This window comes from Botryllus schlosseri, chromosome 7 (assembly GCF_051294905.1).
Source record: "Botryllus schlosseri isolate E-star chromosome 7, Bs_hap1, whole genome shotgun sequence".
Classification (NCBI taxonomy): Eukaryota; Metazoa; Chordata; class Ascidiacea; order Stolidobranchia; family Styelidae; genus Botryllus; species Botryllus schlosseri.
The window spans coordinates 9004740-9076828 of NC_137242.1; the positions used below are offsets into that span (position 1 = coordinate 9004740).

A 72089-nucleotide genomic window follows, 5' to 3' on the forward strand; every position below is an offset into this window, starting at 1 on the left:
CCATCTCGGTCTAGAGTGCCCGATGTCACAGTTCTTTTCGATTTTTTTTCTGGGCTTTTTTTTCGCCGTAAGAACGGCGGGGGAAGAGGAGCCCAGATAAACCTCCGACGGGAATCGAACCGGGTCATCTCCCCCGCCCGTGTCATCATTGAATATTTTCAGATGCGTGTGGCTGATTGTGTTGCTCGCTGCAATATCCTACACCACTTTCATAAGTTACAAAAACATTGTGGATTACTTGAGCTATCCCATAACGACAACCCTGGAAAAACACTTTCAAGAGCAATTGGAATTCCCAGCAGTCACATTGTGCAACTATAACGTTTTCCAGTAAGTAAATTGCACTTCCAGACTACAGTCTTTATGTTAGCAAATACTTGTGTTTTGTGCAGATCACACACTTTAAGATACCTGAGTGCAGCATCATTTATTTTACGAACTTGATTTAGACTAAGGATCTACCATGCCAATGTAACAACATTAATCCTGAAAGAATATGATATAATCACATCAGACTGCAAATACCATTGGGGATGGATGGCGATCTGATGACAATGCCAGCTCTTCATTGTCTCACTCCCCTCGACCCCATCATTCAATATTCATTCAAGTCTGGTATTGTACAGTTGTACCTGTACATAGTACACCCACTTTGTAGAAATGAAATAAAAGCAATAGGGACTGATATATAATCAATGTTAAAAATAACTATTCCGCAATTATGGCGCAATGTTAGGAGGTTTCCAAAAAAAATTGTTGATGTGAGACGAAGCTAATTGCTTCCAAGCTATAAATGTATTTTGCAAATCTAAGGAGAAGCAAACTGACTCAAGAAGAAAGTACTACGCTTCAAAAGCTGTACTCTCCATACGCTGCCTGGGAAATCGAGGGAAATGATGATACTGATTATGATGAACTAGACATGGACTATATCTACGAAAAATCAGCCTTTGATTACATCGAACATATTGACATGTAAGATAGGTTAGAATTTCATATACCACATGATAATCAAATTTGACTTTTATTTCGAGTCATGCAACATACAATATAACTAGAAATGATGAACAGGCTAATAAGGTGGTGACACTTATTGATAAACAAGTACCAGAGTTTCTTGAACTGCCAATATCAATACTAATACTACCATGTTGGAACATATGACAATATGATACATATTATTTTACTATACTATTACATATTAAAAGTGCATGAGGAAATGAATAAACACTACACACAATTTCCTCCGATACAGCTGCGAATATCGCCGAAAAGAATGCAACATTTCGCATATCTACACAAAAATTCGTGACGTGGGATACTGCATGACATTCGACCCATCAAAAGATGACACAGCAAAACATCAGCAGACTCCAGGTAACACAAACCATGTCACACAGGATAGATGCAATTATATTAGAGATTACACGTACAAAATCTGAGAAATTTGATGACTTGATTATTTAATTTAGATCATGGGCTCCCAACCTGGCGTTTATGACAAGACCCCAGTCACCTGTGAGAAAATTGACTAATTAAATTCCAATCTTCAATTAATTTCATGTAGATGTAAGGAAACGTCTTGTCGGTATGATTACATTATGAAAATACATCCGTTGTTTCCAGCTAATGTGCATAAAAGATCACCACAAGCCTCACATTATATTTGTTTCAAATTTGTAACATCAAAATTGCATAAATGTAGGCCTGCCCATATTTTTCATTACTGTCTTTTATTAATGACTCTTGAATGTAAAATATTAGTTTTGAGAATATTCCATGAATTTGACAACAACATCAATTGTTACGTTTTCTGATAGGCGGTTCTATGCTTACAACAAGACTTGTACTTCCCAAAATGTGACGGATAACGGATGAGTAAACTTGATATTCACTTTGGAAGGAATCTGTTGCCGTAAAATGGTTGGGAACCACACTGATTTAGAAATAGATTCTTTCGTCAAGCAGTAAACATTGTGTTAGCAGTATAACAAATAACCTATGATTCAACCCAATGCTTGAGTAATTCGAAGTATGATTACAGGACGCCATGGAGGGTTATCAATAACAATTTCTGTGGATCCTTCGGACTGGTCTCATGGTCCTTTTATGAACATAGAAGGGTTCATTGTTATGATACATGACCCAAGTGATGAAGTGGTCATGCTGCAGAACAATGGATACAGTTTACCTCTCGGACACCAAATCAAGATTATAATATCGAAACGATTGCAAACATTGCAAGTATGGACAACTCTGAATTAAAGTATTAAATTTTCACCAAGAGCTAACAGTTGGAAATTTGCATGCCACAAGAAAAGATATGATCCAATGGTGCATAGCCACAGTGCAACAGTGTAAAATAACTCTCCGTAATGATATTAACATAGTATCGCATAGCATTTTGAACTATTTCTTACTTCTAACAAAATTATTGTTTCGTGAAGAGCCTAAAAGACACAAAACAGGACGGAATAGGTTAATAAGCAAACCAACTGAATTTACTCAAATGGATCAATCGGAGTGACACCCAATCTTGACTCGAGATCTTAGGCCTATTACCCGAAGGGCAACTTCTGCACATCACATATATACAGACATTAATGCAGTTTGAATATTTCAGAAACCACCCTACGGTCATTGCGGGGAACAGGCACTAGCACATTTTGGAAAATATACCCAAGCTGCGTGTGATTTAGAATGCCAACATGAACAGAGAATACAATTGTGTGGATGTAAAAGAGAATACATTAACGTGAATGAATCTGTGAGAACGTGCAATCAAATTGATATCAATGACTGTGAAGATAGAATTATATATGATCCAGGTAAGGTGACATAATACAAAAGTATGAAGTTTAATTCGAAGAGTTCAGAGACCCAGTCAGTATTGGTTAATGTGTGCGGGGGAAATGAGAGAGAGAGAAAAGAGAGAGAGAGAGAGAGAGAGAGAGAGAGACATAATAAGAAGCCGTTATGAAATTTTTCAAGACACATTATACTGAAGTAGTTGATATGACATATTTATTTAAATATGGTGTAAACTGTAAGGTATCCGTATTATTGTACATGAGTAGTGCAAGTGCATAATACGCATTTTAAATTAGGGTGCAGCAGCATTGATGATTACCCAATTCCAATATGCAGTCACATCGCGACGTACGTGTTTCATTATTGCGTTCAATGTTTTAGCAGAAATGACGGGGCAGTGCACCAGTAATCAAACAATACATAATATGTATTGATACCACATTGCAGAGATCACGGAAAATTATTGTGATTGTACACCAGACTGTTCTAAGACTACTTATGATGTCAAGACTACGATGGCTAGCATATCGGACGGGATGGAAAGCTACATGAGCGGAAAACTGGATGATCTAGCCACTGCGTACGTATAATTTAATAATTTTGAACAATACAGAGTTGGGTATCTGAAAATGTGATCCTGTATCTGGCTGTTTATTTAGAGAAAAAAGGCTTGAACTACAAGTGTACTACCATACGCTGTCATATGAAGCTGAAAAAGAGCAACCTGCATATTCATTTGAAAAGTTATTGTGCGACATCGGTGGAGCGGCGGGTCTATTTCTTGGAGCAAGTTTCTTGACAATAATTGAGTTGTTGGATTTTATATCCTACATTTCGTATATCATGTTTGCAAACAAATGCAAAAAATGAATGAAAATAATGTTTCAGTGAATAGGCCTATATGTCATTAGAATACGAAAATAATTCAATTGCATTATGATGCAGTTGGTTTTCAGCCAGCATCACTTGAAAATCTTTAGCAAATTGTAAACATTTTGATGTAGTTGTACGACAATGCTTTGTTACCTATAATAATTTGAAACCGCCTGCGTCAGACAACATTCGTAAAGCTGTGTTGCGTACCATTGTTGTTTACGTGTTCTATACGTAGGCCTAATACATGCCGAAAAATCGTAGCAAACTAATATTAAACATAAATTCATCTTGATGTGTGAGGCGCGGTTCTATACCAATTCCGATATAACCAGGACATTACCGAGAATGGACATTACCGAGAATGGACCTAATCGAGAATGGACACCACCGAGAATTGACACCACCGAGAATGGACACCACCGAGAAGGGACATTACCCAGGATGGACAATACCGAGAATGGACAATACCGAGATTGGACACCACTGACAACGGACAATACTGAGAATGGACATTACCGAGAATGGACACCACCGACAACGGACAAGACCGAGAATGGACACCGCCGAGAAGAGACATTACCGAGAATGGACACCATCGAGAATCTTTCTTTCCGAGGCGGACGTTGTCGACAAATTTATACCTGAGAATCGATATCGAATGTGGCAACACCGTGATGTACATACCCACGATCTGAACATATGCATAACATTAGGGTTACCATATTTTGGGAATCTGAGAAGAGGACACTTTTTCAAAATTTTCAGACTTACAATACTGGAGTAAAATCCGGAAAAATTTTAAATTTTTACCGATTTTGTGGTAGGTTGACTATGAAAAAGGTCATTTTTCCGGCTCAACTCCCGAAATACCGACATTTTATGAGATTGTCCGTTGGTTGACTAAAAAACAAAATCAGGCTCAAGTCCCGAAACAACCGCCTGACCGTTACTTGAGCGCTCATTTCGTATATCTCAGTCCAATTTCCATGTAGGCCTACATTTAAGCAAACATTTTATAAAAGAGGATGAATATCCCTTTTCGGTGATGTCCATTCTCTGTATTATCGATTCTCGGTGGTGTCCATTCTCGGTAATGTCTATTCTCGGTGAATTCCGTTACACTGGTCTACAAATTTCAGCTAAAAATTTGCACCAAAAATTTTAATGATTGATCCAGGTTGAATTTAGGTTGCTGAACCTGATTGTGTGCTCAGAATTCCTCTACCACGTCAAATGTTCTCGGCGTGTATTTTTCTCATTTTCATAAATTAAGCAAATTTCGGCTTTCGCTGGTGACATTACGTTGAGCGTACAGCAGCTTTAGATCAAAAATTGTTATTGAAAACATCTATAATGATGAAACCGGGGTTGTTATAGAAAAGAATAAGTGAGTTTTCGGTGAACTTGAATCCAGTGGTTCTCTTCTTCTTTCAACTAGGACCTCTTTTCGGCCCATAAATTATACGTGGACGCAACCATTATTAGTCGGTAGCAGTTATCACCTTTATATACCGCTATTCGTAAAGATTGTGATTAGTAGCTCCATACTTAATTTAGTTCCCCACGTTATCTTTATACATCTGTCCTGCTGATTTAATAGATCAATGCATGTTGTGACAGTACACTGCTCTTTCGTGAAACGTAAAAGTTTGCAAACAATAAACAATATATTGTTAGTATATTAAGTAGAAGATTATTGTTTAATCAGGCACATTACTCAAATAAGTGGCCCTTTTAGCTTGCTTTGAAACACTAAGACAAAGGATGTCTGCTTATCCATAGAAAAATTGCTTATCATGATAAATTGAAAGAGATTATCATCATTAATCTCTGCCTGTATTTATCATGCTAGCTTCTCTCCAGTTTCCATATACTGTGACATTTGACCGGAATCGAGAAAAGCTGTTTCAGAACTGTTTTTCTTTTGGTTTATTGTCATGACATAAAGAGTTCTTTTGCATTGTCAATTAGAAACAACCAAATGAACAGAGACGGCTTGGTAACAGCTCAACACGAAACCTGAAGTGCGTGTGCTTGGTACTTCACAATGCAAATTATATACATCGGTTCTAGGACAGTCGATCCGTCTCGACATAGGACATACTGTGGCCTACTCGTGTACTCCAAATAAGATGTTTTATATGCTTGAACCGAACCAGAGATGAGCATTGGTTAATTTCCAGTGATGTTTTTGAATTGTTCCGGGGCTGTGTGTCTCTGTTTTGCATGAATAAACGCCAGTTCTTTTTAAAAAGCTTATACAGTTTTCCAAGGTTTCTGATTTGCCCGAATATTCTTCCATGAACCAGAGTAGTTGATCGGCGTTGCGACTCAAGTAGAACAACTAAGGCCATAGATTTCTACTCAATTACAAGTAGAAATACTAATTTCTAAGACCCGTTAACAGTAGGGGAGATGTGGTACCGATGGATCAAAAATTGCAAAATGATCTCTGGCACTCAAATCTTCAGCCGACAATAGCAGATCTTTTGCTGTCTCAACACTTCGATACAAGATCTACCTATCGCGGACATTTACATGAATATCCGCCTTTTCAAAAAATATATATTAACGTTTAAAATTTGTTGCACGAACGTGTCATCGGTCCCCACCCGGTGGGTCCAAAGGCACACGACCATGGGACCTATGAGACATACGCTCAAAAACTCAAATTTGTTAACTTGTTTTGTTATGTACTATATGCTAAGCTACAGCAAGCCAATGAAGAATGTTTCGTCGCGACCTTCAAGAATAAAATAGATTATATCACCTCAAATGTTGGCATAAAATCATGTTTTAATTTACGCCCGAACTTACAAAATTATTGCTACATACATATTACCCGCAAATCGACATTTTGACTTTCAAATACCTCGTATTAGTGATAACACACCACAGGCGACTATGATATACAGCCTCTATATAAGTAGGCGTGTTTCTGTTGTTAAGTGATTAGTTGGTCCATCTATTTTGCTCGATTTGGCTACGGTACCATAGGTCCCCCACCCCATAAATATTGTAATTGACTTGAAAATAGTCCACTCGAGGATGGTATTGATTCAAAAATATGTGCCATTATATACCCTGATACAAGCCCTATACTTCACATCAAAAATTATGGCGGGTTTGTTAGTTTGGAAGGTGATATAGAAAAATGCAAATGTCGATCCAAATTTACTTTACACCCCCTAAAACGTAAATCATTCGTCACAGACCCCATAACTCACGCAGGTCGATTTTTTTTGCATGTCAGGAAAGATTCTGTCAGCATGTAATTGTAGACAAATTCACGGAGTGTAATCATGGAATTATCATGGAGAATTTTTCAAATATTTTCGGTCCCAGTGATCCATCGGTACCACATCTCCCCTACTTCAAGTGGAAGACGAAGCGTAAGGTATCCGAAGTATCAAAAGTCAGTAAGTCTATAAGAGTATATTTGGTCGGGGGAGAGGCACATTTTCAGCAGTTAGTCGGATGGGGGCCACATACGAATTTGCGAGATATATCTTCTCGGCTAACGCAAAGTGTCTAGAATGACACTACGCATTGGTAGATTATTCAGAAACATATTCAGCTACCATGCTTCAGGGGATATGCCACGCAGCTCGAATGATAATGAAACCCTAGTGCAATCTTCTCCTTAAACTACTTTCTACTTTTCAAAATCAAGATTTCAAAAGCAAATAGTTTTTCCAAATACTGTTCAGGAGGAGTGGAAGTGGTCTGAAAATTTATCAACTTCATTAAGTACTGCAAGTAGGTTTAATGTACTCGAATACCCCGAAAAAGTAGTAAAAATCGACACATATAGTATCTCCAAAAGGTGACGTGATAAAACAAAAATAACGCCATATTCGGATTCAGCGCCCTTAATTTAGGTAAAAATGACCCAAAGGAATACTGGCGCAAAAATCGTGTACACCAGTGTTATCGGTAATGGCATTACTCATTAATGGTATTCTCGGTACTGACTGGACACCGTGAGGCGCGGAGTGCGAGATGCCACTAAAACTCAGATTTTGGTCGTGGTCTTAAAAGTGTAACGAGCACTGCTGTAGGGTTATTGAACTGATTTGATCTTTCAAGCTGGATTGAGCTTAAGATCTGAGCTCAGAGTATCGAGACTTTCTGTGGTCTTCTCATTTACTCGTGACACAGAAAATAAGAAATTGAAAAAAAAACAGAACACAAGTTGGAGCAGCGTATATTAAGCAGAGGTGGTCAGTAGCGAAGTACTTCTACTTTTTTGAAGTACCCAAGTAGTTTTCCGCTACTTGGGTACCTACTCAAGTAGATTTAATTTCCGCTACGTCTACTTCTACTTCGTAATATTTTGTTATCTACTTACTTACTTTTCGCTATTTTCAGTTTGTCAAGTAGAAGTAGTTTATTCCTCCAATCCGAAATATAGCCTGAGGAATTTCGGGGCTGTTTACACGGAGTATCAACAATTAATTTTCATAAAATTCGAGTCAAGCCCAGAATTTTCGTCGCGCTTCGCGCACAGTAGACTAATATGATTTCACAAACGTATCGGATAATATAATTTAGGTCAGACCTGGGCAAAGTACGGCCCGCGAAGTCATTCTGTGCGGCCCGCGAAAGATTGCATGGAATTCATAACATTAAATCTGCTTCTTCAATGTTGATGCGTGGCCTAAAGCCATAGGCTGTATGAAGTAAACAGGAAATTCGTTTACTTTGATGCTTGTTTATTAATCTGCAACGATTAAGTTGCCCACGTACCTCGCATGCTTAATCTCCAGATTCAAAATAAAGGCAATGTGGCTAAGTATGAGTAACAATTAAATTCAGAAGAAATCATTCTTTCCATATAGTTTAGGTCAAACCTTCTTTGTTTCCATTGTCACATTACGCATTATACAGTACGTGTTTCAAATTGTTGCGTGAGGTGTTTTCAAATCCCTAATTCGTAAAACTAGTCAATCAGCGCTCGCGATTACTATATGACTCATCATATCTATCACCTATAAAAGATGACCGGGCATGTCACAGAGAGAAAACCGAAAGCTAAAATTCAAAGAAGGTTTAGAGTACTAAATATTTGTATACTGGAGTTAGGGGTACACCCGTCCTTTCAGTTTTTGCCGAGCATATCGCAGAAATTAAATATTTTAATTATCACAAAAACACGAAACACTCGGTCAAGGGAGGGCGAATTGCAGAAAAACTGCAAACTTCGGTTAAGATCAAGACTATTTGAGCTGCACTCTGCTCGGAATGCAGCGACCAAGACAAGCTTTGTGCTATCCCTTATACATTTCATTGCAGCGGTTCTCGAACTTGGGCGTGAAAGCATCTAATGGGAGGCGGGAAGCCGAAGTTAAATGAACGCTATTTACCCCCAGCTTATAGTGTAGTTATTGCTCTCTTTGATATCACATAATTCTCTCATTAACAATCATAACCTTTCACGCCATCAAACTATCCGTTGGGATTGCTAGCATTCTGGTTGCTATTTTCAATATGTTGTGATATCATGATAGGGGTGGGGGTTGTCGCGAAATTTTTCACTATCATAAAGGGGGGCGTGCCTATAAAAAGCTTTTGAACCACTTTTTTAGTGTCTTAATAGAAGAACATGGATAGGGGTTTAAAGAGAGGCAAAAATGTGTCATGTTAAACACTGTTTCGAATTATGACGGCAAATAGATAAATATTAATTAACCGCAACTTTCTCATTACCCAACATCAACACATTCACTGAAAAGCATTTATTACCAATGTAATTTAGAAATAAAATTAAAATTCGCTGGAGAATATAGCTAAAAAATTCACTCGGCCCGCCAACGTATTCTACTTCTCATTTGACCCGCGGAGGAAAATAGTTGCCCACCCCTGATTTAGGTAGTAGGTTGCGTGGTTCCGTTCTTACCGCATTATCGCCCATATGTGATATTTCATCACAGTAAATATGGCCCATCATAGCGTTTGACCGTTCTCTGGCATTTACCTATCATATCGTACTCTAACAGCCCATGGCGTGTCCTAATTTGGGAAAGTGGACTCTGACTTGTTCTTAGCTTTACACCTGTTTTTGCAGACCACTGTTGAAACTTTCTGGACAAAAGACATGAAATACATTTTCCACTTTTTAAAAGTAGTGTATATAATTCTCATTCAATTCCCAGTATCATACTTTGAGTTTTAATTAGTTTCAGTTCAGTCTGGCGAACATGCATGTTGAAGTATATAAAAGCAGGTGTAGTAAATGCCTCTATCTTCCGAGAATAAAGCTACTGCTACTTTATATGGCCTTTTTACGATCAGCCATATTTTTCTTATTAACGCAAAGTGTTAACATCATATCCGACACAACTTCTCCGTGTTGCTCTTCGATCAGACTACGGGCCTTATAATATGGGGGGAGGTGCCAGACTTTTACAAGCTAAACATTTAGTTCGTTGATGGTCAACTAACTAACGGTTTCTTAGAAGTAGGCCTACTAGTTCTAGCTGCTGAATTATGAAAATTGAGTAGTCGCAGTTCGACGTCTAGTTGCGGATTTGGAAAAAATTGAGTAGTTCTAGTTGCGGATTCTTAAAATTGAGTAGTTCTAGTTCTAGTTGTAGTTGCACATTTGAAAAAAAATAATAGTCGCCGAACAACTAGAAAACACGTGTCGTGGCTTTAGCCTATGAACATGCTCGACATTAGCATGTCTTGAGGGATTATTTAATGGCAGTATTCCATACTAAAAATCTCAACATTTGGTAAAAATATCAATTTCCACAGAAGTGTTTCGTGAGCCGGATGAAATCGACAGACAGGCCGGATGCGGCCCGCGGGCCCTATATTTGACGCTCCGGCAGTAAATAATCTCTCACTCAATAGAGTGGGCTTACCATATTTTGGATCCGAAAAGAGGACACTTTTCAAAAATTCTGAAAGCTCTAGTACCGGCTAAGAAACCTGGTGATTTTGAAAAAATTTTAACCAAAAATTCTGTGTTGACTAAAAAAAGTCATCACTTTGTATCGAATCCCGAAAAACCCGTTTTTTGACGATACTCTTGAGTTGCTGACTAAAAAAAGTCGTCAATCTGATCAGCTCCCACATTGCCCACTTTTCTACAATTCTGCTTACCAATTATGCCAAGAAGTCGACTTGTTCATGGCATTTTCATGCTTTTTCTGAAAAAATAAGAGGACAAAATCCCCAAAAAGAGGACATTTCGGCGTCCTCCGAGAACACTTACAATTTTGTGAAAAAAAGAGGACAACTCCTCTTAAAAGAGGACGTATGGTAACCCTACAATCAGAGCTGTGGAGTCGGTAAATTTTGCCACCGACTCCAACTCCGACTCCTGGATCCTTAAACGTACCGACTCCGGCTTCTACTATTTTCTCAAGAGAACTCCGACTCCGACTCCAACTTCGACTCCAACAGTATTACCAATTTACTTCGAAAATTATATGCCACGGTGACGTCTAAATAACTATCACATAACCATTAAACGTATGCAAGCATATGAATAACGATTACATGCAAAATTGTTTCATTGTGGCACAGCTCGAATTATTCACTGTGAAATTAACATGAAATAATGCCTTTTTAAATATCCTTCGTCTTTTCTAACATGGACTCTCTCATGTATGAATCATTCAAATATGCCATCCAATCCTATATAATTCAAATGTAGATAAAATAATCGAAGTGAGCTCTTGTGTATGAGTCAGCAACTAATACAGAGTGCAGATGCAGTCTTTCTTAATCTTTTGTTCGACCCAAGCAGCTAAGCTACACTACAAATATTTTAATTTTGAAGCAGCGTTTGGTTATATTTACATCAATTTTAAAATTTAACAAAGCGAGACGATGTATTTACTCTGTCACAGTATCATGGTATAATTCCAAAAATTGCATCAATTTGTGAATGCATCGCGAAGATGCATATTGCGATATTCCTCCTCTATGCAACTGAATTGTAATTTGCAAATAATCTCCAATTTTATCTATATCAGGGGTGACCACATGAGGGCCACATGACATTCAAGAACCATTGCGCGGGCCACTTGAATGTTGATGACCTTTTTTTAGTCGTCCGATAGGTACGAACCGAATTACGTAACGTTGAAAACAAGACTTATATTACTACGCTTTAAAATTGATAAAATTATTTCATAAAAACTCTGTGCGCAACTGTGCAATGTGCATTCATGTCATGGTCGCGTTCATGTTCTGGTGCATTCATGTCCTGGAATTTTTTCAAAGGTAATGAATGAATTCGATCAATAAATAAATACGTCACTTGCATTGAGCGTCGCCTCTGTATAGGCCTGCCACCGGGCTCGTTCGGCAAGGACAGGATTATTCGGCGTTTAGACATAGCCAGGGCCGTAACTGCCGCACCCTAAACCCCCCAATTGGGGGGGGGGCGAGCTCGAAGGGGGCCCAAAATTATTTCGTGAATTAGCATAAATTATAGAATGTTTTTTGAAAATTTAAGCAACTTTATCAAAAATGTTTCGCGCTGCGCGCGATTTCAAGTTACCAGATATCTTGAATATTGGGTACTCTTCCCACAAGAAAAAATACGCAAGATTTATAGAAATGGGCATATCAGCGTCGGCCATTACCTCGCCACGACGCACCAAGACGTATAAAGTTTTAGGCCATGTAACATGCGACTGCAAGAAGTGTGCCAGAACGATCGGCAGCGAGAAAACCTTGGCCGAAAAGGACTGCCCTTATGTTGACCGAAAACTTCGTTATATATGCAAAATACATGTGGGTTTAATAGTCCATAGGCGCCTAAATGACTGCCACCTAAATCTTCCTGTCTGGACAATCTGAACCTCACAAGACAAATACCACCCCGCAGGGAAAAATTATATGCCAGTGAAGAAATACCAATTTGAAATCGTGAGATCTTTTAGTTTAGTACGTTTCGGCGATTGTATATTTTTGATATAGCAGACAGGAGGTCACGAAATAACATTATGTAACGAAGTCATACCAACGGGTCCACCAACCCGAAGATATTTAATTATTATTTACGGGCTCTACATTTTCCAAGACAACACCTGACTCAGCTCTACCGGTAAATCTGATTACGTGAGAAACTGAGTGTAGAGGACAAGAAATTGATAGCAATATATATGCAATTCCCGATCTTATTGACCGATTTTATCTTGAATTATCGAAAATTTTCGAGCCTCGCGCTGGCTTACTACGCAATACATTTATACTTTCGTGGCAAAGTGAGCAACGTGGTGGCGGCGTGGAGGGTAGGTTTGTCACCCTATATGAGCCGAAGACTCCAGTTTTTTGGGGCCTGACGAAGTGCTGTTTCGTTCCTGCCAAATGGTATACAATACATCCGGAGATGTTTATTTATTATTGAGGGGTCCTCTACCCTTTCAAACACACCTCACTCTGCTCTACCGGTAAATCTGATTACGTGAGCAGAGAAAGGACAAAAATTGATAGCAATATATATGCAATTCCTGATCATATTGCCCGATTCAGTCATCGAATTATAAAAATTTTTCGCGCTTCGCGCGTTCAGGCGATGATAACTTACTCACTAAACGGACACCCAATATAGATGATAAGCAGCGGTCAAGAACGTATAGCCTGAGGGGGTCTGGGGAGCGAAGCCCCCCAGAAGTTAGGTTTATCACCGTATGGGGGGCCCAGGACCAACGTTTTTTTTGGGGGGGCCTGACCAAGTGCTGTTACGGCCCTGGACATAGCAATATCGAAGGTTTCGGTGAGCATGAACATGCCTCTATCATTTTGTGCAAATGTTTTATCGCCAACGATCTCACTGCGAGTACACAAGCGCAGTCGCATGTTAGACTTAATTCTGTAAATTACCCGTAGCCTATTTATAATTTTCAGGAGGGGCTCCAATACTAAATGCAAGAAATCGAGTGACAGTAAATCATACGAAGTGCTAAGAAAAATGTCAAGTCAATTAAATCTGCTGAGAAATATTCTACTTTATGGTCGTATACGAAGATCTGCGATAAATGTGGCTGGTCTCTAACTAGCCTACGCCAATGCGTCGGAACTGATCTTTTGGTCATCATCAAATTTCGCGGTCAGGCTAATCAAATTTTGGTTGGCCTTGCAATTTTACCCGATTTTATGACTGATTTCGGGAATTACCTCGCGGGCCACAGGTTGGCCGCCCCTGATCTATATCGTTACTAATAACAATGATTGATAGTACATAAAAATCCTATTTTAGTTATTATTAGTAATTTAAAGATATCCTTGAAAGTAATTGTTTTCATAATGAAGAAGTTGGAGTCGAAGTCAGGGTCATTTCCACAAACTCCGACCAATGTTCCCTCTAATTTTTCAAGAGTCAGCGCAAACACGCCAACTCACTGCGCAGGCCCTCGGACAACAGTGCGCAACCACCCTCCGATAGGGTGATAAAACTAACTACTGGGGGGCTTCGCCCCTGACCCCCTTACGGCTCTAGGCTTCTTCCGGTACTTATCATGTACATTGGGTGCCCATTTAGTAGTAGCGTCCCTAAACGCGCGAAGCGCGAAAAATTTCTGTAATTCATGATTGCATCGGTCAATATCATCGGGAATTGCATATATATTGCTGTCAATTTTTATCCTCTCCCTGCTCACATTATCAGATTTACCGGTAGAGCTGATCCAGTGAGGTGTGATGGAATAGATAGGCCCTCTAAATAATAATAAAACATCTTCGGGCGTACCCGTTGATATAATGACTTCGTTACATGATGCTATTTCGTGACCCCCTATCTGCTATGTCAAAATTGAAATCGCCAAAACGTACTAAAGTAAAAGACGTACACGATTTCAAATTGGTATTTCTTAACTGGAAAATAAAGTTCCCTCGATATGGCATTTGTCTTGTTGTGGGACTCGGATCGCCAGGACAGGAACATTCGGCGCCAGCCATTTAGGCGCCCATGGACATGGACAATTACACATATATTTGTATATATCGAAGTTTTCGGTCAGCACCAGGGCAGTCTTTTTCGCCCAAGGTTTTCTCGCTGCTGATAGTTCTGGCGCACTTATTGGATTCGCATGTTACATAGCCTTTAACTTCATATGTCTTGGCGCGTCATGGTGCGGTAATGGCCGACGCCCAACTGCCCATTTCTATAAATCATGCCTAATTTTTGTTGGGAAAGGGTACCCAATAATCAGATATCTTACAATAATAAAACGCGCGTAGCGCGAGGAAAAATTACTGAAAAATTTCAAAAAATACAGCATGATTTGTGTTAATTCTCGAAATAATTTTGGACCCCCTTCGAGCTCGGCCCCTCCAATTAAGGGGTTTGGGGTGCGAAAGGTACGGTCCTGAGTAAATCTTACGCAATGTTCATGCCACGCGGAGAAGACTATCATTCGTTAGTTTCTCGCAGATTAACCTCGAGCTAGCCCATTGTTATTTATAACTTTGTTAAACCATGTTATTTCGCCATTCCCAGAATATAATGCACTATTGAAATGATATCAGTATCGCTCACGTATACGAGGCCATACTAAAAAAATATCTTCCTTGAGGCGCAGGTGATTGTGAACTCTCATTTCTTCACGGAGCGCAATAGTTACCTTTGCGGGGCGCACTTGTACCTCGGTTTCAGACTTCAGTGATAACACTATTTAGCCCGGGCAATGTTCCATCTTAATTTTCACGAATCAGCGCGCCTGCGTGGTCCATTGGACAACAGTGCGCAGCAACTATAAAAAAAACATCATTTCTGATTTTTTGTGTGCAGCGTAGATTTTCTGTGCGCAGAGACCGTTCCAGCACTGCGCATTTGCGCACGTGCGCAGCTTAGAGGGAACATTGACTCCGACTCCAGTCAGTAATTTTTCCACGATTCCGACTTTAGCCAGTATAGTTTTCACGACTCCGACTCCATTAAGCCAAAATTCGCCAAACTCCGACTCCACAGCCCTGCCTACGATACAGCAAATGTCGAACATGTTCAATTCATGTTCGTTATTACTAAAAGATCTGTGACATCGACATGTTTTGGTGGAAAAAGTTCAAATTCGCCAGTTTTTCTTAGCCGGTATTACATCTTCCAGAATTTTTGCAAAATGTCCTCTTCTTCGGATCTCAAAACAAGATAACCCTACGAAGGCCACTAGCGGGAGCCATACCTAAAACCTCACAGACTCGACTGCAAGTCATCTCTCTCTTCACGGGAAAACCCTATAATCGAACAAAAGGCAAGCTTCGCAAATCCATAAATTCAAATTGGCAAGCGCTAGTTTATGTATTTGCACACTGGCCGAAAACCGACCATGAATAATCCAAAAACATTTCATCAGTCACCGAACCACCGAAAAAGCATATATCAGACGATTACAAGTAATGGAACAAAAGAACATGGAACGGCACCTGCCCGTGGACACGTGAGTATACGACATAACGTGCGACACTGGAGCGTATGGGTTAGCTAGGGTCGGACTACGTGATAATTTCCGGGTTCTTTTTGTGGTTACGAATTCGGCATGTTGAATTTGGATTAGAAGTGAGAAAGCAATGCGTCAATGTTGCGATGATAAATCCTAAAGTAAATGCGTGATTTGTGACGTGAATTCATCATTCGACGCTTAGTATGTATGTAGTATTGTATTCACGTTAGGGGTCAAGTCAGGGTTAGAGTTATAAATTAGGCGTTAGGTTAGGATTCGGGTCGGGGGTTTGCATTAGGTCCCACCAAGTGCCGAATTCACTGGTAACCATATAGTCACGTGCTAACTGTCGTTTGTCACTGTGTCGCATGCTCAAATGTTGGGCAAGCAACAGGCACCGATACATCCTGTCAAAAAAGGCCGATTGGCGGCACCAAAATAGTAGGTAGTAGAAAAATGAAAGGTAAAACAGCAATGCTAAATACAAGTGGGTGCAGAAATCAGCTCTGTAAAACAAACCGCCCCAAAAAAAGTGTCATTTCCTTCGCCTAGGTCTCCCGACTCTGGCCGATTTCGAATCTTCCTCGCTGGCAGGCGGATCATTCTCACTTGCGAACAAACTAAAACTGTCAAAGTCAACCACGTTACGGAGCACTCCGGTCAGAACAAACTCGTTCGACACGATCCTGCATTTGCGTTCTATAGCACCGCTGAGTCCGCTTCTGTCCTCGGGCGTGGCGACAAGCACCAGATCCGACAGGTCGCTACCGCCCGTCACTTTAGGCATCCGGCCCAGCACCGTGGCGCCGGCGCTTCTCAAAATCTGGCCCATCTGCTGCCGGTCGGGGATGACGCTTTTCGTCACGTAAAAGCGGAGGCCGTCAAATAGTTTGTTTTCGGATTTTCGGACCGATTCCAGTGTGTTTCGCAAGTTGAAGTTGTACTTCGTTTGGAGGGGCTCGTCATTCGGGGTCAGCCTGTCGTCTTCAAGGAGAAAAGGGTCTTCGGAAAGGAATCTGAACGGTGTCACAAGTACCCAAGTGATTGGATACCGAATATGTATTAGACTTCGAGTATTGCAGTATAACTTGATATCGCGTCACAACAACTTCGATGATTTGGAAGGTTTACATATGTAGCTTTTTTATGACCACGGATATCATGCCACACGCCACACTGATGATAATTAGGTATTTTTTCAACCGTATCAATTTCATTGTGCATTGAGACAATGCCGGAAACACGGTACAAACTTTGTGCTTCATGTTGTGGTTTGTGCGATACTGATAATGACATGGTCTGCCGAAGTTTCAAGGCACCCACGGTGCAAAAAACTATCTAAACTACTACATCCGTACTCAAAAATATTGTCTCGCACCCCTGGACTCAAATCATCACAATTCATACCCAATTCGGATTCGAATGCTCGATTCATTTTGCCCAGCAATGGTCATAATTTGGGGCTGGGCAAAGTGCCAAGAAAATACAATAAAAGCAGCTATATTACTTGTTTATATTTCAATTACCAAAAGAAGCTATTCAACACATGGAAAGAATGGGATTATAGAGAGGTCTGCAGTAGAATCAGCTGACCCCACCCTTGCCACAGGATATAATAGCAGTGATGTTTTCTTGGTTCCACAGACTGCAATAACAGTATATGTTGCTTGGCTAGTTTCATCATAATTTTTTGTGAGGGACGGGTGTTAGGAGAGACAGGGGAACGTCTCAAGTTAAGGCCGGGCTGCTAAAGCACAACGTTACATGCCGAGTTGCAAGACTAGAATATTGTCACGCTTCTTCAAGTTCGATTAGAATTCGAACTATAACAGGTTTTTCCAAATTACATTTGAATAAGAGTCACCAAATTAGGAAAATCGTGGAAGCTGAACGAAATTCCGAACTAGAAAGAAATCCAACAGACATCTAGTCCAATTTTTAGCAAATCAAGAGTTTATTCTCAAAAGCATGAAAATGGGAAATGTCCAGGCCGTGTTATTTTTGGCATTTCAGGAGCCAGATGCCAAAACTGCCAAGAATAAAAATTTGAAAATGCCAAAAATAACACGGCCTGCCAAATAGTGTGTTTCGTTCATGATGTTGTGTTAGCAGGACCGCGTTACAAGCGAGAAGAGCGTTTGTGAAAGGCAGGTTTCTTAATCTGGGTCCAGCCCACCCACTAGGGGTGAAAGCATGGTGTCCTAAATGGTGTGGGAACAGCGAGATTGAACGGCTGACTGCATTTGGTTTACGTCATACTTTCCATTTGTCCAAAGGCAATATTACAACCATTTTTGACCGGCTTGTCGAGCACTAAATTTGATAAAACGGGTATCAATGAGAAGCTGCCACAGTACTGATTATTAAAATCCAAATTATATTCTGCTCATGGAACTGGAACCCCCAAAATCAACCATGATTTTTGCATTGTGATCGAGTTGAACATTGTGACGCAACAAACTGTCTGGCTATTTCTGAGCTGCATAGTCTCGTTTTGCCAGACAGTCTTGTTGCGTCAATGTTCTTAAACAAGCTAACCTTCCCAGGACTCTTCCATGCGAGTTGGTAATATTAAAGCCACCTGAAGTGACAAAAGTCCTCCGAAAATATATCGCTAGACTGAAGGAGAAATGATAGTCAGACTACTAAATAGAATGTGTTGAGAGACAACACAGGAAACTCCTGGAAAAGGATCGGGAAGAAAATTCTTTCTGCGATGAGATCGATGGCACTGGCGAAGTGATCTCTTTTCATGATGCATGGAAGCCGGTTCGGCCCTCCAAAGATTTTGAAGCTCTGAAAACTATTTGTGGATGACTGGTAACATTCTTTCCCTCAACGGCTACTGTTGAAGCCGATATTTCCCAGATTCGCTGGGCGGGAAATGAATTTAGGAGAAACTTAGCTGACCTGAGTTTGGAAGCACTGTTACAGTGTAAACGATTTAAGTTTATTCAACAGCTGTAACAATCAGCTGTTGAGCGTGTTTGTTAGGCTTTGCTTTTTTTTTGCTTATTGGCGCCGATTCCGATGGATACTGCACATTTTGTGGTTTTGTTTGATATTATTAACCTATGAAATCGTTAGGTTTTTTCTTCTTATTGTTTGTTGGCACTGATTATACGTGGATGCTGCACATTTTGTGGTGTCTTTTGACAAACTAGCCCAAATAAAGCGTTTTTGTGACTAATTCAAGGCAGAAACTATCTATTTAGAGGACGATGCCAAAACTGCCAAAAATAAAAATCGAAAAATGCCAAAAATAAGTTATTTTTGGCAGTTTTGGCATATGCCAAAAATAACACGGCCTGGAAATGTCTGTACACCAAGCTTGGCACGTTTTGTACTATACCGTTCTATTTCGCAGCAATTAATCCAATTAGACGGTTAAAATTATCTAGTTGTGGAAGTCTGCCAACGTGAAAATACCGATAGAAAACTGTGTACAAACTCTCAAAACTTCAAGGAAAAGGCGCAACGTACCTTTTATTCTCGCCAGATTTGATAAGCCACTGCGGCGTAACGATATGCACGCCTCTTGACACGGCACACAGGAACTTAATGGTGCGTCGCATCTTGTCCGTTACCAGATGGGTGCAGTCTTCGATTTCAGACGCCATACGTCCGCCCAGATTCGTGACAATCGATTCGGCGGTGTTGTTTGTTATGCCTGAGAGAGAAAAATTGCGAAAACCTGATTGCGGCCGTTTCCGTCACGCATATTTTCCCCATATACCCGTAAACATGACGTTTGGCTTCACCTTTGCTTTTCTCGGTTGAGTCTCCGTCACCAAATCGGCTTCGTCCGATTTCTTTCTTTTATCTGTAAATGCGGAATTGCATATAAAAATGTAGAGAACAAAATTAACAGAATAAAATCGCCACAACGTCAGATGGGTGAAAGTAGCCGGCATGTGCAGTCAATTTTTACTGAGCTACCAGTCATTTCGAAACTTTAGTATATATGTAGAATAAGCAAGGTCCTAATAGTACTAAGTAGCTATGTTCCATGGGTAGCCTATAATACTTTTAGCAGGTAATGAGACGGCTACCTTTGAAATTTCATGATGTATCTTAGCGACTAACGCAAAATGGATGGAATTTCATGAGATATACTCGGTTACCGTGACACAGGGGCAAGTAGCAGAAGTAGCCTAAAAACATTACCGCTCGGGTAAGAAGCGCGAGTATATAAAAACTACTTTGGCACTAAAAAAAAAGTACAGCTACAGTCAACTCCACTCTGGTTCCACTCACCTTTGTCCGAAAAAAGCAGAAAATCAATCGTTTGTAACATGGTCACGTGCAAAGGCAGCCAGCGCATTAAAAATACTCTTATGTTGCGTAGGCCTATTTAATGTATTGCAGTTGCGCTGGACTGCAGTGATTGGCACTGATCGCAAAAACGCCTTCAGGATAGTTATATTGTAGGCTACACCAATGCATTTCGATACCAGACGATTCAAGAACTGCTATGTACTTTTTGACTACATTACTGTTTAAAACACACATATAGGCTGGCATTTTGCTATGCAGAAAACTTTTCTGTACCATTCCGTTCTACAAGATGGACGAAATTGTACCAAATTAAAAGCGACTGCAAGGCTTTTTATGGGTTTAATGTTGATTGCTAATGAATGGATCCACTCAGTTTCATAATAATCACTCCTCCTGTAGTAAAACAAACCAAGTAACTTAACGATAAGAGCTGTGTTCCTGTGTCTGAAATAAGGTGAGTTGAATGTACTGTTTTAATGACCACGTCCGCATAACAATGATAGCATTAAAATGTACCATGGATCATATCTTACCGATTGCGGAACACGCCGAATTGTTCCTTCTTTTACGGGATTGGCTTGCAGTAGGTGCAGCCTCAGCTTCATCCTTAACCTTAGTCGCGTCATTTTTGTTTTTCGACTTCAAGCGAACAGGTGCATCCTCCGTTTGGTCCTTGACCTTGGTGGTGTCAAGTTCGTTTTTCGGCTTTAAACAAGTCTGTGAGGGATCAGCCGCGATTCGTTTGCCGACATTACGTTTAGAAGTTCTTCCGACTGCTTTACTAGTCGACGGTAAGCAATCGGTGACTACATTACGGTTGTTAACAGTTTCTTTGGATGTTACTGATTTTATCCGCACGCTCGATTCCGCAGATTCCGACGATTCGAAATCGTACACGTCTGCGTTTGGCTCCTTCTCTTCAGGTTTTTTCCTTGACTTTGAATTAGTTTTCTTTACCAGCGCGGTGGATTTCGAGGCGGTCTTGGCAGTTTCGGCCGTACGCGAAACTCTGGATTTAGCACCAATACCTGAATTTGCGGTGGACACTGAAGTTTTGGTGTTTTCATCAGTTGCTGTGGACAGGGTCCTTGCGCTTTTCCTTACAGCTCTAGATGGTTTGTTATCGATATCTTGCGAACATGCACCGGTCTCGTCTATTGATACCATGGAATCGTTTCCACCAATCTTTCTTTTTGAGACGCGTGATCTTGTGTTTCTTATTTTTGTTGCCGTGCCGTCTTTTGAGTCTGGGTTTTGCGGCACCGGAGTCACAGCTTCGACTTTCATGTTCCGCGACTTTTGCCCTTTCGATTTTTCCACAGAAACCTTTTCCTCGCACGAGTCCTTTGACAGGCTTTTTTCAAGCGCCTCGAGCGTTTCGCCATTCGCCATTTTAGCATAATCTTTACGTGCAGACCGACGTGTCCGCGCAAGCACCGGCCTGGATGGTGTCCCGGGGCTTTCGTTTGTCAAATTCTTTTTAGTCGATAGCACTGGTGACAATTTCTTAGATTTCGATACGTCAGCTTCTAGGAACGATTGAGTCGCCATCATATCTGCGCCAGGAGAAATAGGCTTATTCTGCGAAATATCTTGAAGCGAACTGCTGGCAATATCTGATTGATTCTGCGGGGTGTGTACCGAAAGATAACACTGTGTGGAAGTTATCTGATCGATATTGTCTGATATTGCCTGTGTTGTGATTGATGCTTTGCAAGCGTCAATCGGCATCTGTGGTGCGCCCTGCCGATCAGAAGTAGCTGCGGCTTGCATCTTCCCTGGCTTACAGTACGACTGGGTCTCCACGTCCGGATCCGTTGAGTAGTCATGGATTTGAGTTTCGGGAGGTAACTTTTTGTCGGGGCAATCTGCTACAATGTTGCGGTTTTCGTCAGTTGTGAATGGCCCTTTCGTGTCGACTTTCGCCGCTTTTTTGGTGTGATCTGGCGATTTGCCCGTTAATAGGGGCGAAGCAATGACCACGTCTTCGCGGGTTTCTTGATTGTGATTAGTCGATATCGCGCTGGGATTCGCAAATTCCTTAACCGAGTGAGATGCACTGCTACTATAAAGGGTAGCTTCATTCTCGTTACTTGCAGGCAGAGTACTTTTTTCTACATCAGTGGCGACTGAATTTCCCATTTCTTCACACTTGGCAGTGACATTACTGTGAGCTTCCTCGCTAATTTCAGATCCTTGTGACGTTTCAATCTCTTCATGATTATTTTCCAAATCGTTCGTACTGGCACTGTTTGAATGCGACAGGTCATTGTCGGAAATTGCCGGACTTGCAGCTTTGAGTTCTGGTGAGTTCTGTAGCTCGCTGTTATCACTCACTCTCGTACCCGCGACAGTTACTGTCTCAATGTTGTTTTTAGTGTCATCGGAAGATGATACATTGTCAATGGCAATAGCGTGTTCTTCGATAGCCAGTTTAGTTTGGACCGCATTAGTATCTCCCGATTCTTCAGCCTTTAAGTCAGGATCAGGAGCAGAATTAATGTCAGTATCAGACAGATCTGCCGAAGGCTCAGCAGAAGCAACGTGATTTTGCACATTTTCAGGAGTGTTGATTATGCCACAGCTCGTATCGAAACCTTCACTGCTGGAATCGGGTATCGTTTCTAGCTTGTCGGCCACCACTTCCAGCCCAGATATATTATCATGATCAGGTTTAAAACCCTTGGCTGCAACTGTCTCTGCGATATTTACGGTCTCAACATCGCTTTCACAGACAGACTCTTCCACCACTGTTGTGCGGTCGGTAGCAACAGAGACATTTACCAAATCCGATATGTCGTATACCTGAGTCTCGCCATCTTCGTCTTCTTCGCGAGTATCCACGCACAAATCCGAAGATTCGTGCAATTCGTTCGCTTCATTCCCGGGCTTAGATGCTACTACCGGTGCAGTGCCATAATTAGACGTTCCTGAACTTTGAACAGACTCGAGAGCCGATGCATATGCGTCGCTGTCGACGGAAGATGTTTGAGAGGGGTTGTTGCCCGCACCTACACTACTGGTGATATCGCGAGACGAATATTTCTCCAAAGGAACTACGACGTCGCCGGTACGCTGCAAAGGTGGTGTTTCGTCGTCCAATGCATGCATCCCTTTAAAACAGTGCTCGGTCTGTCCAGATAGACTATGTCCGGTTGAAATCAGATCGTCAGTGTCTTCAGTCAGTTCGCTTTCGGCCAACAAAGGAAGCGTGTCTGCATCATCACCGGCAGGTTTATCCGCTTCGCAATCATTTGACGAATGCAACATGTTTGATGGTGTATCTTCGCGATTTTCAAGCGCCAAAATAGGATCAGAACCCACTTCAGTATCCCCGTGTGCGACTGACGAGGGCCGTGTTTTTGACTTCGTCTCAAGACCGATGTGAAACGCCTGTGTCTCTATATCGCATAACATAGAATTTTCAACGTCCGATTCGCTGTCTTCCACAACCAATGGAGCCGCGAAAGCTTGCGTCTCGATAAGCCCCAAAGTGTCTTCGAACATGGTCGATTTTCTTGGCATCGTAAAAGTCTGGGTGTGCGAATCACCAAACGAGTCCGCCTCGTATGTTTCATCAGGGTCCGCCGCTGGGCTGTGGAGGATTCTGGAACAGCCCGGGACGTCATCCTGTCCCGAGGTGGTGGTGCCAACTACATCGCTCGATTCAGCAATATCCATCAAAGTGGCACCGTGTTTATTGTGGTCTGAGACAGATCTTTGTGTCTCGGCAGTAGCCAGCTGAAAAGCGAACCGTGCGTTTCAGTGGGTATCTCACAAGTAGACCCCTAGGGGTACTCGAAGCATTTTCGGAGGGTCCGCAAAGCCTCTAAATTTGCAAAATGATTAACTACCCAATTTTTATTTTATTTTTAAAATAGGTAAATCACGAGCCAGTTTCGTTCATAACTGCTACAACTTCATGAATTATATCAACAGAATGACCATCGAAGATGATACATCTTACTGTGTGCAAACTTATTTTAATTGCCAAATTGTCATATTGCTGTTTAGAGATGTTTTGTCAGGGGTTTATGGAAGACATAAAAAAGTTGGAATAGTACGGTCAATCAGCGTAAAAATCTGTTTTCCCCTGTGATATATGCTACATATCCACTAAGATTCCATAACAACTTCAACATGAGCTGCTAGATAGAAATGACTAGGATGGATATATTCAATAAAAGATCGGTGTCTCAATTTTGGCGGCATATATGTTTCGATCATACCTAAAAAGGTCGTCGGAATATTCGTTGTCCGTTATTATACCCTTCGCCACCCTCTATCGTTGTGGAAATATATTTTCGACACTCGCTCATATCAAATCGAGGGCGTGGATTTTCAAGACACGACCGCATGTTTCAAGAAGTGCAGCTGCGGATTTCGCAATCGTCTACCTAATTTCCACATAAATAATGTGATGTTAATTTCAAGAAAAGCCATTTTGTTGCTGTTTGTCACTGGCCTACAATTAATATTCGCGAAATCCTGATGACGGCCGCATGATAATTGAGCTAAATTTGAATAAAACTAGGGGGGCCTTAGGGGTCATTGACGGTCTAAAAAGGGTCCGCGCGCATACAAAAAAGTTGAGAACCACTTGATTAGACCAATCGAAAAGCGATAATTTTTTGAATACTGAAATTGCACACCCTTGGATATCAAGAGGTAAAATTTAATAATGATAACCATAGTTTTTGTACTTATTTCCCACTTTAAAAGTCTTTAAATCTCGATAAGTAGAATTGCAGCATACCAAACATGTATTACAAGGTTATGGGCGGTCGGTTTATGAAAACGACATTCTTATAAGACTTGTACAGACTGCTAATCTAGGTAGTTGGCGGTAAACAAACTGCTGGTTTTTTGGAGTACTTCCAGTTCAAGTTCTAGTATCAAATTTTGCAGAGTGAGGCCCTAGTTCTAGATGCAGGTTCTCAAAACTCAGCAGTACTAGTTCAAGTTACAGAACTAGAAAATATGTGTCGTCGTTAGGCATGAATTGTGATACCATTATTTTATTGTATGATGTTCTTGAAGTGATTGCTAGCTGAGAGTCAGAGCCGAGGGTAGGTAAGTATTGGGGGTCAAAAACCGTTCCATTTCAAACTTGTACTCATGTTCAAGTGGAAAACCTATCTGATTCTGATTTTTTAAGGACGTAAGTTCTAGTTGCGCATTTTGAAAACCCAGTAGTTTGTATAAGGCTGTACGTCATCTCTCTACAGTTACCACGCAGGAAATGGTACTCAAAGAGGACAACCCAGTCTTAATCCTGACAAAGGAGTGATGTAGCCATGCTATGACAGGTTGAGAACCCCTGGTCTACCGCAAAATTTAACAACAGAGACAGCCAAACTCACATCCGCGATAAGAGACATTTCATCGTCAGCATTGTCATTGAATTCCTCATCATATTGGCTGCTCTCCGTCGTCTGGTTATGTTGTGCAACCTCAAGAGGCAAGGTATTGCACTGGTAGATATCATCCTCCGAAGCGTAGTTTTCAATAACGTTTCTTGGATCGCCATCCTCAATATCTGGGAGAGTTGAAAGAGTACATTTTCATATACTGGGTCAGTGCTTTTCAACCTGTGTGACGGTTCGCACTTGTGCAGTGCGGATGACGGAGGTGGTGCGAACCGTGCGAATGAAAATCCGGAACAAGTGCGAGTGAAAATCGTGAATATTTGTTAATTTTTATGACACGGAATAATTAAAATAAACCTAATAGGAAATGTAAGGTGAGTGTAACTTTTGTAGTGGAGACGCAGTTGTAAAAACTTGTTTGACTTACGACGCACCACTAATCGTAGCTCTCGCAAGCCGTAGTGAATTAATATTTTCGCACTATAATTATTACGTAACCAAAAGCCTGGTTTGGAAGCTGATGTAATGGCAGATATACAGTATCTCAGCCCGTCTGAGCCTGAGACAGGCTGGAAAAATGATGTCAAATTGACTTTCTGCTTTCTTTCGCTAAACAATCATCATATTTCGTAATATCTGTTCGATTAGCGCGAGGCACGAGGATAATAGTAAATACCATCATTACAGACTCACATTTGCAAATTACTGTAACACAAATTTTTACCCCTTTAAGGGTTATTAAAGTATGGACCGCAAACGGTGTAACGGTGTAACGGTGGATCGACACGGTGCCAGAGCTATCTGTTAATCTGCATGTAATATTTGTTGAATTTCTTACAAAAATCCTGCAATAGTTTTTACATATCCAAGGTCACTGTGTTGGGTACTGTAGCTAATAAGCGAGACATGCAGAAAATATGGCAGCGACACACAGAGGAATTTAATCTGTCCTAATTTGAAAATCGCGAGCGCCAAACATGTTTTGTAGAGCTGTTTTGGGTGCAATTGTGGTGTGCGCGTTCTGTAAGTCATACATGTCCGTAAAATCGTAGCATATAACTGTAATGTTAAAAATGAATTCCTTTTCATGGGTGAGGCTCGGGTCGCGAGATGCCACAAAAACTCAGATTTTGGTGGTAGTCTAAAATCCGCTTTACCGTTATTAAACTGTTATGAATTGTTAGATTGAGCTAAAGAGCAGATACACAGTATGGTGAGTTTTGCTCTTCTGATACTCGCGAGACAGAAGTTGGAGCGACGTATCGTAAGGTAGCGACATCTAATGTGCCTACTCTCCTTGATCGTTTTGCACCTTACGTTCCAAGACATACGGCAGAAGTCTCAACACAAACATATGGGTTTTTCACCCTTTCGACAAACTGGAGCCTCCGGGACCTTTGTGTCAGCTTTCAAAATCGAATTCTGCCAGCAAGCATTTTTCACTCGCGAAAAAAACGCTGTATTCTGGATAGAAGTGCAGAACATATTTTAAGACCTGACTTTTCAAGCTCTAGTAGACATTCTTGTACAAATCTTGTTTGGCCGAGAAGGGCTTTAGTGAAATAGTTGAAATCAAAGCGAGCGAAGAGTTGCCTGTTTAATGAGACACCTGATAGCTTAAGCTACCTACTAGCCCAGGGGTGGGCAAACTACGGTCCGCGGGCCGCATGCGGCCCGCAACACCGTTCTGTGCTGCCCGCGAGAGTCTAAAGAAACTTTTTTTAAATATTGATAAAATGCGTACTAAAAATCGACTTAATGCAGGGACTTGATCAACTTTTTCTTATTATATTTCACTATGATAATTCTAAGACAGTGGTTGTGAAACTGGGGGCGTGAAAGCATCTGAAAGGGGGCACGAAGCTGAGCTCAACTGAAACAAATTTTCGCGCACCGCGCGATTTACCTCCAATTCATGGTTATTCCCCTGTATTTACTCTGAATTACATATTTTAAAATCTCTCATCTACAGTCGTAACCTTCCATGCCATCAAACTATCCGTTAGGTTTGCTAGCATCCTGGTTGCGTTTTGTGATATGACGACAAGGGGGCGCGCGAAATCTTTCTCCGTCGTGGGGGGGGGGGGGGGGGGGTCGTGTCTTGAAAAGTTTGAGAGCCACTGTTTTAAGATAAATACTTCCTATAATATTTTTTATATTTAATTTCTGTCGCGACAGCCCGATCTCAAGGCCCACGCAGTTTGAAAGGTTTCAACTGCTAAACATCACAGAAATCCCAAACGATGCAGCATTTAGAGCAGAGGTCTCAAACACGCGGCCCGCGAGAGCATTTTGTGCGGCCCGCGACGGCATTTTGGAATTTCAAGTAATCAACAATATATTTAAGTGCCATATATCTTTTTAGATATAAGAACTTAAAGTTCACGCAAAAACTACTATAAAAATCTCTGAAATCCCAACAAACATCACTATCACATCACGTTTGAAAGCTACCATGCAGTAGAAGAGCAGCTATTACGTCACATTTCTAGTTCATGATGATAAAACATGACCCGTTGATGATTCGCGACTGAAAATTGTGATTTGGTTTGGTGCGACCTTCTCGTACAATTACTAGATTTGTATTGACTGGGTGATTAAATAAAAATGACTCGAGTTGAGTCGGGTCAAACGCTGAAATCGGAGAAGGACTTGCGACTCGGAATGGTGACTTGGTAATCCCACGGAGGCATCAATCTATGCAACTTTCATGGGGAATAGTAATACATCAAAAGGTCGTAACTTGCGTTGCGTAGGGTATATAGATATTTAATCAGGTCAGTATGGCAACCATGGGTATTCTGTTACCCCCGTGACGTATATTGTTGGTTAAACGCTGTATGTTGTTTTTTTCTCTTCATCCATGTAATTATCGTTGGCGAGTAAGGTGGTAGTACGCTCTACAGCTGTAACACCAACGAATTCCTCGCCGATTGGACATTTCTATTCCAGGGGTTCTTAACCAGGGTCCGTAGACCTCATCGTGGTACGAAGCACCACATCAGGGAGTAAGAGATGCATTGTAGAATTTGTAGACCCATTTGCTGTGGAATATTTTCTTGGCCAATTTATTCAACTGGAAAATAGTATTCGCGCTGAGCGCGATTTTGTGAATGGGCTTTCTGATTTAAATAGGTACCATCAGAAATTGTGTTGAAAATGGACAGGGGCTACGAGAAATCTTATTGGAAACACAAGGGGTACGATCACTAAAAAGGTTAAGAAGCAATGATAAAACTATGGCTCAATAATGAGTGTATTTAAGTTGTTATTGATATATCGAAGGCAAAATCTTATGCTTATTTAATTTATGTTTGGCAATAACAGTAACAATAGCCTATAATTACAAAGACGATATCAAAACCATAGTATTAGGCTACACCGCTCAAACGCTCTGATATCAGATCAATCTTCAGTAGATTTTAAAATAGTCTACACTACATAAAGTTGTTGCTCGTCATAGGTCCACTAGTTGCAATATTATAACCCGACAGTTTTACGATGTCATGAATGCATCCTCTCACATGATGTCTATAACTCGTTAATTAAAAAAATTCTGCCCGGCACAAAAACAATTTTATTCAAATATTTGAAAATGTGATTTTTTCCGTGTCAAAAAGCGTTAATAGTACAATAGTAAATTACATTTCCACGATGTTTGAGGAATGCCTGTCTGCAAGGTCCCGTCAAATAAGGCCATTAAATATCCCTATCATTGATGCTGCGGCCCGCGGCGTCATCAAAACTAGGAAATTGGCCCGCGAGCACATTTGAGTTTGAGACCTCTGATTTAGAGCTTAATGTCACAGCGGGATAGCTGAAAAGAGATTGACATAATTTGGATCACGAGTGGGATTTCAGATTGGCCACGTCAGTTTTATTTATTTCAGTGATGTGCTTATAAGAAACGATTCGGGCGTGTCTTAGGTAGATTCGTTGTCTGTATGCGTAGAATTGGGGTATTTATATTTTATCTACACATACTAGAATCGTGTTTGAAGCTAACATGGTTATGGTGCTGTCAGCAGCGTGTGTCCTGGAACTGAACCAAAAGTGGAATTAGTAAATCTATGAACAGATCGCTGCTCAGAGATTTAAATTTCAATCCTGTTCTAAGAATCGGGGCAACCGACTTTCATCTCTATAGTTTTGAAAAATTAGTAATTGAGGTCCACCAGCCTATGAAATCTCGCCACTATAATGTTTCGGACGCGAGTACGATATCATCAAAGGAATGTTTGGCTTGTTTTAAATGAGCACATATATTATCTCCATGTCCTCACTATATAATCAAATATCAATATTGCATTTTGGTTTATAATCCCAATTTTATATAGTGCGGCCCGCGAATGGATTCAGATGTTGAATGCGGCCCGCGAGCTCAAAAGTTTGCCCACCCCTGTACTAGCCAATTTGTTGCACATCTGAACAAATATTGTTAAGTATCTTCATCTTGTTTTTGTATAATAATTTGCGATTAGTTTGTGCGAATGAAATTTATTTTACAAAAAGAAGTGCGAATGGAGCTCAAAAAGGTTGAAAAGCACTGTACTGGGTGTTCATAAGTGCTGACTTATCTAACACATCAAAATGTGCATATGAAAAACTGTTCAGTATACGATATTCGTGAACATTTAGGATTGATTTCGATCTCAGGTTGTTGCCCTGGCTAATTATCATCAAAATAAAATAGTGCTCTGGACCAACCTGTGTCACTATCCGTATGGCAGTCACCATTTCCCCTGTTTGTGTCTTCTTTATTCAGTTGATTGCTCTGAAAACAGAAACACAAGAGTTGACAGAAGTACATAGAATGAACATAAATTATAATATACTTGAATTTTTTTTAAACAGACGTGGGTATAAACAGAAGCAGTATTATATATGGTGAACAACGCAACTTTTATAAACTGAAAAAACAAAAACGCGATTCTGACAGGCCCATTCTATTTCTTAATCCAAGTCGGTGAGAATGATGCTCTCTTAATATATTTCTGACTACTCAGAATATCCTGCAAGAGGTAATAATTCTGTAATCACTCAATCTCAAAACGATGACTGTACTTTCGGAACCGATGTTCAAAAGCTCAGTAAAGTAAGCGAACTAAACAAATCTTAGCCCCAGAAAAATCACAAACGCACTTATCCAGACATATATGGCGGGACACTGGTATACAGTTGGCTCAAAAAATTGACGCCTACTCTACTCTACGCCTACTATTTGTCAAGTTTTTCTGCAATTTGGTGGCCAGATCAATATCAACTTAAGTAAGATGCTTAGATAGTTAGATGGCCAACACCTCGGACACTCGCCCACACATTTTTATTCTGAGTATTCAAGCGGTGACGTCATTAATGGGCATTTCAAACAAGGCAGATATTCTTTTGTATCATTACTGAGCTGCCTACTTATAGCAAGGCCCACATTCGTTCTAGGCTTTTGTAAGACACCACCCATGGAGCGCATGGCAATTAGATATGGATTCTGAGCCGACGACAGATGACTGCCATCAAATACCAAGATCAGGGAAATGTGGACATAGGCTAAGTACCATAAAGATTCATAGAAAGCTCAATGTAATAGCCTTCACATCCACAATAAACATGGCTAAAACATGTGCAATTGTGCATATAGGGACTCAAACTCAAATTCCCTATATTTTAATAATCTACTCAAGACCGCAATAATTTTATATTTCAAACTCAATCACGAATACTTTCAGCTGCATGGGTGTAAGTGGCGTGGGTGAATCTGAAGCCGTAATTCTACAATCACAGAGCATCCCAAGTAATTGTATTTTTTATGTATATTTCATTACAACACAATTCCTCCATGTCCTAACAACCGTAAATTGCACAATAACCAAACCATAAATTGATTCCTCATGATATTGAGAAATTTCAAAAGACAGTCATAGTTCACCCACTACATTATAATACCGATATTTTGAAACTTGAAAGGATAAAAAGCTCATCTTAGATCACAAAGACTCAAATTAGACCAATTGACCTTATAAATTATGCGGTTCAAATTTTAAATCCATTTTCAAACTATAATAGCGGTCCGATGCTCAATAGAACTCAATTCATTCATAATTAATGAGGAGTCACATTACTTGGGTATATCAAATAGTCATATAATATTCTTTTACTTTTTTACCAAAGGCATAAGTTTAGGCAACACGTGTCCAGGATCGTAACATGAAAAGAGCAGGTGACAAAATAGTTGTCGTGTCATTATGATTGCCAAAAACAATTTTAAGATAAAGAAGACCTTGACTTTTTAGAATACGCTAGACTTCTTGAAAAAAGTCAACAGACAGAACCTAGAAAACAGAGTACCATAAACCGGGGTAACTTTGGACAATTTTCAACAATATCGCTTTGTGTCTTGGAAATGCTAGGGTGCAGGGGAGGTAAGTTTTGTGTTTTTCAGGGGTTATGGAGCAAAGGTTAGAATTAACCAATCCAAAATCTTCATTGCCAGAAATAAGTACCTTATTTTTGTAAATTATCAGTGCCCAAAGATACTTCGGCATGTGGGGTAACTTTGGACAATGTAATTTTTTATATGTCTTTACACTCTATTGTTTATGAAACCTCTTGAATGAGGCTTATTTGGTAAGAGTTGATGAGAGCAGTGGCTAAAACTGAAACAAAATAGTATACGTCTGGCCTATTGCTTGATTTTTTCCACAGTCCAAAGTTACCCGTTATGATAAAATTTGACGGGGTAACTTTGGATATCCCATTTTCTTATATTGATCCAAGGGTGAACTCACTGAGATTTTTGCCATGGATTAAGACTACTTAGAGGTATCTGCTGCCAAGTTTTGAATCTATGACTCGCATGCTATCTGTGTTTGGTTGTAAGAATTTTAATGGCCATCAATTTTGATGAAATTGACCCCCGCCATCAATTTATCAATGTTGGGTCAAGTTTATCTGGCACTGAAATGAATCCACCTTTTATTGAGACTACTTGTGGTAATGTTGCCTCATGAAAAAGAATTGGACATCCAGCGGGAACCCATTTTCATCGATAACCATCTAAATCTTTTACTGCTTAGTGTCCAAAGTTACCCTAAGGCCAAAGTTACCCCGGTTTACGGTAGACAAAATAATACTTTTACATGGGCTTGACATGTTGTATAGAGAAGAGAAAGGAAGAGAACCAAAACTAGCCTTTATGAAGCTAGAAGAGACTTAGAGATATTGGAACCTATCAGGATATGACTTTACCCAAGAAGGTAACCAAGAACTTTGTAGGTGATGTTGGCATCCAAGGAGTGTGATATGTTTTCAAGAAGAAGAGATATAGGAAATCAATTTCGCATCATGGCCAACCGTGTTTTGAAATTGGAAAAGCACCTTCTGATCTTGGCGACTTTATCGACCTTTATAGAAAAGGCGATAACTTGCTAAACTGTTCTGCTTTAGCCTTATGCAGTGGTTCCTTCGATGCAAGCCAAAACAATCAATTGGGAACGATCTTGCAATCCAAAGAATTCTGATTATTAAAAACATCAAACTACATAAAAAGAAATTTCCAGCAATTCGTCTACCACATGATAACAACAGAGGGCAGTTAACACTTTCCGGTACCAGAAAATGCATCAGTCAAGCAATCAAGCCCACGATAAGGCAAGGACCGTACATACAATTGTTGACTTTCAAAATCAACAAAAGTGATTCATTATTTTTTCAGATAATTTATCATAGCTGTATAGTGCACTGTAATAATAGTTCCAAGTGGTTAGTCATTGAGAACATGGACAAAATGAAGGAAATTGCTACAACAAAGTCATGGTTAAATGGGCATAGTGACATTGAATCCCAAAAAACAGCTATATCAGTTAATCAGTCACTATCGGCACAACAACCCGTGCATGGATCTCCGGAAGATTACAGAACAAAAAAACTGGGAAATTATGCAAATGAATTCACTGAAAATATAGGATTTCAAGGCATTCGATACATTTTCATGAAAGATGCGTTTTGGCTCCGAAGGTACGCATAATTTAATGTGCATTACATGTATCAACCAATGGTCTGCATATAAACTTTTTAAGACTGGTATGGATCATAGCATGTCTTACCGGAGCGACCTACTGTGGCATCGTGTCAGTAAAAAACGTCAACTACCTTCTCAGCCATCCTACATCAATGAAAATACAATGGACACAAGTGGATCAGATGCAATTTCCTGCGGTTACCATTTGCAATTACAATGTATTTCAGTAGGTTGAAGAACAGCTGTAGATAGCTACGTCTATCACCGTTGGCTTGGTCTCTAACAGTTGGATAGTCGCAGTAAGACCATGAATTTAGACTTTCCGATTCAACAATCCTAAATTGACTAATTTCAGTGAAAACATTTTGTTTGGGATTTTGTTGATGGTCAAATCAATTAACGGCTGATTACACAAGCATTAAAAGCAGGGCTGTGAAGTCGGAGCAGTCGGAGTTTCGCTCATTTTCCCTTAATGGAGTCCGTCTTTTTTTAGCACGCCTTGCAGAGAGAAAAAAATTGGCTTGAGTCGGAGTTTGTGAAAACGCTCATGACTCTGACTCCGACTCCTTTAATATGAAAACAAGCGATTTGAAAGTTCTCTTAAAATTGCTGATAATAGATGAAATAGGATTTGTATGTACCAACCAATTATTAGTAACTATATTGATAAAAGTGGGCATATAGATATAAGTGGCTTGTCCATTTTATACGAACTGTAGCATATGAATAAAAAGAAGAATATTTTCAAATTAATGCTTCCATGTTAATTGTACGGTGAATATTATTGTGAAAGTCATTTAACCGTCATATTGGCATATAATTTTTGAAGCAAAATTGTAGTGGGCTACTGTTGAAGTCGGAGTTCTGTGAGGAAAATAGTCAGAGTCGGAGCAGGAGTCGATACGTTTAAAGACTCTGGAGCAGGAGCTTGAGTCGGTTTATTGAAAATGTCTGGAGTCGATGTTGGTGGTAAAATTCACCGACTCCAAAGCTCAGATTTTACAATCCAAGATATCAAGCCTCTTGAGAATTGCCTTAAAAATCAAATAACCATAATGGATGCAATTGTCACGAGCCGATGCTCATCGTATACATTTCAGGAGAAGCATGTTGAATTCGGAGCAAGTGCAGCTATTAGAAAATGTATACCAGTATAAATTTGACGATGTCCCACGTTCTAATGTAACTCAGTATGAAACGGATACAATCGAAGAGCTGATGGTGAATGCCTCGTATGACTATGACAAGAGAAGGCTCGAGTAAAAGCGATATATAAGTATTATAAAAAAAGGCACTCGCTGGAAATTATTATTGTACAGATGTAAGTATGACGGAATGACATGTCCTCCGACCATGTTTTATAAAGCAATGAGAGATGTCGGCGTCTGTCTGACGTTTGACCCAAGACGAGATAATTCAACCAAAAACCAGACGGTGGCAGGTGAGCTTGACTACTAATTATGAAAGGCAATCACCTAATTAACAAATTGATAGATGTACTCCATAAATTAAGGAAAGAACGGTGGTTTGATCATGGTTTTTAAAATTCCTGAAGAGGATTGGACAATTGGCCCCCACATGGATTTTCAAGGCATGGTAGTGACCGTGCACAACCCAGCCGATGAAATTGTATTACTAGCAGAAACTGGTACACCTGTGCCGCTGGGTAAAGTCACCAGTCTTCCCCTGTCTAAATCATCATTCAATTTATTGGTAAGATTAGGCTGCTGGCTAGGATGAATCATTGTATGAATCAAGTATTTATAGACGCCACCCTACGGTCAATGCGGTTCGAGGACGCTATCATATTATCAATCATACAGTCAACAGGCTTGTATGACAGAATGTCATTACAAAGCAATGGCAGATACCTGCGGTTGTAAGAAGATATACATGCCATCACATGATAATGTGAAAACATGTAACCAATTAGAGGATAAAGAATGTTCGCACGCGATGTTCAAAGAAGGTGACATTTTTCTAAATTTCCTAATTTTATATAAAACTCATCAATTGAGCCTAACAGCGGCACCGTTCCAACAGGAACAAAATTCAAGATGACGCAATGCAACTGTCCTCCTGAGTGTCAATCATATCATTACAACATAGATGTGAAAGAGCAGCTAGTGTCTGATGGTGCAAGATCTCTGTACATGAAACATCACAATATTGACATTCGGTAAGTTGAAAAGTGTACTCCGCCCAAACACATGTTCTTCGAAAGACAGGAAAACGCATTAGGAACAAATGAAGAAATGCCGAGGACCCGAGGTATCCAACGACTATAAGAATAAATTGCCAAGACGGCAAAAAGCGTTCTAGCCCTATCCCATGTTGTGGTGCGTACGCCGTACATATGTGATATCATATGTGTTCATCACGTCTATATAGATCTGTTAATACCGTCCGTAATCTTTTAGTAAAAGATCAGATTCCCCCCACCACACAAAAGACTCTTTCAATCGTTCCCCCCATTGCCAATATATGTGGTACTCTAACACAATTGTATTTGGGTCGTAAATGTTGGCTATCCTGTGCAGACAATATAGCAATCACTCGCTTTTCTCAATTTCAGTAAACAAGGGAGGGAAGAGTGTCTTACATCGTTTGCAATTCAGCCATTTGCAGCACGCCGCTGTGTTTCAACCAGAAAATACATTGCATTTTGCTCTTGATTTCTCCCATATGTGTAAATAAGTGTACCATAACTAATTTGTTTCTTTTTAAACGCACTCAATAAGCTGTAAGAAAATAGGACAGAACTGTTGGCTATATCCCTTGTGTTTTTTAATTTCAGTAAACAAGGAGTCATAATTCAAGTTTACTATAAAGATTTTGGTCACACCTATCACATTCAAGAGGCAATTTACGATTTTGAAAAGTTGCTGTGTGATATTGGTGGAGCTGCAGGATTATTTTTGGGAGCCAGTTTCATGACAATTATGGAATTCATGGATTTCGCTCTGGTTAAGGGCTGGTTCGCTTCAATTAGAAGAATGAAGAAAGCCAGAACGGATCATATTCAACTTCCTTCCGAATAAATAATACTTTTAGCCGTCCTTTTGAAATGCTGACGCCATCACCAACATTTCTTACGTCATTTGCAATTCAGCAACTCGCGGCACGCTGTTGCGTTTTTATCAAAAATACTATTCGTTTTTCTAGTGATTTCTTCTGTATGTGTAAACAAGAATATGGCAACTGCATCATCGTTCTTCGGAATACAGTCAATTCATTAGTCATAGGAATATAGGACAGTGGATTTATCTCACTTGCAATACATATGTACACTGCCTATCAGTGAGAATCGAAAGTGCATCGAAATGTGGTGTATTTATTTGTGCATGAAATGGAAAGATCTAACACTGTGTTGTGATATGATGCGTGCAAGTACCATAGCGCCACACTCGCTTGAACTCTGACATGCAGAATTAAATTAAATCTTTGATTCTCTTAGGGCAGACATCATAAAGTTAGCTCAACTGGGAGAATGCAACATTTTATTCCAATCAAAGTTGCAATACGGAATTCTTTGCTGGGGTGCTGCGTGCAAGAATACGATTGACTCATTGCAAAAACCACAACATAGGATTCTAAGTATCATTGCCAAGGCCTCAAGAGGGCCTGGGTTGTGCAACTAATAAATCGCTACTCAAAAGATGTGTTCTAAACATAGGAGAGGGAGCTAGAAACTGCCAAGTTTATGTATTAGTTCCATTGTGGTCACAGTCCCACATATTTCAACGACTACTTCACCTTGGAATCAGAAGCCCAAAACCACACCACACGCGCATCCTCAAAGAACAACTACCATATGACCAGGACGAAATACAAAAAAACGCATCGCTGTATCAAGTATGCCGGGCCGGTAGTGTGGAACAGCATCTTGCCGGCTTACCGGACCACAATCTGACATATCGGCCTTGCCTACCGACACATACAGTATTCATTTTGTGGCTTACTTTCATGTTATCATTTCTGTTATCCAGTGTGCATGCCTCTTATTTACATGCTGTAGGCCAAGGTGGGTGTCTGATTAAAAGACCCACTCCACGTCTTTTCGGCAGCCTCCTATCTTTTCATTATATCGCAATCTTGCGGTGACTTCATTTGACAAAGATTTTAATAAATGATGATGATGACACAAGTTGTTAATCTTGGAATCCTACTCAACTGGATTGAAATTTTCACCAGACGACTAGGATAGTCTTTGATTGAAATCTTATCCGATCTTATGCAACCCAATTAACAATTTTAATCAGATGGTGATCATTCTTCTGGATAAGTTAATTTCATGATCTCTGCCCTTTGAGTTCCGGTCGTAGAGTGCAAATGTGGAGCAGATATCGACTTATATATAACATACGACTATTATGGCTGTGTAGACATGTATTTAACCCTACTAAATTGATGCTACCATCGTAAATTTGAAATACTTTACTGCTCGTTTGTCTTGGATGCATAAGCGCCTGCTTTTGGTCAATGGAGACTTGATGTAGCGTCTTTTTTCTATTCTCAACACCATCCTTGTGTTTACTATCTATCTCGTGCTAATTAACATCATCCAATTGATCCAGCAGAGTGTTGGTGGTGGTGCGGGGACTAGTGAATCACTTTGAAACAATTTGCCACCGAAAAATACGACCATAACAAATATCCTTCTTTGATGTTATTAGTTTTCAAATAAAGAAATGTCTTCGACTAAATATTCTTACTTTATCACTTAAGGTATTGAATGTGGATTCCGACTGATAGTACATCATTTATGATGGATATGTGTGACGGAAATGTACTTGTTGAAGTTCTTCATGACAAAGCTGAATATTTTTGAAACACAATAATTATGTAATTGTTATTGCTTGCTATATATTGTTCAAAAACTTTCCATTCAGAGTAATTTCCAATATTTTTATTGTTAGAAGCTCTGTGTAAGGATCTACATGCATAAACAGTATATTATAAGTGTGTAGAAGATGCCTGGAGACGATATCTCGATCATTGACCTTGAAACAGGTCTTTCCGTCATTTCAACAAGTTCATTGAGTAAAGAGCGAAACCAAAAGACCATGAGATGGATAAGTGAGATTTCTCGGACTCCAAATCAAGATCATTGCGTTAAGCGAAATTGCAATATGTCAAACAAGAGTCAGAATAATCCGAGAACTCTTAATTTACAACGAGAAAGCTGGTCGAACTTGAAAAGTGACGTAAAAATGAACCATAAGCCTTCAGGAACAGTACAAGACTACGACAACATTGCTCTAACCCGCCATGCACAAACATTTATTGAAAATGTGGGAATGCAAGGAGTGAGATATATATTTATGAGAGATGCATTCTGGCTAAGAAGGTAAGAGTGATAATGTCAAACATCATCATCTATGTACATGCAAAGATATTTGGAAATTCTAGAATATTTATGTAACAGCATCTAAAAACAGTGTGTGATGATATGATACATACATGGAATTCCTGCCTTAACAGTGTTGTTATCTGTAACAAAAAGTCAAGACTTGGTGCTCTTTAACCGAAAACTGATACCAGCTGAACCCAAACGTCTTTCACAAACGCTGAATGCAACTTCCTATGAAACACTATGCTTTCCGGGCAAAAGAACTCACATTCACTATTGTTATATGTGGAAATGTCTCGACGCATTGTATTTTATGATCAATGAATCGATTTTATTGGCAGGCTAATATGGATTTTGATATGTCTGACTGCTAGCGGATACTGCTGGTACGTTACGATCACCAACTGGAAGAACTACCGGACTTTTCCAACTGCTACAAAATCCGAGATTCACTATGTCAATAAGATGCCATTTCCAGCAGTGACCATATGCAATTATAATATTTTTCAGTAAGAAAGTTGTGGTTAGTTTGAGTCGATAAACAATTTATATATATTTATTTACCAGGAGAAATAGACTCAATGATACACAGATCGCTATCTTGGAAGATATGTACAAACCATATCCATTTTTTGAGAATGAAACAGGCAGGGATCCAGCTCGCTATGATGATATAAATATGAAAGAGTTTATGATCGATGCTTCATTTCAATTCTACCATCATATTGGGCTGTAAGTAATTTTTTTGTGTGGATTACTAGTCAATATTGTAATTTACTGTACTGCTACAATAAATACAACAATATCTGATGTTCTAACAATTGCTGACAAGGAATAATGGACCAAATGAAACGAAATTGTTCAAAAATGCCTATTATTGAAGAATATTTCAAGAAGAATAAAATGTCTGAAGAAATACAATCTCAGCTCCTATGGTTGGAAATTTATATGAACATCATAAAAACGTGACAAAATTATAAAGCTTTGGTTTATAAATGTAATATTCAATGTGTGCAATGCACACATCAACAACTTGAGTGAATATATGTAAATATCAACTATAAAAAATCTTTCAAGCTGTTCATACAAAGGAAGAGGCTGTGATTACTCCATCACCTATACTAAGATGCGCGACATCGGAATGTGTTTTACATTTGACCCCAACAGGAGCCAGCATAATTCTATGAAAGACCAAATACTTCCAGGTAAGCAATAGCTTACTATCTTTTTATCAATCCCGGATCTAGTACCGTAGTTCATGCGAAGCTCACTAAAGCAACATGATTTGACAGCCAATCTACATCTCCCAGTGTAATCATGTGAGACTTTAGGTTTAGATTTTCTTGATAATTTGTATAGCATTTGATCACTGAGGAAATTCACTAACCACTTATCAAAAAGCTGACATCAGATACACTGTTGCATTTCGGACCCAAAACCCGGGACAACATATAAAATTACTTTCTTACTTTAGTCTGTGATTATTACAAACGATTTTGGTCTCTAGACTTACAAGGTCAAATGTAACAAATGGCAGGGGCAATCATTAATATTGAGTAAATTACAAATATTCAATCAATTTTCAGGGCCTGATGGTGGATTGACTCTCGGACTAGCAGTGTGGCAAAATGACTGGTGTCCCGGTCCATATATGAACTACGAAGGTTTTACCATTGCTGTTCACGACCCATCCCTAGAAGTCATTCTCCTACAAGACATAGGAACAACAATGGCAGTTGGTCACACAACAGACCTGATTATATCAAAGAAAGAAATCAGTCTCCTAGTGAGTAGCAATTGTTACTTTGAAGTATTGTGAATTGTGATCAAATCAGTAATTTTGTCAATTTTCTCTAACAGAGCTGTATGGACACAGAGTCAATTATATGGCATACCAGCTTATATTCTTCCTAACTATCAGTAAGAGACAAAAAATATAATTGATTTATTGAAGCCATCCTTCTTACATATTTATATAACATAGCTTTAAAATAGCCGCAACACAACAAATCAAAAATATGAAATTATTCACAGGCAAAAAAATGTAGGCCATCAAATAATGAGTACTGTTGTGTTGTGACAAGGGGTGGCAGACACTGTGTCTCTATCTGAGTCAAAGCAGTGTGGCGCAGATCTTTCACGTGGGTGGTCAGAATTGAGAGATGTTTGAACCTGACAATATTCCATGATACAATGAAAATGGCTTTGGTAGCTGCGTCAGCCTCCTTGATGAAAGTTGTGAATATTTTCTGCTCGGAAGATTTTAGCTCAAGCTTTATTCTTTCGTAAGCCCGACTTGGATGGGTAATAGATGGGAAGGTTCTTGTGTGTTCGTTCCGGAATGACATTTCAAATTACTAGTTCTTCAATGGTGGAACAAATCATGACCGCTAAGACAAACAGATCCGCCATTCCTATTAGGTTTTAGAAGTTGAATATTTTTCTGTCCATGCGTTCTTTTTGGCAAAATTTCTCGACATTTTCGTGGTTAACATCTGCAGTTATTGATAGTATTAGCCAACAATACAAATGAAAGGGACGACTGCACCATTGACCGCCCACAGTTGAACGTGACCTCCGCTACCATTATCAATTATCAAGTTTATCGTTGATCACTAGGCACCATTTTCAAGCATGAAATGTTCTAATGAACTCGTTAAAAGAGGTCAATTGCTGATATCTTCCCCTGTATAGCCCTTCCCCATTCGAGTAACTTTTATAATTGTGATGTAAACAGTAAGGCATACTGTGGATACGTGATAAAGCAAGATCAGGAAACACATGTTCATTGTTCCTCAGTGCAATCAATTAGGATCCGGGTGCAGCTCGCGAGCCGCAGTTTGGGCAGCCCAGGTGTATAAGCTGCATATAACATTTCTATTTCTGAAGACTATCCGCGAAAAAATTACCTTTTGCAACCGGTCCAATGATCACAAAAGTTTGTCGACCCCATTAATAGTTCACACAGACTCGTAAACGACATTAATTACAAAAATCCCAATGTTTCGTCAGACTTGATGTCTAGCTAGTCAGTTCGTCCAACCCCTATTTTGATATTGTTTGTGGCAATCCATTTTCTTTTAATGCTTCATTGGTTAGTCCGTCTTTATGTCAAATCGCATGCACTATGATATTGGTATCTGATGAAATTGAGCATTTGGAAATTAGGTTCGTCTAAAAAGAGTTGGGCTGATACCTTCCAATATGAGTATTCTGACATAGGGACTTCTGAAGCCAAGTGGCCCCGTTCGGCCACAAATGAACAGATATCCCACATTTTGATTGCCAATACAATATTCATCACCAATCAAATGGCTTATATAGTAATGCTGTAATGGGTTGGAGTATGGTCATGGGACAGCGCGAGCACGACTGTCATGGGACAGCACATATTTTCAATTTCACTTGATGCAACAATCTTCTCATTAATTGGAGGATTAAAATGACATAGAAACAGATCATTAGTTAGTTCAGTGTCGACAGCTCTGCTATTGAGATGATACATTGAGAAGTGTATATTATAATATGATTACATTGATTAGGTATAACAAAAATGACATGTCATTATCACAGGAAAATAATTTATATCAATTCTTTGTAAAATTTCAGCCTCCTCCTCATGGGCAATGCGGCACCAGGAAATTGCAACACCACGAAAAGTACTCTGAAGAAGCGTGCTGGCTCGAATGCAACACGAACAATCTCATACAGATCTGCGGATGTAGACATACCTACATGCCAGGAAATGATTCTGTGAGATATTGCAACAATATCAACATGCTGCACTGCAAAGATAAGCTGCGCAAAACAGGCAAGAATATTAGCATGACTTTGGATCAGGGGCGCCACACTCAGTCTCACCCTCAGCCATATCGGACTGTTTGTTGCCTTTAACAAGGTAGATAGCATACCGATGAAACATCATTGTAAGTGTCATTTCACTATGTGCAAATCTGACCTGTATTCAACTGTTTTTTAACATAAATGGAGGCTGATGCTTCCCCACTTTGTTTACGCCCCATTTCAAACTAATTTCTCGTTTTTTGTTATTATTTACATCACAATGACGAAATGTTCTGGCATTATGAATTTGATTCAGTACTGATGAGAGAAGCTATTAGTGAATAAATTAAAAATCAGAGTAATGTGCATAGGAAACAGTAAGTCAGAAATTCTGCTAAAAGTCCAAAATAAACACTAAAGAGATTACCATCACCTTGCCACTGGTGAAATCCCAGGCAAGCCAAAGGCCAGAGTTGCTGACTACTGTTACGAATGGAGCAAATATGTTCTTGCAGTTGTATTACATCGCGATGTCATCATCGCAGCCCATGTCGTATATGTAACAGGATTGCCGCAAAGTATTGCCTGCAACTGCCCTCCTCCATGCACAAAAGTTCAGTACGACACCAAACAGAAAGCGACAAGGATAACAGAAGGCACGAGAGAGTATGTGCTGGAAAACTTCGGTGGATTTGATTTGAAGTAATCTACATAAGTATAGTGTAGAACTGAGTTGATATCAGTATCACTAAATTTGAAAAATATTCCAACAGGACCACGGGAGTCCTAGTGAATGTGTATTATGACTCGCTAGATTACACAACGGAGACAGAAGAAGCCACATATACAGTGGAGAAACTGTTATGTGATATAGGCGGAGCAGGTGGACTTTTTTTAGGAGCGAGTTTCATGTCATTTTGTGAAGTTGTGGATTTTTTGTTGTTTGTCGTATACCTGTGCACTGCGAAAATGTGGAAGAAGCGAAACACCAGTACTGGAAAAGTTAATCCGTGAAACAATTGCTAATGTGCCTTATGCATTAGGCCTATATAAATCATCCTTTAACCAAATTGTGACCTTTCACATTTCATATATACCCCAAGAGAGAGGGCAGAAAAATTAGATTATATACATTTTCCATGTTGAGGGATATTTTCGATCTGTATTGTGTTCTGAAAAAACTTTTTGGATTAAAAAATTGGTACCGTAAACAAGTGATTTTATAGAAATATAGATACCAATCGCTACGCCGATTCGAAGCATTATCTTGACAAAACAGAGTAGGCACTATGTCTTGGCTTTAAACTTCACTTCAATTTACGTAGGTTAAATAGACCAGCTTTGCATGATTCACAGACTTCAACAAATTGAGGCTAAATGTCTAATTCCGTGGTTCTCAAACTGGGGGGGCGGGGGGCATGAAGTCTCCTGTGAGAAATGATGTTCCGGAACTCGTTCCAAGTTTCTATAACGGCAATAATCCTAATTATATTTCGTTTTTAAATGTTATAATTGCGTCTTACCAACCACAGTCCCACACACTGATGCTAGATTTTGACTGACACCAAACCTTGCACTAATCAAAAGATATCCCTGAATGTAGTGTAACTGGTGAATGACATGTAGCTGCATGTGCCATTGGTTTTTTCTTTAGATTATGGTCAGGTACGTTTGAGCTAAGCTCAAATGGGGTAATAAAAGGGATTAGGCTCTAAAATCACTAAAATATCAATGTTTTACGTGCCGTCATTGCACATGATTATGTTTTACCAAAATGTTCAACTGGAAGTTTTTTCGAGCTTTCTCGAGATTTACCTCCAGCTCGTATATGTGTATAGTCTGATGTCCATATTATAGAACTGCCTCAACAGCCATAACAGCTTCCATGCCACCAAAGAACGCATTGGGATTGCACACATTCTAGTTGCTCTTTTTAATGTTTTTTTGATATGCCGATCAATGGGGACGCGTCGAACAAAGTTTGAGAACCACTGGTCTAGATGCTCATTGCCATAGTCGTAGTCCAAGACAGCAACAAAAGGCCATCGTCGCATATCCTGTGCTCTGCTCATATTTGACCAGAGTGTGAGTGAGTAGCCTGACCAAACGCTCCTCATGGTTATGGACAGACTGAGTATTTGATCGTCTGCTCAATAACTAAAGATATACGAAATGTAAATCTTGTACAGTTATCTTGAAATTTGTGTTTATTTTCAAAGTGCACTTTTTTAGTCATTTCTACAATTATTCTATGAATGACCTTCAAAAAACATTGAAAATTCAACGAAGACCAGTGCTTATTCAGTTTTGTCTTGGTGAAAAGAGGAATAGAGACAATATCAGTCACCAATGTCACAGCGTTCCTTCAAATACCAGAGTGCAGATGAATTTGGGGATCGACATAAAATCGATGCATGCAATACGCTAATATACAGTAACCATAATTTAACAACAGACCGACCAGATCGATACCAACAGGCAACAGACATAGCGACAAAAATGATTTAGGTACACAGGTAATCTGTTATCTAAACAACACTCACATTTGAGGAAGCACATTTTGTGTCCTCCGGTATTTCTGACTTCACTTCTGTTGGCTGAGAATCAGGAATTACCTGTAACAATTATTCGAGAACAATAAAATCTCAAACCGAGTTCAAAATTTTATATAGCAAAGCTTGTCGGGTTCGTCATAGGCTTAATAATGAAAAGTATCCCAAGAAAAAACATGGAAATGAAGGAATTTATATGGTCTCAGTGGCTCAATAACATACTATCATTTCGGTTTACAGGCTTTAAATTTTGAATACGCAAAGGTAGTAAAATATTGTCAATGATATCATCAACAAACAGACAACTATATACGGTACTTAAGTTTAGCCCTGCCATAGCGTTTGCCGTATTGCAATCCAATAACGCAAAAGGTGATTCGGCACTTGGTAAATTTAGCATCAAAATGTGAAAAGTAATACATATATATTGTATTAACAATTTCCAATTAACAGTTCACTGAATACGAGCGCGAATTGTGGTACACGGCACTTGGTATGTAGGCTACGTATCAATGTATTCATGTTATGGGTTAGGTTATAGGTTAGATTAGGGTTACAAGTTCGGTCAGAGTATAAGATATAAGTTAGGGTAGGGGTCAGGTCAGTTGGAGTTAGGATTATGGCCAGTCAAGTGCTGAGTTCACCTGTAATTACACATTATAGCCTACCAGATCAGACACCACGACCACCATGGACAAAAGTTCGGGAGATCTGCCAACAAAATGTTACAGGCAGTTCGCTTCCAGTAAATTCAATTGCATTAGCTCAACAAGTGCATCACACTTGATACTTGTTATTACGGTTCACAATTAAGCACAGAAATCACAGACACGTAATAGAGTGGAGGATAGATAAATTCTTACCAGGTCTGATTTGTCCAACAACTTTGAATTATGCCTTGTAGTATCTGGGGTATCTGTAGCTAGCACTCCTTGATGAAGTTTGGAAGCAACATCGGAGAATTCGGTGTCATCGGAAACCTATGAGGTATAGGACATTGCAACTCGCAGTAATGCATGGAATTTTATCAACATACAGCAGCATGTCAGGATTATTGAACTTTACTCAATCCTAAAACATAAGCATCAGATGCCAAATTTTGTGATACAAGGGTGACACCGTTGTTCGCTTTGTAAATTCTAATACATTTCCAATTGAATATCAAAAAGAAAAAGTTCATTGACATGCTAATATGCATGATTCTGACAGAAAAACAATGATGGCTGGAGCACGGACGAACCATGAAGTTATATCAGATGGATGTGACATGAAATTTGAAGAAATTATTCGATACTCTTAACTTGAATATATTTGCTTGTATGATTGCTAATATGCAATGCAAGGTCAGTGTTGCGTAGCCACAAAAGGCATGTTTACTAATACTAAGGTAAAGATCAGCAAAATGATGCTTACATGGAACACACACTTGACATCTCCAAAAGTAATCTCGTCCCCATGTCTCAAGGCATATTGTACATTTGGCTTTAATAGGACTTTTCCAAATCTGCTCTTGTTGCTGCTACCACAGTCCGATAGAAAATAAGTGTCGTTTTCCGCCTACATGAAACATTGAGACTGACAAGGCAGGCTCACATAATTTATTTAGATAAGTAAAACATTACCTCAATGATTGCATGTTTTTTACTCATAGTTGGGCTCCATGGAATGGATATATCACAGGTGGAGTGACGACCTTGGAAACAATGTTTGATTCAAACTATGTTAAGAGGCTTAATGATTAACAACCACTATACTTTATACTGCTGCAACTTTACATAGTCCATTTGTTAAAATTTCTCAATACCATGATGATAGAGATAATAATAATATTGAGTAATATTTGATCAATACAACTGAAGGCATAAACAGGACATCATGACATAAACGTCAAAATAAATTTTTTTGTGCCTTTGGAGAGACGGATATTAGGGTTGGTGAAGGGGGTATATTATGGTTGGGGAAGAGGGGATATTAGAGTTGGGAAGGGGATATTAGGGTTGGGGAAAGGGAGATATTAGGGTTGGGAAGGGGGGATATTCGGGTTGGGGAAGAGGGGGATATTAGGGTTGGGGAAGGGGGGATATTAGGGTTGGGAAAGGGGGGGGTATCAAGGTTCAGGGAGAGGAGATATTAGGGTTGGGGAAGGGGGAGGTTAGGGTTGGGTAAGGGTAGATATTAGGGTTGAGGAAGGGAGGATATTAGGGTTAGGGTTGGGGTGAGAGACACGATATCCAATCCTAATATCCCCCTCTCAGAACCATAATACACCCCAACCGTAATCTTGGGATCCCACAACCCCAACTTCGACCCTAACCCACCTCCAACTGTACTCCAACCCTAATATCCCCCTCTCCTCTAACCCTAATATCCCCCCTCCCCCAAACCTAATATCTCCATTTCCCCCCACCCTAATATCCCCCTCCCCCAACCCAGGCAACCCTAATATCTCCATTTCCCCCCACCCTAATACCCCCCTCCTCAACCCTAATATCCCCCTAATATCTCCATTCCCCCAACCCTAATCCCTTAAGGCCTAGAGCAATTTATTTTGACGTTTACAAATTTTTGTTTGTGTTCATGGGAAACATTTGTTGGTAACATGGGGGAACACTTGCTTGCCATGATTGTAAAACGAAGAAGTGCCCAATATTTTGCCAGGTATAATAGATCATGAATGAGGCATGCCGTAATATAATCAATTCGTGTTTCAAAAAACTAGCCTATATAATACTGTATCACAGACCATGCGAGAAGGTCAGCCCTGTGTCATTAAAAAAGAAAATATTCCACACAGAGTACAGGATTTACATCAATACATTTTTAATTAACAAGCCCTGTACTGAACTACTCACCTATGGTATTAGTTCCATTATGTATATTAAATTCCGTTGGATGTCCAGAAATTCGTTTAGACAACACCTGAAAGCAATTTCGTCTATTACAGCAGTATAGCAAAGGTTAACAACTTTTTATAGATGATCCACAATCTGTCCTTGGTGAACCAAGCAGTGAGGTTTACAGATTGTTATTATATTCATGTAATTCAACATGCAGACAAAAGATAAGGAGTGGTGGCTGAGTACTAAGTCATGAAAGAAAATGAAAGTATCATACCTACACGATACCATTATACTTACAAAAAAAATTCAATCGCATGGCAGTTGCTAAATCACATCACTGACAACAATGAACTCACAATCTGCAGTAAGTCGGCCTCAACAGGGATTACCAGGACAAAATTACCATTCAGGTGGCTTGCTTACTACCCATATAATAGTAACACACTAACCGGCCTGGCGGCCCTATATGGAATCTCGGTTCATTTTTTGAAATAAATCCTGCGTGATGAGAGCTTTTCTGTATAGAATAATTAAGCAAATAAACAGAAAATCCTGCGTGACGTTGCCACCAATTCCATTCCGGCTGGCGGCCTATAGATAGTAGGCCTACGGTACTGAATTTAATATTCGTAAACTCTATTGTTTTATTTTGATTGCAAAACCTTAACTTATTGTTCACACATAGATTTCACAGTTGCACAAGAGTAGCCTATGTATAATAATTTGCAATTGATCCCGTTGCTATAGTGAAACGTTAAAAAGTGATTTTCGATTGATTGAATCAAAAACTTTGCGATACAGGAGCTTTTATACCTTTAATGTGACAGTCTGTCCTTTATCTCCATCTTTGCCGGATATGTCTTGCAAAGTATCTGGCAATGCTTGTGTGAAAACCAGATCGTCATCCATAATCCTTCACTGACACTGACGATTATAGTTCAACAATCTGTAAATCACGAATTTAGGTGAACATAACACGGGATACGGCTCGCACTTTTACACACTATACAGCCTGCGCACATTAGAAATATGGAGAAAATGCACATCCTTAAAAAGTAGCAGTTACCGGCTCACCTGAATAACAGCTGAATCTAATGCACATGCATATTGCAGATTATCGTATTTCGCGCTTTCTGATCTATGGTGTAAACATCAAGTGGGAAAAGGTCAAAGTTGAGATATTCTCATTTCTCTAATCGCTCTCACTCAACACTCCCACCATGCGCTTATGCTTTCACCTCACTTCTCCTGATGAAAAGAAAAGGCAATCTTTCGACTTTTGAGCATTTTCACACGTTCGAACATGCCCTGCATTACCCTACGCTTAAATGTACTAGATTGTTGAAATGTATGCATTGAGTACAAGGGCGTAACCAGGAAAAAATGAAGGAGGAGAAAATTTTGATTGACCGAGCGAGATAGTGTAATGGTTATGCGTCCGGCTTCTCGAGCGGTACGTCGTGGGTTCGATTCCCGGCCGGGTCATACCAAAGACTCGAAAAATGGTATCCGCAGCTATCCTGCTAGGCGCTCAGCAATCACGGATAGCATGGAGGAGAAAAAAAACGGGGGCGCAGACTAGATGACCTCATGGGGCCGTATCGCAACTCCGTCGTCAAAGCATCTCGATGGTGCAGGCGAAAAAGAATATCATATCTCTCTCTCTCTCTCTCTTTTGATTAGGACCACGTCAATCCCTGTGCGCGCAATTTAAACACCAGTGGTTCTCGACCTTTTTGTCTTCGCGGTCCCCTTTCGGACCGTCACGGACCCCCACGAGGTTTTAGTTCCAATTTAGCTCAATTATCGTGTAGTCCTCATTTCTGTCTTGTGCTAATGATAACTCTGGGCTTGGTGATAAACAGCAAAATAATGCCTTTTCTTGAAAATAAGATCATACTAGTCATGTAGAAATTGGGTTGACTACTATTATTTCAAAGGGAGTTCTGCAATTGCATTTCTTGAAATACGTGGTCGTGTCTTGACAATCCGTGTCTTGACAATCCGTGCCTTCGATTTGATATGAACGACTGCCGAAAATCCATTTCCACAAATATAGATGGTGGCGAATGTAATAATAACGCGTACGCTTCCAACGAAACATTTGGGTATCACCGCAACAAATATGGCACCAAAATTGACAAACAAATTTTTTAACGGACATATAGCTTCAAGCCTGGTCATTATCTAGCAGCTTATCATGGAGTTATTATGGAAAAAATGGTTCACAGGAGAAAATGGATTTTTGTAAACATTTCAATATCACCGTGATTGACCCTACTCATAAAACTTTTTCTGCACAATCCCCAACAAAACATCCCTAAACAGCAAAATGTTTGTATCAGTAGGCTATTGACAATTTAGCAATTAAAATGAGTCCGCACAGTAGGATTTTTCATCTCAGACGACCACTCTGTTGATGTGAGCACTGGAGTTTCAATAGTAATGATGCGAAACTCCCTCGTGATTTTCCGAATAAAAAAAAAGAAATTAGGTTATCAACTATTTTGAGTCTTCGTGGACCCCCTGAAAATGCGTCGCGGACCCCCGGTTGAGAATCACTGCACTAGACCCTTTATTATTATTTTTACGGTTCGTCGACAATATCGAGTCATGCGCGCTTTAAAAGAAATATCGGTATCGGTCATTAGAGGTAAAAAAATATTGGCAATTCTCGTGACGTCATAGGTCGGTAGTAGCTAGTAGTTAGAGAACTATAATTTGCGATGTGATTTTTATAGCTTACAGGCAGACGTGGTTAAAGTTATTGTTGGCACTCAAGTAGAAGTAGCGAGTTTCGAGTTAGTAACGAAGGAAGTATTCTTGGCACAGTTCATGTATCCAACGCTATCGGTACCCCGAAATAGCCTCAAAATCACGTGATTTTGCATGTCATTATTGACCGTGTGGTGGATTTCCAGAGGTGGTCAGTGACGAATTACTTCTACTTTTTCGAAGTACTCAAGTAGTGTTTTGCTCTTCTTGCGGTACTTACTCTGGTAAATCTAATTAGCCTACTTGCTTTTCGTTATTTACAGCTTGTCAAGTAGAAATATTATGTTCTTCCAATGAGACCGGGAGATCGAAAGACTGAGATATGTAGGGGCCATTACAACCCTGCAAGGAGCGCATACTTTCAGTACTCGAGAAAATCATCTCCCATAATTAGACTCGGATCAGTAGGACCCGATCCAGACTCGGGTACTCAAATCATTGTGCTTGCAACTGGTGGCCTGCCACGTTTCACAGCACTCTGTCTAGTTGTCATTATTGCATCACGTTTATCAGTATACTATCTCTTTACTCGCGTCAAGTAAACCGATTCTCGGATAATTTTAGGGGAAATTTCTTGGAAAAAAGGCTTTATCCAACAGACACTTCCTTGGAGCATACCCGTATGTTACAACTCTGATTCCTGACTCTTCAACAACAATATCAGACCACTTCGATAAAAAGAAAAAGAAAATTCATGACAAGCCTCGTGTCTATATGAGTTTCATATCTTTATTTACAATTCCACAGATTACGACATCACCCAAAAACGACGTTGATGATTCAGTATACACACCAGCGTTGACTTGAACAAAATTAAAATGCAGATCTGTTACGTAAAAAGAGCAAATTCGGGAAAAAGCCTTCGGTCAGTAGCATCCTCTAGCAAGAATAAAGGGTTCATATAATTCATAGGCAAAATTGAATATGGAATACCTATATGTACAAGGAAATGCGAAGAGATCGAAAGACCTAGAAATCTTGCAGTGTTAGATCAAGTGCATGTGTCCCACATATTACACCAGAGAACGTAAGCAGACGACTGCGTAGCAAAATTGGTACACCAGTGCGGTAGTCGCACTGTACATCGTACACAGCCTCGAATGCTGGAGGGAAAACATCATAGGCTGGGCTCACAATCACAATAACTGGACTTGAGAGGAAATTACGGGTAAATATTTCAAGAAGATACAATGTTTTGTAATATACAACTTTATCTGTAATTGGCAGTAGGTATGTAAGGCACCTAGCAACATCAGCAGAACATCAAAATGATCATTGTACAAGGTGATAGATTTAGATCTTGTCGCAGAAGAAACGATGAATCACAAACTTTCAGTATCTATATCTTTATAAGGATACTCAGGGAACTCTCTGCGAAATAGCTGCCCACAGAAATAACTATGATACCATGAGTTGCGAGCAATCAGCATGACAAATCATGCCGCACTTAGACACATCAAGTGATTAGATCACATTTATCATTGCATCATCAGCATCGGTCGGTGGCGCAGAAGGCGGGGTTGCAGTGTAAGCCGGTGGGGGTTCTGTGTTTTTGCCATCCGCGTCACCGGGGTAACCAGGTGGGGGCGCCGGAGCCTGGCGATACGACTGCTCGTACATTTGCCGGTCAGCCTCGGGATTTTGGGCGGCGTTGACCAATCCTTGCACGTAAGCAGCACGGACTAAATTGCGTATCTCAGCCCGTTGAGCCGGTGTCGTGCCTTTTACGTAGGAGACCGCCGAGCGAATGTTCAAATCCGAGTCTTCCGAAGCGATAGCGCGGTAAGCGCAATGCAGCGGGGCGGCTATCAAACAACATGGCAGACACAGCACCCAACAGAGCGGTGTGGTGAAGGCTTTGCTTCTTTGCCTGAAATTAGTAACGCAGAAGCTTGCGTTTCGGCAGTAGTAACTTCCCCAACCTCCGTCGAATCTTGATGCAAACCAGCCTTTCAGCGCCTCCGCGAAGTTAAACTCGATTGCAAACTTTTTTCCGCGGCGCATCATATCCTCTGCTTGATCCAGCTTCCCGAGTAACTGACTTTGGAGGTCACGATTCTTCGTGTTAACCATAATCACGTAGTCTCCATGAGTGATAATGCGAGTGTTCCCACTGCGACGATGTCTCTCCAGATGGATGTGCATGTAGATTGGCAAGGACAAAAGTCTTCGTTTCAGCAGAGCGAGGGCCTCCGCGTTTTCAACCTTGAGCACTTCCGGGTAGGCATCGGCAAAGAAGTTTTTCTTGTGCGAGAACACGTTGACTTTGTTGTACTGATGATGTAGCTTGGAGTCGCTGCCAACTTCGAAACAGCTCGGTATGTCCTGAAGGAATTCGTTCGTGTCGGATATTGCGATCTGAATGTTCTGCATTTGCGACGCTCTGGACGCCATCTCGCAGGTACAATGTACAATGGTATGGAACACTAACAACGAAAACTATGTGCAAACAGATCTGAAATTAAGTTGGAGGTAATCCTTAATAGCATTATAATTCAAATGACACAGCACAGTCAATGTCAAAGTCAATACATATTTTTATGGTAGGCCTTTACATTACAGCTCGACAGTTGATTGTACAATGTACATTGTACAAGGACATACCTAGCACAATATGTAGCACATACCCTGAACACGTCATCAGCCGCGGCATGGAGAGGAAATTAACGCAATTCAACGCAGAAAAACGAACAGAGCCCACCGCACGAACAATAAAAGATGTTTATATCCATCTACCTTGGATTGGCCCCATTTCCACCCGTTTTGAAAAACAATTGATTTCTGCTGTCGGTAAATGTTACGATACAGTCAAAACCAATGTGATTTTTACAACAACACAACTGCTCCCTTCAACACGCAAAGACGTGCTTCCTGCACTTCAACAAAGTAATGTAGTGTACGAATATAGGTGCCACTGTGATTGTGGCTACGTGGGAAGAACGTCAAGACGTCTGCAGGACCGCATAAACCAACATGTCCCCAGATTTATCAGAACACGTGCGTCACGCGATGTGAAAAGCTCACCCTTAACTCATCCACTCAAGATTGATGCTGATCGATCAAAAGCCATTAATTCTGCCATCGGCAAACATCTGTTGGATAATCCGATTTGTGCGAATAATTATCGAGACGACCGATTTCGAGTCGTAGGTCGAGGCCGTTCACAATTCCATTTGTGTGCCTTGGAATCAACTTTTATCAAAATACACCAACCAAAACTCTGTCAACAAAAGGAGTTCGTGTATCACCTAAAAATAGTACATTGAACGCTCTCTCATTCGAAATTTCATGCCGGTGACGTCATATTTTGTGATACGATTGTTGATATACAATGTTCTTTCCAATTCTCTACTAGTTGCTGACGATTACCCCTGACGAGTGTCAGCCGAAAATATTCGGGTTCATTTCAATATGAATATACTATTTAATTGTATATTGAAGTTCTGTACCTCCAAGAAGCTCTTCACATATCTACTTACACTGCAAATCCAGGTCTGTTATGCTTCCGTTCATAGGTATGGAATAGGTGTCCTGTGCTCACACTATGTTTTATTATTTCACTTTACCTTGGAAAATCATCGCTGCCCACCTGATATATCAGGCAAAACGGCCAGCGATTAACCCAACACTCACAAGAATACCCCCACCCGCCTACAGCATCCCTAGTATTTTCATGTAATTTGTCTCTTGGTTTTAAGAGACAATGGTCTTATTTTCAAGCTATTTAGGTCATACTTTTGAGATGAAAAGTTCTTGTTAAGACAGATTAGTCTTCAAGAACGGTTGGTCTTTAAGACGCTTTTGATAGTTAAAGTAACTTTAAGACATTAAGACAAAATTGGTCTAATTATTTTTTGTAGTGCAGTTTGAGAACCCCTGAATTGGGGACTTACGCAAGGATACATAGGCTATATAGCTCTAGGATTAGCTTGGGAGAGGAGGCCAAGATGAGACACCGTGGGCAAGATGAGACATGATATTGTTTCATAGAAAAATTTTCCGATGGACAGATTCCTTCAACTGTGTTGTTCCCATAATGTCATTCTATAGGCCTACCATATTAACAATTAAGGCAAACAGATTTGAGGTCAGGCAGAAAAATGCCAAAAACTATCTTTTCATAGTCTATGTCAGTTATGTGAATTCATGTTTGTAAGGGCATACCTATCATAGTACTTCATATTATAAAACAACATTACTGGAGCTGGTTGAGTGCAATATTAGCAGTGTAATCAATCATGCACTTACCTCTGAAAAGTAATAGACAGAACATTTTTTATTCAAGTTTATACAATAATTGAGGGGTGGGGGTAAGATGAGACAAAACAATGGGGGTAAGTTGAGACATGGGTATCAGAGGGCTTTTCTATTGAAGGCCTCGCAAGATTCAAAATTTACTGTTCAAGGCACACAAAATGTATTATTTATCTAGTAGTTTACCAGATGTGACATTACAAGACAAAATAATAACGAAACTCTTGTAGTTGCTGGATCTCATGGATTAGGGTGGAGTGAAAAATGGAAAATTTTGAATTTCAAAACGGACACTTGATATGTGGTGCCAAATTGAAAAAAAATAATTTCTATAATAATTTTGCGCTCGTGCACCCTCTAGTGGTCGTGCAATTGCACCGAACGAGCCAAAAATAGCTAATTTCGCTATATATTGATTACCGCTTATGCTAGAAAGCTGGTTTTGGGCTTAAAAGATGCGGAAGTAACAAGTTTCTATCTCACTTCCACAGAACTTTGTCTTGAAAATGAACAGAAGAAAGTTACAAGCAAATTATTGATTTTTAGGCTGTTTTTAGGTAAAATTAGGCACTGAAGCAGGGGCTATGATCCCAAAAGCTTGTAGTGATTGATCTTATGACTGACAACTCCTTATTAAAAGCACATTAATTGCAAATCCATATTGAAGACACAAAAACATCAATACTATATTAAAAAAAAGATATATTTCAAATATGGTTTCACTACCAGAGTATTAGTATGCACAAACTTTAAAATTTTGTTTCGTAATAAAGGATTTCATCTGCTTTCGAGATTTCAGTTTTTGTGTGATGAGGCCATCTCTACGTTCAAATCCCGACACATGGGCAATGGGCATATGCTTCGGTCACCACTTTAACGTCTCTTTCCACTGCCTGATTGTGCCAAGGATGATTGATCCTTAATGGTGATGACCTTAGATTTTCCAGTTCGAGATATGAAAAGTTTTTGATTGCTGGTGGCTGTTCCGCATCTTTTAGATGCAAGTTGACAATTTGGTGGTATGATTTGGCCTCGATGTTTATAATTGGGATTTTGAACAATCTGATTCATGTGTCAACGTTGTTTTTAGGTTTCGGTTCATTAACATATCCTCCTTCTAAGTCGTCAATTGGAATCTGATATTCTGTTTGATCTGCTCATAGTTGTAGTCTTGCAAGTCTTCTGAGGCCTTCATCATCATCACCGAGCATTCCCAGATGTGCAAAACATGCATTTTGTTGTAGCAAAGATAGTGCAAGGTTACGAATTGTGTATTAGAAAGCTTTTGTAACATGGGAAGCTATGTTGCAGAAGTTTTTAGCACCATCAACAACGGAATTGTGCCTTTTTATTTCAAACCATGACGGAAAATAAACCTCAATGCAGAATTGTAGTAAGATAGTTCAGATTGCCTGATGGATGACTCTGTCCCACATAGAACATGCCAAATTTTGAAGTCCTATACATAGCATACATGTGCGACAGAGTCATCCATCAAGCAATCTGAACTATCTTGCTTAATTCTGCATGGAGTTTTATCTTTTGTCATGGTTTGAAATAAAAAGTCACAATTCCATTGTTGATGGTGCTAAAAACTTGTGCAACATAGTTTCCCATGTTACAAAGCCGTCTGATACACGAATTCGCAACCTTTCAATACCTTAGCTACAACGAAAAGCATACTTCGCACATCCGGATAATGTTTTTTGGGAATGCTCGGTGATGATGATGAAGGCCTCGGAAGACTTGCAAGATTGCAACTATGAGCAGATCAAATAGAATACCAGATTCCAATTAGCGACTTTGAATGAGGATATGTCAATGAAACGAAACCAGCAACCACCAGCAATCAAAAACTCGCCATGTCTCAAGATGGAAAATCTAAGGTCATCTCCTCAAACATCCTTGGCACAACCAGGTAGTGGAAAGAGGCGTTAAAGTGGTGACCAAAGCATCTGCCCATGTGTCGAGATTTAACCGTTGAGATGGCTTAATCAGAGAAAAACTGAAGTCCTAAAAACAGATGAAATCCTTTAATACGAAACAAGATTTTAAAGTATGTGCAGACTAGTACTCTGGTAGTGAAACCATCTTCGAAATATATCTTTTTTCAATATAGAATTGATGGTTTTGTGTTTTCAATATGAATTAGCAATTTATGTGTTTCCAATATGGAGTTGTCAGTCATAAGATCGATCACTAAACGCTTTTGGCCTTGTACCCTCCTTCAGTGCGTAATTTTACCGAAAAATGGTATAAAAATCAATAATTTGCTCGTAACTTTTTTTCTGTTCATTTTTAAGACAAAGTTCTGTGGAAGTGAGATAGAAACTTGTTGCTTCCGCATCTTTTGAGCCCAAAATCAGCTTTCTAGCGTAAGCGGTCATCAATATATAGCGAAATTAGCTATTTTTGGCTCGTTCGGTGCAATTGCAAGACCACTAGAGGGTGCACGAGCCCAAAATTATTATAGAAATTATTTTTTTTCAATTTGGCACCACATATCAAGTGTCCGTTTTGAAATTCAAAATTTTCCATTTTTCACTCCACCCTACTCATGGATGATTGGTTTTCAATGTCATTTAAATTTGTATATGATGTACAAATTCTTTTTAAAAGTGCATTATTTCATGACTAGTATATTTTATTCATGTTTCTAGTTGATTCATCATTTGGGATGAATTGGTGGTGTAATGAGCAAAAATTGCTTGGTGTCTCATCTTACCCTCACCTGGGGGTAAGTTGAGACATTTGAGCAAGGATTTTTGAAGGCCAAGAAATCCATAAGTATGTTGTTCAATAAAACTCAAGCCATAGTCTTAAATAGTGCAGATCACAGGCTTTCCATTGGTACCAAAATTAGTCCTCAGAAGGCATTACTCTTTGAGTGGCGTTGAATTATCAGAAAAATGTCTCATCTTAGCCTCCTCTCCCCTATACGAGTTTTACAATGCCAAGGTGGAATCAAGGTATACCTTCACATTACATGATACGGTACATTTCTTGTGGGCATACTTTTTTTAACAGTAGAGTAATTCCCTGTCAACATGCAAATATTTTGTAAATCCGTCTCCACACCCTCTCAGATTTTTCTCTTAATTTATATTCAACTAAAGTTTCTGAGTACAACGAAATTTATTTCGGACAATTTCGTTGAACGGCTCTCAAGTTATTTCAGTTTGAAAAATGATGATTTTGTGATTACTCAACCATGAAATTTGGCAACGCAAAACCTGTGCATGATTGTAACTGATATAGCTCAGAGGTTACGTAGAGTAAAGGTTTGAATGTTATTTAGCAATAATTGTTGGTACATGTCCTTCACTTACCACGGATTTCCCCGCTCCACAGTATTGGGTCAAGGTTCAAAACGCGATTTCAAAATTGGCATATGTTGAAATCGGTGAGGCATAACGATATTTTTTAACTCATATGGTGCAATTCTATTTAAACCAAAATTCACAAGCAAGGTGTCATTTGAAAGCTGTTTCTAACTAGAATGCACGAAACTTAGTTTTATTATTGATATTTGACAGCAACATGGTTAAAAATATACTATGGTGCATAATGCAAAATAGGTCATTTTTTAATTAATTTTAATTATATTAATTCAGTGATTATCTGATTTTGACATTATTCTATTCCTTATATGATAATGTGTTTCAGTAGATAATTATTGCCGTGCTCAGAGAGTACTTTTATTTATTGCATGTGCAGTATGCTTGCAAGGGTGCTTCTGGGTTTACCGACTATCAATAATTCGAGTCAACATCCAAATAATATTTCAATTTGTCTTCACACCCTCTCAGATTTCTCTGCAATATCATGTACAACTAAAGTACCCAATTCTGAGATAAACAATGATTGGTGGTACATGTTCTTCACTCACAAGGAATTCCCCTCCGCATTACAGAATCAAGGTTCAAATCTTGAAATACCAGTATGTTAAAATCAGTGATGCGTGACGATATTTCTGAACTCTCTGGCACGACTCTATCTAACTCAAAAGTCATAAGTAAGGTGTCATATGAAAGCTGTTACCAATTAGAATCCATCAGAATTGGTTATGAATTGAATATAAGACACGAACACGGTTAAAAATATACTTTGATACTTTATGCAGAACAGGTCATGCACTATTTAGAGCGCATCTTTTCAATGAAGTTTTAGACAAGTGGCAGTCAAATATCACATGCAATACCAATTCAGCAACGTTCTACTCTTTCCAAGCTTCCATTTGACACCTTCCTAGAAAAAATCGGTTTAAATAGAATTACGCTAGGCAGAGTTGCATATTTGTTACGCATGGCTGATTTTGAAAACATGATGACTTTGAATTGACATTTGACCCCTAACCCCCATTAGTAAAGTTGAAAATTTAGGTCTATCACAATAAGCATATACCAAAATATCTTACTACAGAAATTTAAATCTGCCCGGCAGCAATTTGATCACTATAATTAATGTTAATTACAATTAGACACAGGTTACAAGCGGTATAGCATCACGGCCGAGTAAGCTCAAAATGTCATTTTTCAAATTGCAATAACTCTGTAATGAATTGTCCGATTTTCTTGAAACAAAGTTTGTTATGCACCAAATTTAATGCCTGATTAATGTGAAAATTTTCAAGTTGATCTGAAATGGTGTGGAGACGGGCGTTTGCATGTTGAGAGGGAATTACTCAGTAAGATTGTCAACGTATCCTGCATGACTGCAAGCAACAGCCAACGAAACCTGTGTGACTACGCTCTATGCATACCACAGTGGTGATTTCTACACCGGTGAGAAACAACCTTAGAATAACAGTATTTGAATTAGACGCAAACAGAAAAGAAGTACCAGCAGTGACTTAGCCATTCAACGAAGTGACGAACCATATTAATCAATTGACTTGATGACCTGGAAGTATTCAAGGGAGCACATGTCAAAGAGCTGAATTTTTCCATTTTATGGTTACCGTTACCCTGATTGGAATCGCTGGCCTTTTTGCCTGATATATCAGGTGAGCAGCGATGATTTTCCAAGTTAAAGTAATTTAATAAAAAATAATTAAAAAATAGAATATAGTGTGAGCACAGGACACCGATTCCATTACTACTGGTATTATAAATGGGCCGATATTTAAAAAATGGGTCTAGTCTACTTTCTTAACCATAACAACATGACCGTCACCAATCAGAGTTCCCATGAACATTTTTGAATTCATGGCGTTTATAATTGAGGTCTTTACCCTTACTGCCAGCCCTAATCCAACGACACCCCAATCTAATTATAATTATAATTACTAACCCCAACTTCAAACCCCTTCCCAACCCTAATTTCACTGTACTTCTGCCTAACCTTTTAATACGTTAACAATCGTAACTAACCCCCAACCCTAATGTTACTGTATTCTCTAATGTTATGCGACCTCAACTTAACCCTTACCCCCAGGCCCCAACCCAACCTTAATTTTATGATACCTTAACCTAATCCCTAATCCTAAACCAATTATAAACGCCATAAATGTGACATGTTCATCATGGGAACCCTGATTCATGATGTTGATATCTTTGTGGATAAGAAAGTATAAGGCTAATTCCATTATAATTTAGCAAGGGCTGTAATGCATACCCTCAGAATTGTACAATATTTACAAATGTTGTTCTTTTATGAATTCTAAGTGGATTACAAAAAACAAAATTGAAAAATTTCCAACGGCTTAAAAGATAATGCGATTCAAAACTCTCTTGTCACTAGGTGGCGCTGCATGCAAAAATCTTTGAAATCGATATTTTTTGCTTAAATTGATGGTGGAGAACCAATTAAAATGTCTAATTATACAATGCTGGGGCCAAGGAATTGGAAAAAATCAACGTTTTTGCTCTCAACTCAATGAAAAAAAAGTTACGGACGAAATAAAATTGGGGGGGCCCGCACTTGAAAATCCATGTAGTGTTCAGTTTCTACAAAAAAAAATTGTTGCAAAATGTACTTTGAAGCAGTATGGTTAATATAAAATTGGATTTTCGAAGTGCAGTCTATTCCTTCATGAAATCTCAAAAAAATATGGTCTTTTATATGATTTATGGCTTAAAATAGTATTTACGGTGAACAGCTGGTCTCTGCTGCTCACCGTAAATATTATTTTTAGCAATCAACAATTGCAAAAAAAAATTTTGGGGAGATTTTATGAAGGAATAGATTGCACTTCGAAAATCCAATTTTATATTAACCATACTGCTTCAAAGTACATTTTGCAACAATTTTTTTTTGTAGAAACTGAACACTACATGGATTTTCAAGTGCGGGCCCCCCCAATTTTATTTCGTCCGTAACTTTTTTTTCATTGAGTTGAGAACAAAAACGTTGATTTTTTCCAATTCCTTGGCCCCAGCATTGTATAATTAGACATTTTAATTGGTTCTCCACCATCAATTTAAGCAAAAATTATCGATTTTAAAGATTTTTGCATGCAGCGCCACCTAGTGACAAGAGAGTTTTGAGTCGCATTTTCTTTTAAGCCGTTGGAAATTTTTCAATTTTGTTTTTTGTAATCCACTTGAAATTCATAAATGAACAACATTTGTAAATATTGGACAATTCTGACGGCATGCATTACAAATGTCAAAAAATTTGCTAAATTATAATGGAATGAGTCATAAGTAACTTACTTATACTTTCTCTATACTTTATATACTTAAACTTGAAGTAAACGTATACTAGACCAATTCCAAAACACTGATGCACTAATGAAAAATAGATTATTATACCTTGCACCACTGGCGTAGCCAGGGGGGGCGAAAGGGGCGGTCGCCCCCCCCAAATTTTTGCAAAATTTTCGTAAAATAAATAGATATTAGAGTATTTTTGGGCGAATGTATGCAACCTAAAATTTTTCTTCGCGCTTCGCGCGATTTAGTATCCATTCATGTCTTGATTTTGTTATCGGTATCACGAAAAAATGTATTTCAAAAATACCCATTATTGAATTTAGCTGCATTCTCAATTATGAGAATACAACAGTACCAGTAGATACACAGCCCGAGGTTGTTGGGTTGATTGAGTCTGTAGGAGTGTCAGTTCTTTTAGTGGTATATTGGCATGAACCCTGCGTATGCCTTGTGAGGAATGCAAAAGATTAAAAAAGATTTAAAAGATTAAAGGTGCCGATTTCACCAAGTGCCGAGTTCACTGGCAACCCCGTGAATAACTAGTTTTTGGTCGATGAAATGAATTGGCGACTTTCTTGCCTTCTCAGAATTGGGTGTCAATGTCAGCGACCTACTCGGGTAGGGTGGTTATAGCAGTGTTGGGATCAAGTCATTACCTTCGAGTCACCAGTCATTTCGAGTCATTTCAAATTTTGACTCGAGTCAAGTCAATTCAATCAATTTCCGAAGGTGACTCGAGTCAAGTCAAGTCATTCGATTTTTGGAGGTGACTCGAGTCAAGTCGAGTCAAGTCACGAGTCAAGTCACAATTCAAGTCAAATTGCCTTTTCGAGGTATGAGGCGTGATTACATCATTGTATTTTGCTAGCTGTCTGAAATACAGATTGAGTGGTCATCACTTTTGAACTAATGAAGGAATATAGAGTTAAATATACACGCAAGTCAGGCGCTGTATCGCTATATAAAAGTAGAACTAATAAACTACGTAAGTAATTGCACAGCCTCAGTTTATAGTAACCAGCCAAAATATAGAATAGAGAAACAAATTAGTTAGATGCAACGCATTACCCTTTTGCAAATTGATATTATGATACAATTCCAGTCTGCGCCAATGGTTGAGGACTATAAAAACTATTTTTGAATTCAATTTCAATAAAACACGAGGTTTGGTTACCGCAGAACAGAAATGGACATTTTGCCATTACACTACTTTACTGAAGTCTAGTTTACGACAACGTATGCCGTAAGCTTCGATCACTTCGTTTGCGATCAATATATTTGTAAGAGAGCAATGGAGGCTCAGTAAAACGCACGATCACGGTCGCTCTCACGGGTTACACCAGCGTTGCGCGAACAATCCGAACATATGCCAGATACAGTGATTTTTATCGACACCGATTACTTGATGACTTGAAATTGACTCGTGAATTTTGGTTCGAGTCACGAGTCAATCCACATTTCTGATACGCCGAGTCAAGTCAAGTAATAAGTCATTTTAGCAAAGTGACTCGAGTCAAGTCATTCGAAAAAGTGACTTGAGTCCGACTCGAGTCATCCCAATACTGTTATAATGTGGACTATAAACATAGCCCACTTGACATGTGCTGTCTGCAGAGACTACTTGATGGTAGTATTTCTTACTAAAAATCTCAAAATTTGTTCGAAATGTGCTGGATAATGCACGCATTTTCAATCTACTCAGAATTGCTTCGCGGGCCGGATGCGGCCCGCGGGCCGAATGTTTGGCACCCGTGCTCTAAATAGTATTGCCGTGTGGTATGAACATATATCGCTCAAGATGTATAATTAAATGCCCCCTGAATGTTTGATGACACCACTTCTATCAGCCCTGCCTGTAAATCTGATAATGAGAACGTATTTGCAATATGCAAATACCAATACAATGATCCAAATCCAATTTCATTCAATAACCATGAAAAATTTTCGAGCTTCGCGCGAAAGTGTTGTCGTCCTGGTTTTCCACAATCATCATTTGATCACATCCGTCTGTGAGTGAAATATTTATAACGATCGCCCCAGATATTGTGTTAATCATCCAATAAGCGCCCAAGTTCATCTATTTTACCTATTTTTCCCTTATCTTTACGGGGGGGGGGGGTCATTTACGTCATCGAATTTTTCGCCCCCCCCCCCATAAATATTTTTTCTGGCTACGCCCTTGCCTAGCACCAATACTATACTGTAATCCAACCAAACACCCAGTAATGGCTGTCTGGTCAGGGTCTCATCTCATGTCATTCCACCCGGTGTTCTGACTTCATATTATGTGTATTCAAAGTTGCCCAAGAATTGAATATATACAACATTTCGAATAGTAGGCTAGGTACGTCTAGCGAATGGGCCAAGTCCAAGTCATGTATCTCAGATGAAAGGGCTCCCAGATCTATATTTACCATGTCCCCGAACACTAACCTCACAGTGAAATCAATTCTGCAATTATCATCAACACTCAACGGCAAATCGAATCTGTTCAATGCCAAAGATCAGATATCGCAATAAAAATCTAGTTTTCTCAGAGTTGCTCTTTACCGCCATCATAATTGTTGAACCGACGAAATTTCCTAATCAGAAAATGTCGATCATCTGACCTGAGATGGTTATTATTACATAGGGTTACCAGTGATGAGCGGATAGTGCTTTTCGAGACTCCGAATCCCTCCGACAACTTTAGTGTCTGAGGAAAACTCCCTCCGACTCCGAAGAGTTCAATCCCAGACTCCGAGATACTCCGATGAATCTCGTCAAGTATCCGAAACAGTGGCAATCATGGTACACTAGGTAATGTGTTTTACCATAGTGTCCTATATGGTGTCGACACCAAGCCCCGAACTACTGCTATCTCCGGCTAAGCAAATTTGCGTGATCTCAATGCGCAGATGCATTGTGGGTGCTCGGTTAATCGATTTAGTACAGGGGCTTATGGAAAAGCGGTCAGTGTTTGAATATATTTGATTCGTGTTGGTTCTGTAGTATTGAAACTTACAAAAAAATATTTTATACCATCAGAAATGACTTGGAGGATGCACTCCAAACACACATCGATGCCGAGCCTAAGAAGATAAAAACGAACGCGTACGACGGGCCACATGCCTCTACGATAATACCAGCATACATGGATCTCAAAACCGAAATATGGAGATGGAAAATATCCCTAGACATACAAAATGAGTATGTATGCTGAAGAAATAGGAGCACAAACCGAAATCATCCGAAAACGTATAAACGCAAACAGAGAAAACCGGGCCCGTGAGCAAAAAAGAACGGAAGACACAAGCGCGCGCGATTTGACGTAAAAGTGTCTGTATATAAATGATATATGTGCGTAATATACTTGTGAATAAGCTTACTTGAAGGAAAACCTGAACATTTCTAACTTGATGTATTCCATGATATACTGTATACGTTGAACCCCACACTTATCATCATGCTTAACCATAAGATTGACATCTTAAAAGCTGATACAATTTATTTTTTGTGTATGCACTTTGAAATAAAATCACTGAAATTGTAGTATTGTATGCGTATAGAGCTTTGAATGACTAATTATTCTAACATTCAGGATTTGTTTCAGCCCAATATCTCGTGTCAGTATATTGATATTCTGTGTAATTCGACATGTCGAAGATAGTACGTTCATCAGGTGGTAGTGGTAGCCTTTGCTGTGCCTATGGGTGTAGTAAAAGGCGGAAGAAGATATCCAGTGAGTCGTATGGGAGAAGTAATAGTAACGGCAGTAGTGATGAAGAGTCGATGGTAAAGCGTCGATACCCCAGAAATTTTCACCGGTAAGTGAATAACAGAATAAGCATAGCAGCCAGACATGCCCAGATCAGTCACAGTTGTAATGAACAGGTCATGGTAAAGTGATAGCAGAACATTTCGTTGCAGCTATATGAATGAAATGACCAGACCAGACTACCAGCAGAAATCCGTGTCACCATATCCTCTATGTAATGTTCATCATCAATATCTGTAATAATGTCCATCTCACTCTTCGTATTTTGTCCATGATCGAGTACAAGCAGTTCGGCCAATAATCAGTTTAGTATTCAATTCTTGCTTATGCTATGTAGGCAAGAGTAGGAATACAAGGAAAAGATTCAATTAATGGCCTAGATGGGTTTTCATCAGCATAGTTAAAACAGGATATCTTTTTCAGATGCTAAACAAATACTGTGGAATTTGCAAATTCCATAGTCGAGTTCATCTTTATTCCTTATAGCTTTGTGCGAAACTGTCAATTTATGTATTCAAAAATATTTTTCAAGGTTTACCTTTGAACTGCTTTAGCTTTAGAAGGCTGCGTCAATCTTGAATACAATAGCCTATGGAGTGAAAAGTGGCAGATGTATAATTTTATCAGACAAGTTATTTTATGTCCCTTCTGCTTTTATCATAGCTCATAACAAAGAATTGGCTATTTAGTGTGCTTTGCTTCATACAATGCTCCATATAATGCAGCTTTCCTACTAATGAATCGCTGAAAGGAAGATGGTTAGAAAGCATGAAAACAAAAACTGGGTCCCATCAAGATCGTCAGTTATCTGCTCCGATCATTTTCCGGAAAGTGCCATTTACCATGTGGGCCAGTTGATACGTTTGAGGGAGAATGCGGTGCCAACGAGATTTCTGAACTTTCCTAAATATATGAGGTCAAAGGTACAGTAGACATTTATATATTTACTTCTAAAGTTAAGTTTATATAAGTATACCCTTACTCTAGCCTCTGTTGATGTGAAATTCGTGAATTTCAGGCTTCCAACAAACGGCAAGCAAGACCAGCAACACTTCAAGATAAGAAACGTTATTGTAAAGCACAAACTGGTGAAGCAGTTCTCCACGACCGCAGTTACTGTGCACGTGCCTCTCCTCAAAAGCTGATTCAACAGCAACGCCGTAGAGTGGTACAAATTAAAAAGGGGTTGCATGCTGCCAAAATGAGGACATGCCGCCTGAGAAAAAAAGTGAAAACTCTGGATGAGGTCATTGCATCTCTGAAAAAAAAAATTTGATCAGCGATTTGTGCGGAGAAGTAATGCCACGAAAATTCAGTCGTCTACCAAGTGAGCTGTTGCAGCGCATGAAGCTACAAGTTGGTAGAAGAGGAGTCAAATACTCTGAAGAACTGCAATATTTTTGCAATGACGCTGCAGTATTATTCTGCAAAGGCATACAATTTTGTGCGTCAAAATTTTCAACTCGCTCTTCCCCATCCGAATGTGATAAGACGCTGGTATGGAAAACTTCCCGCTTAGCCTGGCTTTACTGGTATTGCGTTTTCTGCTATCAGAGGAAAAGTAGAGGCATCAACAGCTCCTGTAATATGTTCCATAATGATGGATGAAATGTCGATCCGCAAACAGGTTTTTTGGGATGGAAGAAGATATCGAGGATATGTAGACATGGGTACTGACTGCGAGGACGGTGATTCTTTGCCACTGGCAAGAGATGTATTAGTTTTTATGGCTGTTTGCGTCAATTCATCCTGGAAGATTCCGCTTGGATTCTTTTTCAATAATGGTTTGACAGGATCGGAACGAGCAAATTTGGTTGAAATTTGCATGAACAAGCTTAACGAAACCGGTGCAACTGTTGCTTCATTGACATGCGACGGGCTTTCCTGCCACTCCGCTTGGCTTTCCGCATTGCGGGCAAACATATCGTCCAGGAACATTGAGTCTAGTTTTCCTGGTCCATATTTACCCAATCATCAAATCCAAGTAATTTTAGTCCTAGTCAAATGCTCAAACTCATCAGAAACCGCCTAGCAGAATGGGTACTTTGCTAGACGGGAGTGGTCAGCAAATTTGGTCTTTTAAATTGCAACTTCGATCAGAATTGGTTCGTTTATTGTACCTCGTTCGCAGATATTAAGCCCTAACTTATCCCACATTTTACTTTCAGATCACCCTCAATTACGTCGAGGGTGACGTCAAGTCGATAACAATTAATTAATATATTTCTGTTTTTATTTTTTTATGTTACTTATTTTAATAGAAAAATCATTCATAACCTTGCGTTTCTCATGACTGAAGCTAGTGTTTCTGAAAACGAAAGTTCGGGTACTAGACAGTATAGCGCGGTATTTCGTGTGATCCCAGAAATGGTTGATCGAAAGCCAGGTTGTAATGTATCGTCTTGTAGGGAAGAAAGGGATCACGTAGGCAGCAACTGCGTGATCCCAGAAATGGTTGATCCGAAAATGCACCAGGTAGGAATGCTTCATGTAGCAGGCAACGAAAGGTGGGTGGGTGTAGATTACCTCAGGTCGTTGCGTTACCTTGCTATCTTTTCATCGATGATTGATCTGATCAAATCAATAACGATAATAAACTCCGAGTGCAGATTGTTGTAACCAACATTGCGTCAATTTCAGTGAGTACTAGGCAATTCTACCCCGATCTAAATACGGACTCATGCATTCATCTTGTATCTCTCATTTAATGATATAAATATATTATTTCTCTCATTTGATCACCTCTGCAGAAATCGCTAACCCATATTGCTACACATAACTCACATATCCTCACTTTCACTTTCTACAATTTATTTCGACTACTTTGACACAATGAATAAGTAGAATAACAATTAGATCGTATAACTTTGATTGTAGCTGTGCCTTTGTCATGTCACATGATGCTGAATTTTCCTCCGCCAGTGGTATTCATAGCCACCACGTAGCTGGCAGCGATAGCATTGACATCAGCGCCATTGTAGTAAGAAGATTTTGTATCGAGGCCAGGCTGATTCTGAGGCAGTCTCCGGTAATAACTTGAAGCTGGTGGTCATAGCCATATATGCTTTTACTACCTATAGATACAGTACCTTGGAAATAACAACAAAACTGACAATATCCATTGCAATCATTTGATAGCTTGGTAATTATTTATACTTGAGATGTGCCTGTTCGCTGGTTTTCAAGATTTGTAAGAATAGTAAATTACAGTGTGTGCTTGCAACAACAATTCGAGGACGCAGTACATGAAACTGAAGCTATAATGAGTATAAAGACAACATCAGCAAGCTCCCTCAGGATTAATGGCATCATATCCAAATCAAATTGCCATACACAGTACCTGAAACTGTAGGGATAGAGAAGACAACATTATCAAGCTCCCTTAGGATTAACGGTATCATATCCAAATCGAATTATCAATGCCATGACAATTGACTTATCCCAGTAATTGTGAAAACAGCACTCAAGGCCAGCAGGAATTTTTGAGCAGAAGCATATGTTTATTTACCTGGATACAACGAGTTAAGCAATCTACATCAGGAAGATATTTGCAAATGAATACATACAATGACACATATATAACCTTATCTTGTCCGAACCATCGAAATCGATATGTCCAGGCCAAAGAGTAATCAAAACAGTCACATCAACCAACCTTTTCTGCCTTGACTACCAGCTTAACGCGCAACCATCAACTTAACCCAAAGATGGCGGCCAATTGATCACGCAAATATCGCGAGTAACGCACTCCAGTGTTTATATAGCTCAGTGGTCGACACAAGCAAATCTCACGGTTCAATGAAATTGTATCACGTCACAATTTCCATTTAGTTACAGGCAATTTGACGGTTATTTTTGACCGGCTTGCCGAGCAATAAATTTGATGAATCGGGTATCAATCGAAAGCTAACTCTGCACTGATTACGAAAATATAAATTTTATTCCACTCATGGCCCTGGAACCCCCACAATCAGCCCCAAATTATTCATTGTTCAGTAGATTGGCAGTGTGACGCAACAATGCTGTCTGGCGAAACGAGAGAGAAACTCAAGAGCAAGGATGCGGCCGAGCGGCGAGAGTGACATCAGCTGACGTCGCGGCAATAGCTATGTGCAATTATAGATAACTAACCTAGCTATACTTAGATGGAAGGATCTCTATAAGTTGAAGGATATTGCGCGAAAATTGGTAGGGACCAATTACATTCTGTGGACCCAGTTCTACCCTTACAAATCAAGGAAAGGCTGGTAATGTGTGCTCGCTTTTAGCGAAGCGCCTATAGGAAGTATCAACAGCGCCACGCGTCTCTGGAGCCCTACGCAACTAGCGGGCTAAGGCAATCGATATCATAATAATGTGACATATCCAATGTAGACAATTTAGACGTAGCCTAAATATCTCTATCAGTTGAAGGATAATGCGCGAAAATTGGTAGGGCCCTAATACATTCTGTGGACCCAGTTCTACCCTTAAAAGTCAAGGAAAGGCTGATAAGGCGTGCTCGCTTGTACCGAAGCAAATAGAAAAAGTATCTACAGCGCAGGCTGCGCAGCGTTTCTCTGCGACGCGACTGCACATAGCTATTGCCGCGACGTCAGCTGATCCCACTCTCGCTGCTCGGCCGCATCCTTGCTCTTGAGTTTCTCTCTCGTTTCGCCAGACAGCATTGTTGCGTCACACTGCCAATCTATTCAACAGTGAATAATTTGGGCCTGATTGTGGGGGTTCCAGGGCCATGAGTGGAATAAAATTTATATTTTCGTAATCAGTGCAGAGTTAGCTTTCGATTGATACCCGATTCATCAAATGTATTGCTCGGCAAGCCGGTCAAAAATAACCGTCAAATTGCCTGTAGCCAAATGGAAATTGTGACGTGATACAATTTCATTGAACCGTGAGATTTGCTTGTGTCGACACCATATAGGACACTATGGTTTTACTAAATTAATGTGATATTAGGATTGCTGGCCTTACAGTATTGTCTACTCTCCAGTCCCCAATTGCAGTGCAGATGGCTGATTTCTTTGCACTTGGCAATCATTTTTGCATGTTACCCGTCATATTACAACTTTACAAGGTGCCAACTGTCTTTGTTTTGGTTTGTAATCATTATGAAGAGTGTATTCTGGTCAGAGCTATCCAAAGATATCGAAGACAAAAGTTACAATACTCCGAAATTTTCCGAAAAAATATCTGTAGTAAACTCCGACTCCGTTACGACTGTCACAAAATCGGCAAAACTTCGCTCCGAATCCACTCCGACTCCGCTCCGATGCTCATCACTAAGGGTTACCACTTACCAGAGATGAGCATGGATTAGGATTAGGTTTTGAAAAAACAGGATTTGTGAAATTTTTTCGGATTTGGATTGGATTTGGATTAGACATTTTTTTCAGAACGGATTAGGATTTGGATTGGATTTATCTATTTTCTGGGAGATTGAATTGTCATCATCATCATCATTGGTTTATTAGCAATTTTATCAGTTCAATACACCACAAAAAAATGCGATACAATGAATAGACAGGAAGATGTCGAAGCGACTTGGATTTGTCAATGGAATCATAGACACCCACCTTGGCCTAGGCGTAGTAAAGAGGAGGCATGCACACTGAAAGAAAGTAAAGAATACAGTATAGAAAAGGAAAGCGACAAGAATAGGGCGGCATGTCATGGGAAGCGAGATCGATAGGTCAGTCGTGGTCCGGTAATCTTGAGGTTGCACTGTATTTATTTAATAGTAATTGCTTGTATTTCGACTTGAATGTGGACATGCTCGTCGACTGTCGGATGGCCGGCGGGATACTGTTCCACACATCAGGTCCGGCATATTTTATAGAGCGATGATCTTTTCGGTCGATCATATGATATTTGGACGACGTGGACGCGCGTGTGTTGTACTTGTGCGCCTTTGATTCCGAGGTAAAGAAATCATTGAAATATTCGGGGCAACGACCGCAGTGGAACTGATACATAAACTTGGCGATTTCTAGTTTCCGCATATCTTCTATGTTTAGGACGCTGAATCTCTTCAGCAGCGACTTGTTGGATGGGCAACCAGGCCCCTTTGGGGCTCTAGCTATGATTCGGAGTACTTTATGCTGTAGTTTTTGCTGTGGCTTGAGTGCAGTTTTACTGGCAGCCCCCAACACAGGATGCCATAATGTAACTTCGATTGGATTAAGGATTTGAAGAGTATCAGAAGAACCCATGCTGGCATGAAGCGCCTAAGGCTGTAGAACAGGCCGCACTTCGGTGATAATTTAGTGTCTAGGGACTGAATGACTCTTCCAGGACATATTCGAGTCCATTAAAACCCCGAGATATTTGGCATTATCTGCGTTGGAAACGGGCTGTCCAGCGATATTAA

At 39.7% G+C, this 72089-nt stretch overlaps 6 protein-coding genes across 7 annotated transcripts in view; 4 read left to right on the forward strand and 2 right to left on the reverse strand.

The window, feature by feature from the left end:
- Positions 1-5943, forward strand: part of LOC145443378 (acid-sensing ion channel 4-A-like) — a 12123-nt gene extending 6180 nt beyond the window's left edge. Inside the window, exons 2-8 of the mRNA XM_080321350.1 lie at positions 163-330; positions 814-975; positions 1256-1377; positions 2045-2244; positions 2624-2828; positions 3259-3391; positions 3471-5943. Of these exons, the coding sequence (XP_080177476.1) occupies positions 163-330; positions 814-975; positions 1256-1377; positions 2045-2244; positions 2624-2828; positions 3259-3391; positions 3471-3681 (1201 nt within the window). The 3' untranslated portion in view covers positions 3682-5943. The remainder of the gene's footprint in view (positions 1-162; positions 331-813; positions 976-1255; positions 1378-2044; positions 2245-2623; positions 2829-3258; positions 3392-3470) is intronic.
- Positions 5944-15921: 9978 nt separating this feature from the next.
- Positions 15922-49496, reverse strand: LOC145443377 (uncharacterized). Its single transcript, XM_080321349.1, has 13 exons — positions 49352-49496; positions 49091-49223; positions 48290-48356; positions 47060-47130; positions 46851-46994; positions 46301-46417; positions 45429-45500; positions 30443-30509; positions 25730-25905; positions 20900-24107; positions 19825-19911; positions 19572-19758; positions 15922-17104 (listed from the first exon to the last, which is right to left on the reverse strand). The coding sequence occupies exons 2-13, from the start codon at positions 49184-49186 to the stop codon at positions 16624-16626; spliced, it is 4773 nt and encodes a 1590-aa protein (XP_080177475.1). The 5' UTR covers positions 49187-49223; positions 49352-49496; the 3' UTR covers positions 15922-16623.
- Positions 33819-36793, forward strand: LOC145443379 (acid-sensing ion channel 2-like). The gene is made up of 7 exons (XM_080321351.1): positions 33819-33975; positions 34850-35008; positions 35069-35190; positions 35263-35462; positions 35517-35718; positions 35793-35928; positions 36547-36793. Exons 1-7 carry the CDS (start codon positions 33902-33904, stop codon positions 36788-36790), a joined length of 1137 nt encoding a protein of 378 aa, XP_080177477.1. The 5' UTR covers positions 33819-33901; the 3' UTR covers positions 36791-36793.
- On the forward strand, positions 38719-45127 carry LOC145443406 (acid-sensing ion channel 2-like). Its single transcript, XM_080321375.1, has 8 exons — positions 38719-39099; positions 39444-39611; positions 39670-39834; positions 40180-40307; positions 40689-40888; positions 42712-42992; positions 43306-43587; positions 43659-45127. Exons 1-8 carry the CDS (start codon positions 38723-38725, stop codon positions 43897-43899), a joined length of 1842 nt encoding a protein of 613 aa, XP_080177501.1. The 5' UTR covers positions 38719-38722; the 3' UTR covers positions 43900-45127.
- A 2265-nt stretch (positions 49497-51761) lies between the features above and the next one.
- On the reverse strand, positions 51762-53537 carry LOC145442602 (uncharacterized). The gene has a single exon (XM_080320559.1). It carries the CDS (start codon positions 53444-53446, stop codon positions 52517-52519), a length of 930 nt encoding a protein of 309 aa, XP_080176685.1. The 5' UTR covers positions 53447-53537; the 3' UTR covers positions 51762-52516.
- An 11959-nt stretch (positions 53538-65496) lies between these two features.
- On the forward strand, positions 65497-67995 carry LOC145443250 (THAP domain-containing protein 5-like). Of its 2 annotated transcripts, XM_080321237.1 has the most exons (3): positions 65497-65768; positions 66445-66642; positions 66738-67995. In XM_080321237.1, the coding sequence occupies exons 2-3, from the start codon at positions 66475-66477 to the stop codon at positions 66993-66995; spliced, it is 426 nt and encodes a 141-aa protein (XP_080177363.1). In that variant the 5' UTR covers positions 65497-65768; positions 66445-66474; the 3' UTR covers positions 66996-67995. The 2 variants fall into 2 exon arrangements, with proteins under 2 accessions (XP_080177363.1, XP_080177364.1); XM_080321238.1 differs by lacking the exon at positions 66445-66642.
- Positions 67996-72089: the final 4094 nt, after the last annotated feature.

Bases quoted from the DNA above. Each gene is read 5' to 3' on its own strand.
- LOC145443250 (XM_080321237.1), top strand. From the start codon at position 66,475: ATGGTTAGAAAGCATGAAAACAAAAACTGGGTCCCATCAAGATCGTCA. The intron at 66,643-66,737 runs GTACAGTAGACA...CGTGAATTTCAG, and splicing joins CTAAATATATGAGGTCAAAG to GCTTCCAACAAACGGCAAGC.
- LOC145443406 (XM_080321375.1), top strand. From the start codon at position 38,723: ATGCCTGGAGACGATATCTCGATCATTGACCTTGAAACAGGTCTTTCC. The intron at 39,100-39,443 runs GTAAGAGTGATA...TTTTATTGGCAG, and splicing joins GATGCATTCTGGCTAAGAAG to GCTAATATGGATTTTGATAT. The intron at 40,889-42,711 runs GTGAGTAGCAAT...GTAAAATTTCAG, and splicing joins AGAAAGAAATCAGTCTCCTA to CCTCCTCCTCATGGGCAATG.
- LOC145442602 (XM_080320559.1), bottom strand. From the start codon at position 53,446: ATGGCGTCCAGAGCGTCGCAAATGCAGAACATTCAGATCGCAATATCC.
- LOC145443377 (XM_080321349.1), bottom strand. From the start codon at position 49,186: ATGGATGACGATCTGGTTTTCACACAAGCATTGCCAGATACTTTGCAA. The intron at 48,357-49,090 runs GTATAAAAGCTC...AATTGCTTTCAG, and splicing joins GACAGACTGTCACATTAAAG to GTGTTGTCTAAACGAATTTC. The intron at 30,510-45,428 runs GTGAGTGTTGTT...TTCTGTTTTCAG, and splicing joins CAAAATGTGCTTCCTCAAAT to AGCAATCAACTGAATAAAGA.
- LOC145443379 (XM_080321351.1), top strand. From the start codon at position 33,902: ATGAAAATACAATGGACACAAGTGGATCAGATGCAATTTCCTGCGGTT. The intron at 35,009-35,068 runs GTAAAAGCGATA...ATTATTGTACAG, and splicing joins TATGACAAGAGAAGGCTCGA to ATGTAAGTATGACGGAATGA. The intron at 35,463-35,516 runs GTAAGATTAGGC...AAGTATTTATAG, and splicing joins AATCATCATTCAATTTATTG to ACGCCACCCTACGGTCAATG.